Raw genomic sequence first — 72,089 nt, 5'->3', positions numbered from 1 at the left:
TCTAAGGCACTGCATCTCAGTGCTAGAGGCGTCACTACAGACCCTGGTTTGATTCCAGGCTGTATCACAACCGGCCGTGATTGGGAGTCTCATAGGGCGGCACACAATTGGCCAAGCGTCATCCGGGTTAGGGTTTGGCCGGGGTAGGCCATCATTGTAAATAAGAATTTGTTCTTAACTGACTTGCCTAGTTAAATAAAGGTTAAAGGTTAAATAAAAAAGCTGGATATATTGTGTGTGTGTGTGTGTGTGTGTGTGTGTGTGTGTGTGTGTGTGTGTGTGTGTGTGTTGTCGGTAGCATACAGAAATCAGTCCTTACCTTTCTTGCACTAACACTTGCCTTTTCATACGAGCACTGACTTTTGCTGGTAGCTGCTTTATTGAAGAAAGTTTGACTCACTATGACTGTGAGATGTGGTTGTTGTACCTAGCTACCTTAAAGCCCTCATGCAGTCTTTGTAATACATTGTTTTAATCATCACCGTGTGTTTATTTCATTAAATTAATTTACTAAACAAATGTGAAAACATTTACATACACAACCCTGATTGGCTGATATAATGGTCTAGAGCAGGGATGGGCAACTTTGATGAGGGTTGAGGCCAACTCCTCATGAGGGACCGCAGTGGCTTGTGGGTCTGAACACCCCCCTCGTGACAGCGAGGAGAAGAAAAAGACGTTTAAAATAATTTCCTGAAGTTCTACACATTTTTCCATGGGGCAGAGAGAAGATTGTGCAATTTTATACATTATTTCATGCAATTCTACTCATTTTGCCATAGGGTGGAGGCAAATGTTTGCAGTTTTTAATATGACAACTGATGATCAATGGGCCCCACCCGGGTCCGTAATTTGATTATCCTTACTACAAGTTTAGATAGACTGGACTAACTTAACAATACATACATCAAAATAGCTGACATAGGCTAATAGAGTGACTGCTGACGCACAACAATTTCCAAATGGCACCTTGGGCATTGTATTATTTTAACTCTCAACAGCAAATTGAGTCCCCTTTTCATTTTTTTAATCAGTCCGGCGGGCCTACAAAAGTTGGGCGCAGGCCGCCAGTTACCCATCCTTGGTCTAGAGCCTAGATGAACAGTCATTGGTCTATTATAATCAGAACACATGAAGTGGGCTTAAAGTTCCATCCCACCTGAACAGGCTAAATTCCATGCATTTTTTTTTCAAACACAAAAAGGGCTTTACCCTTTTCACAATTTCAGAATGTTATTTCAACCTCAGTGTGTAAATATCATAAAGAAAAAGCAAGAAAATCACGTTAACTGCACTGCCCCTTTAAGATGAATAAATTGTCAGTTGTGTGTCTGCTAAAAGACTAAAAGGCAAAACAGATCTAAATGTAAATATACACAGTGTACAAAACATTAGAAACGTGACATAAACTGACCAGGTGAATCCAATGATCCATTGTTGATGTCACCTGTTAAATCCACTCCAAAATCAGTGTAGTTGAAGGGGAGGAGACAGGTTAAAGACGGATTTTGAAGCTTTGAGACAATTGAGACGGATTGTGAGCCATTCAAATCAAATCAAATTGTATTGGTAACAAACACATATTTTAGCAGATGTTATTGCAGGTGTAGTGAAATGCTTGTGCTCCTAGCTCCAACAATGCAGTAATATCTAAGAATTCACGACAATACACACAAAACTAAAGTAAAAGAATGGAGTTAAAAAATATATAAATATTAGGATTTAGGAGTGGCATTGACTAAAATACAGTAGAATAGAATACAGTATATATATATGAGATGAGCAATGTAGGAGTGGCATTGACTAAAATACAGTAGAATAGAATACAGTATATACATATGAGATGAGCAATGTCGGAGTGGGATTGACTAAAATACAGTAGAATAGAATACAGTATATACATATGAGATGAGCAATGTAGGAGTGGCATTGACTAAAATACAGTAGAATAGAATACAGTATATACATATGAGATGAGCAATGTCGGAGTGGGATTGACTAAAATACAGTAGAATAGAATACAGTATATATATATATATGAGATGAGCAATGTAGGAGTGGGATTGACTAAAATACAGTAGAATAGAATACAGTATATACATATGAGATGAGTAAAGCAGTTTGTTAACATTATTCAAGTGACTAGTGTTCCATGTCTATGTATATGGGGCAGCAAGCTCTAAGGTGCAGGGTTGAGAAACCGGGTGGTAACCGGCTAGTCATGGATATTTAACAGCCTTGAGATAAACTGCTTCTTTCAGTCTCTCGGTCCCAGCTTTGATGCACCTGTACTGCCTCGCCTTCTGGATGGTAGCGGGGTGAACAGGCCGTGGCTCGGGTGGTTGATGTCCTTGATGATATTTTAGGCCTTCCTGTTACATCGGGTGCTGTAGGTGTCTTGGAGGGCAGGCAGTGTACCACCGGTGAAGCGTTTGGCAGACAGAACCAGCCTCTGGAGAGCCCTGCGGGTGCGAGCAGTGCAGTTGCCGTACCAGGCAGTGATACAGCCCAACAGGATGCTCTCAATTGTGCATCTGTAAAAGTTTGTGGGAGTGATAAGGGCCAAACCGAATTTCGACAGCCTGCTGAGACGCTGTTGCGCCTTCTTCACCATACTGTCTGTGTGGGTGGACCATTTCAGATCATCTGTGATGTGTACGCCGAGGAACTTGAATCTGCGGTCCCCTCAATGTGGATAAGGTGGTGCTATCTCTGCTGTTTCCTGAACTCCACGATTAGCTCCTTCATTTTGTTGAAGTTGAGGGAGAAGGTATTTTCCTGGCACCACTACCCCAGGGCTCTCACCTCCTCCCTGTAGGCTGTCTCATCATTGTTGGTAATCAGGCCTACAACTGTTGTGTTTTCTGCAAACTTGATAATTGTGTTTTCTGCAAACTTGATAATTGAGTTGGAGGCATGGGTGGCCACGCAGTCATGGGTGAACAGGAAGTACAGGAGGGGGCTGAACACACATCCCTGTGGGGCCCTTGTGTTAAGGATCAGTGAAGTAGAGGTGTTATTTTCTACCTTCACCAACTGAGGGCGGCCCGACAGGAAGTTCAGGACCCAGTTGCTGAGGGCGGGGTTTAGACCCAGGGCCCAAAGCTTAATGATGAACATGGAGGGTACAGAGGGTATGGTGCTGAAAGGCTGAGCTATATTCAATGAACAGCATTCTTACATAGGTATTCCTCTTGTCCAGGTGGAATAGGGCTGTGTGCAGTGAGATGGCGATTGTATTGTCTGTGGATCTATTGGGGCGGTATGCAAATTGGAGTGGGTCTAGGGTGTCAGGTAAGTCAGAGGTGATATGATCCTTAACTAGCCTCTCACAGCACTCCATGATGGCAGAAGGTAGTGCTACGGGCGATATTCATTTAGTTCAGGTAACTTTGCTTTCTTGGGTTCAGGAACAATGGTGGACCTCTTGAAGAAAGTAGGGACAGCAGACTGGGATAGGGAGAGATTGAATATGTCCGTGAACAGTCCATCCAGCTGGTCTGTGCATGCTCTGAGGAGGCGGATAGGGATGCCATCTGAGCTGGCAGCCTTGTGAGGGTTAACACGTTTAAATGTCTTACTCACATCGGCCACAGAAAACGAGAGACCACAGTCCTTGGTAGCGGGCCACGTCAGGGGCACTGTGTTATCTTCAAAGCGGGCGAAGGTGGTGTTTAGCTTGTCCGGGTGCAGGATGTTGGTGTCCGCGACGTGTGTGGTTTTTCGTTTATAATCCATGATGGTCTGTAGGCCCTGCTACATACGTCTCGTGCCCGAGCCGTTGAATTGCGACTCCACTTTGTCTCTATACTGACGTTTTTCCTGTTTGATTGCCTTACGGCAAACTGCACTTTGTATTCAACCATATTCCCAGTCACCTTGCCATGGTTAAATGCTGTGATTTGCGCTTTTCAGTTTTGCGCGAATGCTGCCATCTATCCACGTTTTCTGATTAGGGTTTAATAGTCACAGTCACATTTCAATTGGTCAGACCAGCGTTGTAATGGAGTCATGATCTGATTTGCCGAATGGAGGGCGTGGGAGGGCTTTTTAGGTATCCCGGAAGTTGTAGGTAACAGTGGTCCAGTGTTTTAGCAGTGAGAGTACTACAGTAAATGTGTTGATAGAATATCAGTAGCATTTTCCTCATATTTGTAGAATTTCCAGTGTAGTTCCTTGAGAGCCGTCATGGTATCGGCTTGAGGGGGAATATGACTAATAAAGATAATTATCTTGGGAGATAATATGTATGGCATTGTGAGGTATTCTAGGTCGGGTGAACAAAAGGTCTTGAGATACTGTACGTTATCACAATCACACCAATGATTAATCATGAAAAATACACCCCTACCTTTCTTCTTCCCGGAGAGTTCTTTATTCCTGTCTGCGCATTGTACTGTGAACCCAGCTGGCTGTATGGATGGGGACAGTATATCCCAAAATAGCCATGATTCCGTGAAACAGAGTATGTTACAGATGTCTGTCTGGAAGGAGATTCTCGCATGGAGCTCGTCCACTTTATTGTCCAGAGACTGAACATTAGCGAGTAATATACTCAGAAGCGATGGATGGTGTGCACGCATCCTGAGTCGTACTAGAAGTCCACTCCGAATACCTCTTCTCCGCCAGCGGCATCTTGGAGCAGCATCTGGACAAGACAAAAGATTGAAGTGCTTTTGAACGGGGTATGGTTGTTAGGGTTTGGCCGGGATAATAAAGTCTACTACTCTGGAGTCATGAAAAAACATTAAAAAAATGTATGTTAAATGGCGGATAGTGGATCGGCTCTCGGAACAACTGTTCCGGAGAATAACCTTTTTCTTTTTGACTGTCTAGCTTTTATTTATATGAACAGCGAGACGTGAAATGTTAAATGATATACAAAGTCTAAAATCAGGCTTCTCTGCAGCCTTCTCTGCTTTCTGTCAATCATTTACGTTGAGTGTGTGTGTGCTGTTGTTGCTTATCATAGATCATATCATTTACTTACACAAAGTCGGCATGAATTCAAAGCGCTGCATTTGACGGGTTCCCGTTCTATTGTAAACAGCAAGTAGGCCTAGATCAGATGGCTATAGCCTCCCAAAGAATCCCTTGAACACATCACAACTGGTGAGAGGATATGCCAAGAAAGATGAGGGTAAATTAGCTGAGATGCAAAAATATAAAATATGCACGAGCGACATATCAACTCTCTGGCTTCATTCATACATTAGACCAGTCATCACAACGCTAGAAACCAGCCATATTTACTCAACATAAAATCCCCAATAGAAAGCAGGGCCATTTGACCCCCCAACATTTTCTGAGCAAAATGTATATGTTTTTATATTTCGTTATTTACTGTCGAAACACCAGCCAATCAGCTCCAACAGATTTTCATTTTGAAAATCTGTTCCAAAGTACAGTGCAATCAGAAAGTATTCAGACCCCCTGACTTTTTCCACTGTGTTACCTTACAGGCTTATTCTGAAATTGATTGAATACAAACGATTCCCTCATCAATCTACACACAATACCCCATAACGTCAAAGCAAAAACAGATTTTTAGAAATGTTTGCACATTTATACAAAATAAGAAACAGAAATACCTTATGCTATGAGACTCGAAATTGAGTTCAGGTGCGTCCTGTTTCCATTGGATTTATAAAAGGCACACACCTGTCTATATAAGGTCTCACAGTTGACAGCGCATGTCAGCAAAAACCAAGCCACAAGGTCAAAGAAATTGTCCGTAGAGATCCGAGAAAGGATCGTTTTGAGGCAGAGATCTGGGGGGGGGTACCAAAGAATATCTGCAGATTGAAGGTCTCCAGGAACACAGTGGCCTCCATCATTCTTAAATGGAGGAAGTTTGGAACCACTAAGACTCTTCCTAGAGTTGGCCGCCCGGCCAAACTGATCAATCGGGGAAAAGGACCTTGGTCAGGGAGGTGACCAAGAACCCGATGGTCACTCTGACAGAGCTCCAGAGTTTCTCTGTGGAGATGGGAGAACCTTCCAGAAGGACAACCATCTCTGCATCACTCCACCAATCAGGCCTTTATAGTAGAGTGACCAAACGGTAAGCCACTCCTCAGTAAAAGGCACATGACAGCCCACTTGGAGTTTGCTGAAAGGCACCTAAAGGACCCTAATCCCTACGGTGAAGCATGGTGGTGGCGTCATCATGCTGTGGGGATATTTTTCAGTGGCAGGGACTGGGAGACTAGTCAGGATCGAGGGAAAGATGAACGGAGCAAAGTATAGAGAGATCCTTGATGAAAACCTGCTCCAGAACACTCAGAATCACAGACTGGGACAAAGGTTCACCTTCCAACCAGAGTGATCAGGAACACTAAGCACACAGCCAAGACAACGCAGGAGTGGATTCGGGACAAGTCTCTGAATGTCCTTGAGTGGCCCAGCCAGAGCCTAGGCTTGAACCCGATCGAACATCTCTGGAGAAACCTGAAAATAGCTGTGCAGCGATCCAATCCAACCTGACAGAGCTTGAGAGGATCTGCAGAGGAGAATGAGTGAAACTCTCCAAATACAGGTGTGCCAAGCTTGTAGAGTCATACCGCAGAATACTCGAGGCTGTAATCGCTGCTAAAGGGGTTCAACCAAGTACTCAGTAAAGGGCATGAATACTTATGTAAATGTGTTATTTTAGGGGGTTTTAGGGGGGGTTGCAAAAAACTAGAAAAACCTGTTTTTGCTTTGTCATCGTAGGGTGTTGTGTGTAGATTTGAGGGAAACATATATTTAATACATTTTTAAATAATGTTGTAAAGTAAAAAATGTGGAAAAAGTCAAGGGGTCTGAATACTTTCCGAACGCATTGTATTTCCATGCATAACATATGATCACATACAAAATGTAAGCAAGGTTTTAAAATATTTAACTAAAACATAATCATTTATCTGTGTGGGCTTCTTGAGGTCATTTTGCAGTTTATAAATGATTTGTAATTATGTTCCATCCCTCTGACCACCCACTCAAGAAAAACATATATTTGATGATTCCTGCCTTGTGCTTTTTGCATGATTTTCTTAGGCTACAGTAATTGCAGGCTACACACGACCGCTCGATGCAGTTACGGTAGACGACGTCCAATCTCAACCTCCATCTCACATTAAAATCTCTGACAGAGGCTCAAATATAAACTGTTGCTAATCACAAAACGGCTAATATACAGTGTCCACAACATTGTTTCACGACACTACGCTTACAAAAGTGGGGGCATGGCAGTGTTTTCCACCAGCGCCGCCATACGGCCGATTACAGACACTTTTTCAGCCGGTTACTTTTTCCACTTAAATGAACTAGGCTACTTTTCAATTCGCTAGTCAGAAAAAAGGTCTGCAGAGCCCTCTCCCGCGAGACTGAACGACATGCATCTTCTAGCAATCTATTGATAGGATTGGAGTCTGTCAGTCACAAAGTGAGCGATGACAGGGAAACGCTGCTGGTTTGCCAGTCTACTGTATTGTCCCGCCTCTCTGTGTTTGCGGTCAAATTTCAGTTACACTGAGGGAGGGAGCATGAATTTCCACATCCCATACATATAATGTGGTAACGATGAGTCAAAATCCACTGAGAAAATAAATGAATGTGCCAGAAAACAATAGGCTATCTATCGGGTTAACGATGGCTCGGGGTCAGTAAAAACATGTGTCAGTTGGGCCACTTTTTCATTCCAGTTCTACATTTACCTGCTTTGTCACAGTCTACAACTGAAAACCACTAAAGACGACACTCGTATGTCATATGATTTGTTCTTGAGCAATATGATTGGCCGTTCATTTAAGTCATAACTTCTCGAGCAGTACATGAGTTGATGCCTTCGCAAAGTTGTTCAGAGCAAAAAAGAAGTGCCCATCAATCTACTCGCTGAGCCTATTTTTTTTAGGGAAAGTAATTTCCAAAAGTAAACTTTCAATAGTTAACAGACTAGCAATATATTGGCTACTGTTGATAATCTACAAAAAGACACCTAGAGTTCATCTTGGCTAGCCTACTGTAGCCATGTTAAATAATAATAATATGCCATTTAGCAGACGCTTTTATCCAAAGCGACTTACAGTCATGTGTGCATACATTCTACGTATGGGTGGTCCCGGGAATCGAACCCACTACCCTGGCGTTACAAGCGCCATGCTCTACCAACTGAGCTACAGAAGGACGTTGATATCTATTTTGGAATGCCTGTCTTAAAGGCTCAGCGTCCAATTTTCAAATCTTCTGACAATGACATACTTTAGAAACAATGCAATTCTAAAGAATAGAGTAATGTCTTGCTTTGCTAAATTATATTACACTGATTTTTTATACATATTATAATAACCAAAAGTAGCCTATTAATAGCTAAATACATAGAGAAAGCATGCCAACATATGACCCCAATGCATTTAAGAACTACACAATGTCCGGGCCAGTAGAAAATCTGTTCAGATTTTTGGCCAACTAGCCCAAGCGGGCTGATGTGTGCAAGCTTGACTAGATTTATAAAAAGGTGTTGAACTGATTGGATAAAGTTGATCTCATATATCCTTGCCATTCATAAATCATACAACGTAATTATATGTCCGTGGCATCGCACCCGGACAAGTAAACTAAAGAGCTAATTTTTATTTTCGACATGATGTACATAAGTAACTTGCCAGACAGTGACATATTAAAGTGAGTGACTCGTCAGTAGCCTAGCAAATTGCATCGTTAAGAGCTGTTCATTTAGTTCCCTAATATGCTTACGGGTAGGCTTTTTAGCGATTATCTGCAGATAATATTATGAAAACATTCTATGAAGATGGTCAATCCACCTCACTGCAGGAACAATAGTTAAGCAAGTGGACAGACAGCATCACTTCGGTTCAAAATATGATAAAAGAAAACAGATTGAATTGTTTTAGAAGCTAATCATATTTATATGGCATCATTAAAGATATTGATATATGTCTACTGATTTAATCAAAGTGTTGACAATGTAGTAATCAACTGCTGCTTTCTGTGTAGTAAAGCCCATGTTTAACACCTGCTTCTTTCTTCAATCCTACCTGTATTGCAGAAAGCTGAGAAAATGCCTCTTAAATAATCTTGTACAACAGCGGATGAAACTAACACTGTAAAAGTGTGAATACGTGATCAGTTTCATGTCCTGATAGTTGCAAGTTGAAAATACATTCCAGCATTGGAATCTACCGGAGGCCACCAAAATAGAGCTTATTCGCAGTGGGGACCTCACACGGTCCCCACGGAGCCGGTCTAGCTACTTTTTCTATTTGGCTGGCTACTCCAATGGCATGGTGGCCTACTGGTCAGATTCTGTGCTAGCCTAGGCCTGTTTGTTTAGCACAGACTCTGATATTCCCTGTGACAGTCACCACAATCAGCGGGTTATCATGGAGTAAAAATTCTATCCTGGCGGAGTTGCCCGCCGCCTCCTTCAAATACACAGCTATCTCTGGAGTTGCAGCAGCCTTGTTTTCTGGGAAGACTGCTGTAACCAGGGCCTCTGCTTCCTTCACACACACACAATACATATAGCAGAAACTCAGAGCGACTTACAATCACCGTATTTAACTAAAGGCAAAACGACCACATACCACAACAAAATCTTCAACACACACAAACAATTTAAATTCATATTTTATTATTGTGGATAGGATAAACCCTGTGTGTGTGTGTGTATTCTTTCTATGCTGAAGAGCTAGAAAAAAAGGCAAACTCCCTGTCTCAATGTACATTATCCAAGGAACCTGGGTGCTTCCCACTTATGCAAAAACAACTGAAGACGAAGGTAGTCTTTATATTATTTTTCTTTCTCTGTGTGTGCATGGGTGTGTGTGTGTCTGTGTCCGTGTGTGTGTGCACTTACCTGGTCGAGCTTGGCGTACCAGGCACAATAGGCCTTGTCGCCCAAGCGAGAGAGCTGGTCTGCAGGAGGGGTCTCATCTATCGACTGGTCCAGAGTCTCCAACAGAAGCTTCTCTATGGGTTGAAATGAGAACATAAACACATAAAACCCCAAAACAAACCCTCCTGACATTTAACTATTTTTCTTTGGGTATGTTTGATTCGCACCTCAGCAAGTTTGCCAAGAAGGATGGGCAATTATTATTGAGGTGACATGCAAAGTTAGTGGAGACCAAAAAGACTTAAAGCTGTAATCGCTGCCTCAGGTGCTTTCACCATGTATTGACACCAGCCTTGGCCAAGAAATGTGAAAAGAACACAAAGGGTGTGAATACTTTTCCAAAACTCTGTAGCGAATGGTTGTTTGCTCACCAACAACAGCCAAAGGCATTGTGGCTTAATATGATCCCATTCGCCCCATTTCTCCCTCTGTCAACCTGATGATGGAAAGGACCCTTTATAGAGGGGGCCTTGCCCATCTTCACACTGATTCATAGACAGCTTCGCTATGGCTGCAGATGCCCTTCACCTCCCAAACAATTCAATAACTCACGAGAAGGCGGCACAATAGTAGTGTGTGTGTTCTTCCCCTTCACTCATTTGTTCAGCATCAGAATGAATCCTATGTAATCAGTGTACGCCTTCACACACATAGACACAGAGAGAAAAAGAGAGAGACAATGGCAAGTCAGTACACTCTGGAGGACCTGAGAGATTGCAATGTTGCCACAGGTTTCCCATACCATTTGTTAACTCGGTTGGGATAATAAAGACTTATCTACATGAACATAAACTGAGGCATGCTGATTAGGGAGTCCCTGTAGTGGGTGTCTCCAAGACCCTAGCAATAGACCTAAACCTGCTGATCTCCTTTTTGGGCACCATGAAGGTCTGATCGACAGGGATATGTGGTGTATCATCTTCGGGGGAGGAGCCTGAAGAGTAGATGTTGAGACTAGTCAAGTCTTGTCAAGGCATGTCAGCTGTGTCCCAATAGCTAGAGTTTCCTTTCCCTTAACCACAGGGTCAGATTACCATATCCCCACTCCTAACTTTAACCGTTACGGGGTTTTAAAACGATCTGATCCTGTATCAACTTCTGCTCCTACTTCTAATGCTGCACTATGTTAGACTCGTGATTCCGAGAAAGATAATTAACTGCTGTCCGTGTCAGCCTAGAAAGAAAAATAAGAAAGGAAATAATAATCATTGTGTCTGCATGATCCCTCTAAAATACAGTACCAGTCCAAAGTTTGGACACACATACTCATTACAGGGTTTTTCTATTTTTCTTTACTGTTTTCTACATTGTATAACAATATTGAAGACATCAAAACTATGAAATAACACATATGGAATCATGTAGTAACCCAAAAAGTGTTAAACAAATCAAAATCTATTTTATATTTGAGATTCTTCAAAGTAGCCACCCTTTGCCTTGATGAGAGCTTTGCACACTCTTGGCATTCTCTCAACCAGTTTCATGACTACCTGATGACCACCTGATCCGATGATCAGGTGACTACCTGGAATGCATTTCAGTTAACAGGTGTGGCTTGTTCACTTGTGGCATTTCTTTCCTTCTTTCCTTCTTAGTGCATTTGAGCCAATCGGTTTTGTTGTGACAAGGTAGGGGTGGTATACAGAAGATAGCCCTATTTGGTAGGCGGTATTTGCTCGCCTGAGGTAGAGTATCTCATGATAAGCTGTAGACCACACTATTTACCAAGAGAGTTCTCATCTATATTATTCATAGCTGTCTATTTACCATCACAAACTGATGCTTGCACTAAGACTGCACTCAACGAGCTGTATAAGGCCATAAGTAAACAGGAAAACGCTCATCCAGAGGTGGCGCTCCTGCTGGCCGGGAACTTTAATGCAGGGAAACTTAAATCCGTTTTACCTCATTGCTACCAACATGTTAAATGCGCAACCAGAGGAAAGAAAACTCGAGACCACCTTTACTCCACACACAGAGACACGTACAAAGCTCTCCCTTGCCCATTTGGCAAATCTGACCATAATTATATCCTCCTGATTCCTGCTTACAAGCAAAGACTAAACCAGGAAGCACAAGTGACTCGCTCAATACAGAAGTGGTCAGATGATGCAGATGATAAGCTACAGGACTGTTTTGCTAGCAGGGACTGGAATATGTTCTGGGATTCTTCCAATGACATTCAGGAGTACACCACATCAGTCACTGGCTTCATTAATAAGTGCATCGAGGATGTCATCCCCACAGTGACCGTATGTACATACCCCAACCAGAAGCCATGGATTACAGGCAAAATCCGCACTGAGCTAAAAGGTAGAGCTGCCGCTTTCAAGGAGATGGACTCTAACCCGGACGCTTATAAGAAATCCCGCTATGCCCTCTGACGAACACACAAACAGGCAACACGTCAATACAGGACTGAGATTGAATCATACTGCACCGGCTCCGACTCTTGTCGGATGTGGTAAACTAGTACAGAGTACAGAGTACAAAGGGAAGCACAGCCGCGAGCTGCCCAGTGACCCGAGCCTACCCGACAAGCCAAATTACTTATGTGCTCGCTTCGAGGCAAGCAACACTGAAAAACACATGAGAGCATAATTTGTTCCGGACAACTGTGTGAACACACTCTCCGTAGCCGATGTGAGTAAGACCTTTAAAAAGGTCAACATTCACAAGGCCGCAGGGTCAGACGGATTACCAGGACGTGTACTCTGAGGATGCGCTGACCAACTGGCAAGTGTCTTCACTGACATTTTCAACCTGTCTGTCAACTGAGTCTGTAACACCAACATGTTTCAAGCACACCACCATAGTCCCTGTGCTCAAGAACACTAAGGTAACCTGCCAAAATGACTACTGACACATAGCACTCACGTCTGTAGCCATGAAGTGCTTTAAAAGGCTGGTCAAGGCTCACATCAACACCATTATCCCAGAAACCTTAGACCCACTCCAATTTGCATACCACCCCAACAGATCCACAGATGATGCAATCTCTATTGCACTCCACACGGCCCTTTTCCCCCTGGACAAAAGGAACACCTATGTGAGAATGTTATTCATTGACTAGAGCTCAGCGTTCAAAACCACAGTGCCCTCAAAGCTAATCACTAATCTAAAGACCCTGGGACTAAACACCTCCCTCTGCAACTGGAATTCCTGACGGGCCGCCCGTAGATGGTAAGGGTAGGTAACAACACATCCGCCACGCTGATCCTCAACACGGGGGCCCATCAGGGGTGGTGGCTCAGTCCCCTCCTGTACTCCCTGTTCACCCATGACTGCATGGCCAGGAATGACTCCAACACCATCATTAAGTTTGCTGACAGCACAACCTGATCACCGACAACGATGAGACAGCCTATATGGAGGAGGTCAGAGACCTGGCCGTGTGGTGCCAGGTTAACAACCTCTCCCTCAACATGATCAAGATAAAGGAGATGATTGTTACTACAGGAAAAGAAGCACATCCCATTCTCATCGACGGGGCTGTAGTGGAGCAGGTTGAGAGCTTCAAGCTCCTTATTGTCCGCATCACCAACAAGCTATAATGGTCCAAACATCAAAGCAGTCATGAAGAGGGCACAACACAGCCTATTCCCTCTCGGGAGACTGAAAAAATTTGTCATGGGTCCTCAGATCCAAAGTTCTACAGCTGCAACATCGAGAGGATCCTGACTGGTTGCATCACTGCCTGGTACGGCAACTGCTCGGCCCCTGACTGCAAGGCACTACAGGGGGTAATGCACATGGCCCAGTACATCCCTGGGGCCAAGCTTCCTGCCATCCAGGACCTCCTGCCACTGGGGCCCTAAAAATAGTCAAAGACTCCAGCCACCCTAGTCATAGACTGTTTTCTCTGCTAGCGCCAAGCGGTACTGGAGCGCCAAGTTATTCAAATGGCTACCCGTACTATTTTCATTCCCCTCCCCCTCTTTTACGCTGCTACTACTCTCTGTTTATTGTCTATGCATAGTTACTTTACCTCTATGTACATATTACCTCAATTACCTCGAATAACCTGTGCCCCAAACATTGACTCTGTACGGGTACCCAATGTATATAGCCTTGCTATTGATATTTTTCTTATTTTTATTTTTTACTTATCTATTTTTTACTTAACACTTATTTTTCTTAAAACCGCATTGTTGTTTAAGGGCTTGTAAGTAAGCATTTCACTGTAAGGTCCACACCTGTTGTATTCAGCGCATTTGACAAATAACATTAGATTTGATTTCTCAAACACCCAGCCTGTTCTGCTTGGACTGCTTCGCAAGCATTCAGGGACGTCTCACAATGTTGCGTCTCTGGGTTTAGAAACTCTGTGGTAAGGTTTTGATGACATCACCTTTTAACTTTCTTCTTCTTTGGCAGACTAGACGCTATCTTGCTTATTGCTGCCTTTCGCTGGTCAGAGTGAGAATTAGACTTTTATATATCTACTATAATATCCAAAAATATGAGGCGAAGGGTTTACTCCGCCCAAAATCTGTCCACGTTAAGCAGATATTTAATTATTAAACAAGATCAAAACACTGGTCTGAACATCAATAGTGAAGAGGCGACTCCGGGATGCTGGCCTTCTAGGCAGAGTTGCAAAGAAAAAGCCATATCTCAGACTGGCCTATAAAAATAAGAGATTAAGATGGGCAAAAGAACACAGATACTGGACAGAGGAACTCTGCCGAGAAGGCCAATATCCTGGAGTCGCCCCTTCACTGTTGATGTTGAGACTGGTGTTTTGCGGGTACTATTTAATGAGGCTGCCAGTTGAGGACTTGTGAGGCGTGTGCACCGGGGACTCCCAACTTTTTTCTATTCTGGTTAGGGCCAGTTTGCGCTGTTCTGTGAAGGGAGTAGTTCACAGCGTTGTATGAGGTCTTCAGTTTCTTGACAATTTCTCGCATGGAATAACCTTCATTTCTCAGAACAAGAATAGACTGACAAGTTTCAGAAGAAAGTTCTTTGTTTCTGGCCATTTTGAGCTTGTAATCGAACCCACAAATGCTGATGCTCCAGATACTCAACTAGTCTAAAGAAGGCCAGCTGTATTGCTTCTTGAATCAGAATAAACCGTTTTCAGCTGTGCTAACATAATAGAAAAAAGGTTTTCTAATGATCAATTAGCCTTTTAAATGATACACTTGGATTAGCTAACACAAGGTGCCATTGGAATATAGGAGTGATGGTTGCTGATAATGGGCCTCTGTACGCCTATGGAGATACAGTGGGGCAAAAAAGTATTTAGTCAGCCACCAATTGTGACAGTTCTCCCACTTAAAAAGATGAGAGAGGCCTGTAATTTTTTTATCATAGGTACACTTCAACTATGACAGACAAAATGAGAAAAAAAATCCAGAAAATCTCATTGTAGGATTTGTAATGAATTTATTTGCAAATTATGGTGGAAAATAAGTATTTGGTCACCTACAAACAAGCAAGATTTATGGCTCTCACAGAACTGTAACTTCTTCTTTAAGAGGTTCCTCTGTCCTCCACTCGTTACCTGTATTAATGGCACCTGTTTGAACTTGTTATCAGTATAAAAGACACATGTCCACAACCTCAAACAGTCACACTCCAAACTCCACTATGGCCAAGACCAAAGAGTTGTCAAAGGACACCAGAAACAAAATTGTAGACCTGCACCAGGCTGGGAAGACTGAATCTGCAATAGGTAAGCAGCTTGGTTTGAAGAAATCAACTGTGGGAGAAATTATTAGGAAATGGAAGACATACAAGACCACTGATAATCTCCCTCGATCTGGGACTCCACGCAAGATCTCACCCAGGGGGGTCAAAATGATCACAAGAATGGTGAGCAAAAAGCCCAGAACCACACGGGGGGACCTAGTGAATGACCTGCAGAGAGCTGGGACCAAAGTAACAAAGCCTACAATCAGTAACACACTACGCCACCAGGGACTCAAATCCTGCAGTGCCAGACGTGTCCCCCTGCTTAAGCCAGTACATGTCCAGGCCCGTCTGATGTTTGCTAGAGAGCATTTGGATGATCCAGAAGAAGATTGAGAGAATGTCATATGGTCAGATGAAAACCAAAATATAACTTTTTGGTAAAAACTCAACTCGTCGTGTTTGGAGGACAAAGAATGCTGAGTTGCATCCAAATAACACCATACCTACTGTGAAGCATGGGGGTGGAAACATCATGCTTTGGGGCTGTTTTTCTGCAAAGCGACCAGGACGACTGATCAGTGTAAAGGAAAGAATGAATGGGGCCATGTATCGTGAGATTTTGAGTGAAAACCTCCTTCCATCAGCAAGGACATTGAAGATGAAACATGGCTGGGTCTTTCAGCATGACAATGATCCCAAACACACCGCCCGGGCAACGAAGGAGTGGCTTCGTAAAAAGCATTTCAAGGTCCTGGAGTGGCCTAGCCAGTCTCCAGATCTCAACCCCATAGAACATATTTGGAGGGAGTTGAAAGTCCGTGTTGCTCAGCAACAGCCCCAAAACAAAACATCTAGAGGAGATCTGCATGGAGGAATGGGCCAAAATACCAGCAACAGTGTGTGAAAACCTTGTGAAGACTTATAGAAAACGTTTGACCTCTGTCATTGCCAAAAAAGGGTATATAACAAAGTATTGAGATAAACTTTTGTTATTGACCATTCCTCCTGACAGAGCTGGTGTAACTGAGTCAGGTTTGTAGGCCTCCTTGCTCACACACGCTTTTTCCGTTCTACCCACAAATGTTCTATAGAATTGAGGTCAGGGCATTGTGATGGCCATTCCAATACCTTGACTTTATCCTTAAGCCATTTTGCCACAACTTTGGAAGTATGATTGGGGTCATTGTCCATTTGGGAGACCCATTTGTGACCAAGCTTTACCTTTCTGACTGATGTCTTGAGATGTTACTTCAACATATCCACATCATTTCCCTGCCTCATGATGCCATCTATTTTGTGAAGTGCACCAGTCCCTCCTGCAGCAAAGCACCCCCACAACATGATACTTCCACCCCCGTGCTTCACGGTTGGGAAGGTTTTCTTCGGCTTGCAAGCCGCCCCCTTTTTCCTCCTAGCAAAACGATGGTCATTATTGCCAAACAGTTCTATTTTGTTTCATCAGACCAGAGGACATTTCTCCAAAAAGTACAATCTTTGTCCCCATGTGCAGTTGCAAACCGTAGTCTGGCTTTTTTATGGCAGTTTTGTGGCAGTGGATTCTTCCTTGCTAAGCGGCCTTTCATGTTATGCCGATATAGGACTCGTTTTACTGTGGAAAAGGATACTTTTGTACCTGTTTCCTCCAGCATCTTTACAAGGTCCTTTGCTGTTCTTCTGGGATTGATTTGCACATTTCGCACCAAAGTACGTTCATCTCTTGGAGACAGTGTCTCTTTCCTGAGCTGTATGACGGCTGCATGGTCCCATGGTGTTTATACTTGTGGACTATTGTTTGTACAGATGAATGTGGTACCATCAGGCATTTGGACATTGCTCCCAAGGATGAACCAGACTTGTGGAGGTCCTACAATTGTTTTCTGAGGTCTTGGCTGATTTCTTTTGATTTTCCCATGATGTTAAGCAAAGAGGCACTGACATTTTCTGGAATTTTCCAAGCTGCTTAAAGGCACAGTCAACTTAGTGTTTGTAAACTTCTGACCCACTGGAAATGTGAAACAGTGAATTATAAGTGAAATAATCTGTGAAACAATTGTTGGAAAAATGACTTGTGTCATGCACAAAGTAGATGTCCTAACCGACTTGCCAAAACTATAGTTTGTGAACAAGATATTTGTGGAGTGGTTGAAAAAATAGTTTTAATGACTCCAACTGTCACGCCCTGACCTTAGTTATTTCTGTTTTCTTTATTATTTTGGGTAGGTCAGGGTGTGACTAGGGAGGGTATGTTAGTTTTGTCTTGTCTAGGGGTTTTGTATATCTAGGGGTTTTGTAAGTCTAGGTTTATTGTATGTCTATAGTGGCCTGAATTGATTCCCAATCAGAGGCAGCTGTTTATCGTTGTCTCTGATTGGGGACCATATTTAGGTAGCCATTGGGTATTTTATGTTTTTTTTGTTGTCTATGTGTAGTTGCCTGTTAGCACTCGTTTATATAGCTTGACGTTTGTTCAGTGTTCTTTCTTTAATAAAATAAGTATGTAGGCTTAACACGCTGCGCCTTGGTCTCCTCCTCCTCCTTACGACGGATCAACCTAAGTGTATGTAAACCTTCAAATGTATGTTATAGTTGTATTTCTGTTAGAGCTACATGCGACACACTGTACAGTATACGTAGGATCTTAGTTTAACTACTTTGCTATAGCAGGAAAATTATCCTGCAGCAACTGGAAATGTGAATTATGTGGATTATGTCATTTTATTATAAGGGTTGATGCATTTTCCGTAAGGTAAAATGTAATTTGACACTTCGGTGGTAATGACCAACTTCAGAGGCTGTTTTTAAACCTCAAATATATGATTAGTTTTACATTTCCTTGGTTGATCAATTGAAAACCTCCATCTGTAGCAGTGGTGGGCATCTGCATTGGTCATGGAGAGCTACAGGGTGTTCCAGGCTTTTGTTCCAGCCTGCGCTAATACACCTGAATCAACTAGTCTTATTTTCAAGACCTTAATTAAATATTATACAGGCCTATGTACACATTTATGAAAAATAGTTTTGATGTAATCAATTATGAATTCATATATTTGTATAGGCCTACCCTCAAATATTCTACATTTTGTCATTTAACCTCCAGAATGATGCGTGACCTGGATGTCAAAGTCATTGTCTACTCTCACTTTGGCAAGATGAGCCCTTCTTCCAGATGGGACTACAGCTGGCCTATCACAGGTGAGTATACACACCATGCTAATTACATTTTGAATACTTATTTCATTGACTGCTAAGACCTATGTCATGCCTGCATTATTTTACATTGACCAGTTGAGGGCACCAGATAGCAAAATATTCCCCAACCTACCTCCACTCCAACCGTAGACTGTACCAGGCCTGGAATTTCGTGATTTTAGGGGAATGGCCATTTGGCCAAGAGGTGCCCAATCTGCCAGGGCACCAAGGCCATAAACCAAAATAGCCAATTAAATTCATTAGAAAAACAAAAAAAACACTAGCTATGCTATTCTGTTAAGAAACACACAGTACCAGTCAAGTATTAGAACACCTACTTATTCAAGGATTTTTCTTTATTTTTACTATTTTATACATTGTAGTATAATGGTGATGACATAAACACTTTGAAATAACACATATGGAATCATGTAGTAACCAATAGTGTTTAACAAATCAAAATATATTTTACATTTTAGATTATTCAAATAGCCACCCTTTGCCTTGATGTCAGCTTGGCATTCTCTCAACAAGCTTCATGAGGCAGTCACCTGGAATGCATTTCAATTAACAAGTGTACCTTAAGATGGCTATTATTGATAAATCAGGAAAACATATTTTACATGTCCATCTCTTAAATCTAATACAAAATGGCTTATCACAATGGCTACCTGTTGGCTCTGGTGGGCATTTAGCTACAGTGCATTCAGACTTCAGACTATTTCCACAATTGGTTACGTTACAGCCTTATTCTAAAATGTATTAAGTAATTTTTTTCCCTCGTCGATCTACACACTATACGCATAATGATAAAGCAAGGTGTGTGTGTGTGTGTGTGTGTGTGTGTGTGTGTGTGTGTGTGTGTGTGTGTGTGTGTGTGTGTGTGTGTGTGTGTGTGTGTGTGTGTGTGTGTGTGTGTGTGTGTGTGTGTGTGTGTGTGTGTGTGTGTGTGTGTGTGTGTGTGTGTGTGTGTGTGTGTGTGTGTGTGTGTGTGTGTGTGTGTGTGTGTGTGTGTGTGTGTGTGTGTGTGTGTGTGTGTGTGTGTGTGTGTGTGTGTGTGTGTGTGTGTGTGTGTGTGTGTGTGTGTGTGTGTGTGTGTGTGTGTGTGTGTGTGTGTGTGTGTGTGTGTGTGTGTGTGTGTGTGTGTGTGTGTGTGTGTGTGTGTGTGTGTGTGTGTGTGTGTGTGTGTGTGTGTGTGTGTGTGTGTGTGTGTGTGTGTGTGTGTGTGTGTGTGTGTGTGTGTGTGTGTGTGTGTGTGTGTGTGTGTGTGTGTGTGTGTGTGTGTGTGTGTGTGTGTGTGTGTGTGTGTGTATTAAGTAATTTTTTTCCCTCATCGATCTACACACTACGCATAATGATAAAGCAAGGTGTGTGTGTCACTCATTTTTCAACCACTTAACAAATTTCTTGTTAACTAACTATAGGTTTGGCAAGTCGGTTAGGACATCTACTTTGTGCGTGACACAAGTCATTTTTCCAACAATTGTTTAGACACATTCTTTCACGTATAATTCACTATCACAATTCCAGTGGGTAAGAAGGTAACATGCACTAAGTTGCCTGTTCCTTTAAACAGCTTGGAAAATTCCCCAAAATTATGTCATGGGTGGCGCAGTGGCTAAGGGCGCTGTACTGCAGCGCCAGCTGCGCCACCAGAGACTCTGGGTTTGCTCCCAGGGTCTGTCGTAACCGGCCGCAACCGGGAGGTCCGTGGGTTGCCGCATAATTAGCCTAGCGTAGTCCAGGTTAGAGAGGGTTTGGCCTGTATGGAAATCCTTGTCTCATCGCGCACCATTGACTCCTGTGGAGGGCCAGGCGCAGTGCACGCTAAGCAAGGTTGCCAGGTGCACAGTGTTTCCTCTGACACATTGGTGCGGTTGGCTTGCGGGTTGGATGGCGCTGTGTTAAGAAGTAGTGAGGCTTGGTTGTGTTGCGTATCGGAGGACGCATGACTTATAACCTTCGTCTCTCCCGAGCCCGTACGGGAGTTGTAGCGATGAGACAGATAGTAGCTACTAAAACAATTGGATACCACGAAAAAGGGGGAAACGTCAACCCCCCCCAATTTTTTTTTGTCATGGCTTTAGAAGCTTCTGATGGGCTAATTGACATAATTTGAGTCAAATGGAGGTGTACCTGTGGATGTATTTCAATGCCTACCTTCAAACTCCGTGCCTCTTTGCTTGACATCATGGGAAAATCTAAAGAAAGACCTCAGAAAATAAATATGTAGACCTCCAAGTCTGGTTCATCCTTGGGAGCAATTTCCAAATGCCTGAAGGTACCACGTTCATCTGTACAAACAATAGTATGTGAGTATGAACTCCATGGGAACATGCAGCCGTCATACCGCTCAGGAAGGAGACTTGTTCGGTCTTAGAGATTAACGTACTTTAGTGCGAAAAGTGCAAATCAATCCCTGAAACACTGCAAAGGACCTTATGAAGATGCTGGAGGAAACGGGTACAAAAGTATTTATATCCACAGTAAAACGAGTCCAATATTGACTTAACCTGAAAGGCCGCTCAGCAAGGAAGAAGCCACTTCTACAAAACCGCCATAAAAAAGCCCAGACTAATGGTTTGCAACTGCACATGGGGGCAGAGATCGTACTTTTAAAGAAGTCTGTCTATTTTGAGCTGGTCAGTCTGTTGGCAATCCTGTCAAACATGTTTAAAAATATATATATATATATTGTGTAGTGGAGCTGCATAAGTGTTGCTCTCCACTTTCTAGTATTACGTTTTGAAATCAATGGAATTAGAGTCCGATAGCTAAAGAGATGGAGAAGCAGGAGAACACTTGTCTCTGGATTATATCTTCAAACTAAGGGGAACTGTGGCATGGCATTCATGGCAGGGAGACGTGTCCATCATGCATGATGATAGTCTAGCGTTAGCTAGCTGCATTTTCAGATATTACGTGTTTCTAATTTTGACAAAGTTGCTTCATTTCAATTTAAAGTGTACTGTTAGCTAGCTAGCTAATATTAGCTGACTGGCTCCCTAGCTGACATTATTTGTTTCCCAGAGCCGTTTGCTTTTCTAGTTAGAGCCTAATAGCTAGCTAAAAATAACCTGGGTAGGTAGCTCCCAGCATATTCATGCAGGGTAGTAATATGATTTGGCAATGTGTTCATTGTTGTTTAACTAGCTAACGTTAGCTGGTTGGCTCGTTAGCTATCGTTACGTGACGCGTGTGTTCTCTTACACTTTGTTTACCTAGCTCGGTTCATAGTTTACCTAGCTAGCAACATGTCTTAAGCTAAAGTGTACAACACCCATTGAATAGGGCCGGTGTCTGTAAATGTCTGCAAAAAAAATCACAATGAAATTGTTGTCGTCAGAGCTGGTTAGGCTGTTCATGTTATCCATGACCAGCTTAAACAAATCATTAGCCAGAGTGTCAAGTGTGCTCTCTGAACACTCCAAGAGTCAAACTGCATGGGTGGGGCTAAAGCTTAAGAGGGCGTGAACGATGCTGAATGGGTGTAGACAAAGAGCCCTTCACGAGATACCAAAACATTCAAAGGCCATTTTCTCAAAACTGAGTTTAAAAGTTTACCAACTTTCAAAGCAGAATTACTTTCCCATTGGTCTTCAACTGTAGTGTCTGAGTCTCTACTTTTATTGAATGTATAAAAAAAACATTTCAAAGTTGGCTACATAAGACTGAATCCAGGTGGTAATTCACAAATATCTACTATTCTATATACTTATTCAATCCACGTCATCCCCATTGGGACTGAAGTCCACAATGAGTTTATCTGGGCATTCTGAGAAAGTGGCCATCAGTCAACTTCTCTTGATGTGTTGTGTGACATTTTGGGAAACATTATTCAAATTCCTCACTGTGTATTTTGTTCAGCCAGAAGATGCAGTAGATTTTTCTTCCATTCCTCTCAAAGATTTTAGAGAAGGCTGTTGCGCAGCAACTCACTGCCTTCCTGAAGACAAACAATGTATACGAAATGCTTCAGTCTGGTTTTAGACCCCATCATAGCACTGAGACGGCACTTGTGAAGGTGGTAAATGACATTTTGATGGCATCGGACCGAGGCTCTGCATCTGTCCTCGTGCTCCTAGACCTTAGTGCTGCTTTTGATACCATCGATCACCACATTCTTTTGGAGAGATTGGAAACCCAAATTGGTCTACACGGACATGTTCTGGCCTGGTTTAGGTCTTATCTGTCGGAAAGATATCAGTTTGTCTCTGTGAATGGTTTGTCCTCTGACAAATCAACTGTACATTTCGGTGTTCCTCAAGGTTCTGTTTTAGGACCACTATTGTTTTCACTATATATTTTACCTCTTGGGGATGTTATTCGAAAACATAATGTAAACTTTCACTGCTATGCGGATGACACACAGCTGTACATTTCAATGAAACATGGTGAAGCACCAAAATTGCCCTCGCTAGAAGCATGTGTTTCAGACATAAGGAAGTGGATGGCTGCAAACTTTCTACTATTAAACTCGGACAAAACAGAGATGCTTGTTCTAGGTCCCAAGAAACAAAGAGATCTTCTGTTGAATCTGACAATTAATCTTAATGGTTGTACAGTCGTCTCAAATAAAACTGTGAAGGACCTCGGCGTTACTCTGGACCCTGATCTCTCTTTTGAAGAACATATCAAGACCATTTCGAGGACAGCTTTTTTCCATCTACGTAACATTGCAAAAATCAGAAACTTTCTGTCCAAAAATGATGCAGAAAAATTAATCCATGCTTTTGTCACTTCTAGGTTAGACTACTGCAATGCTCTATTTTCCGGCTACCCGGATAAAGCACTAAATAAACTTCAGTTAGTGCTAAATACGGCTGCTAGAATCCTGACTAGAACCAAAAAATTTGATCATATTACTCCAGTGCTAGCCTCTCTACACTGGCTTCCTGTCAAAGCAAGGGCTGATTTCAAGGTTTTACTGCTAACCTACAAAGCATTACATGGGCTTGCTCCTACCTACCTCTCTGATTTGGTCCTGCCGTACATACCTATACGTACGCTACGGTCACAAGACGCAGGCCTCCTAATTGTCCCTAGAATTTCTAAGCAAACAGCTGGAGGCAGGGCTTTCTCCTATAGAGCTCCATTTTTATGGAACGGTCTGCCTACCCATGTCAGAGACGCAAACTCGGTCTCAACCTTTAAGTCTTTACTGAAGACTCATCTCTTCAGTGGGTCATATGATTGAGTGTAGTCTGGCCCAGGAGTGGGAAGGTGAACGGAAAGGCTCTGGAGCAACGAACCGCCCTTGCTGTCTCTGCCTGGCCGGTTCCCCGTTTTCCACTGGGATTCTCTGCCTCTAACCCTGTTACGGGGGCTGAGTCACTGGCTTGCTGGGGCTCTCTCGTGCCGTCCCTGGGGGGGATGCGTCACCTGGGTGGGTTGATTCACTGTTGTGGTCGGCCTGTCTGGGTTCCCCCACCCCTTGGGTTGTACCGTGTCGGAGATCTTTGTGGGCTATACTCGGCCTTGTCTCAGGATGGTAAGTTGGTGGTTGAAGATTTCCCTCTAGTGGTGTGGGGGCTGTGCTTTGGCAAAGTGGGTGGGGTTATATCCTTCCTGTTTGGCCCTGTCCGGGGTGTCCTCGGATGGGGCCACAGTGTCTCCTGACCCCTCCTGTCTCAGCCTCCAGTATTTATGCTGCAGTAGTTTATGTGTCGGGGGGCTAGGGTCAGTTTGTTTATCTGGAGTACTTCTCCTGTCCTATTCGGTGTCCTGTGTAAATCTAAGTGTGCGTTCTCTAATTCTCTCCTTCTCTCTTTCTTTCTCTCTCTCGGAGGACCTGAGCCCTAGAACCATGCCCCAGGACTACCTGACATGATGACTCCTTGCTGTCCCCAGTCCACCTGGCCATGCTGCTGCTCCAGTTTCAACTGGCCTGGGCCCTAGGACCATGTCCCAGGACTACCTGACATGAGGACTCCTTGCTGTCCCCAGTCCACCTGGCCATGCTCCTGCTCCAGTTTCAACTGTTCTGCCTTACTATTATTCAACCATGCTGGTCATTTATGAACATTTGAACATCTTGGCCACGTTCTGTTATAATCTCCACCTGGCACAGCCAGAAGAGGACTGGCCACCCCACATATGCTCTCTCTAATTCTCTCTTTCTTTCTCTCTCTCGGAGGACCTGAGCCCTAGGACCGTGCCCCAGGACTACCTGACATGATGGCTCCTTGCTGTCCCCAGTCCATCTGACTGTGCTGCTGCTCCAGTTTCAACTGTTCTGCCTTATTATTATTTGACCATGCTGGTCATTTATGAACATTTGAACATCTTGGTCATGTTCTGTTATAATCTCTACCCGGCACAGCCAGAAGAGGACTGGCCACCCCACATAGCCCGGTTCCTCTCTAGGTTTCTTCCTAGGTTTTGGCCTTTCTAGGGAGTTTTTCCTAGCCACCGTGCTTTTACACCTGCATTGTTTGCTGTTTGGGGTTTTAGGCTGGGTTTCTGTACAGCACTTTGAGATATCAGCTGATGTACGAAGGGCTATATAAATAAATTTGATTTGATTTGATTTTCCTGAGAGCTCCACTGCTGAAATTATCCTTCCGTCTCATGTCGTTCTTGACAACAATCCAAACCATACAATAGAACTGATTTGAAATTGCTGTTGTATAGGTGGATATTTGTTGAGAGGCTGCTCTGCTCAGACCTCCAGATGGGATGAGTTGGGCAAATACACACAACGTTTTGAGATCTTCCAGCTCAGAGAACAGGCTCCACCGATGTGGTTTTGGTCATAATCCAGTTAATGGTAATAAGGAAGAGGATCTGAGAGATGAAGGGACCATGTCTCACTCCAGACTTCACAGGGAATGACTCAGACTTGCCCATAATGACTTATTATTATATTATTATTATTATAATGACTGCATTTCCATATGATTTTTACAATCTTGAATAGTATGCATTGAATTGGATCTCAAGATCTTCCATAGTGTCCCCATCTTTACTAACAACAGCCTTGAAGTCTATGAAGTGAGATTGAGTAAGTGGGGCAGAGGAGGTTCCTAAGCGGAGGACCATCCTATTTAAAAATAGTGAAACATTTAAAGTTATCCTTTTTATATAAAACTATACTGCATATATTTACGTCACCATATAACTGATTAAAACTCACTCCTCAGGACCTACCCCTCCCAGCCCACCAGGCACTGGAGCCAACCCCACGATGTCTGTAGTCCACGAGGGACCTAACAGCATAGGCGGTGGTCCCCTCTTGGCAGTGACTCCTTAGGAACCTGGTTGGTCCTATTCACCTGCCTGTTGGACTTTTTATTTTATTTATATATTTCACCTTTATTTAGCCAGGTACGCTAGTTGAGAACAAGTTCTCATTTGCAACTGCGACCTGGCCAAGATAAAGCATAGCAGTGTGAGCAGAAAACACAGAGTTACACATGGAGTAAACAATTAACAAGTAAATAACACAGTAGAAAAAAAGGGGGAGTCTATATACAATGTGTGCAAAAGGCATGAGGAGGTAGGCGAATAATTACAATTTTGCAGATTAACACTGGAGTGATAAATGATCAGATGGTCATGTACAGGTAGAGATATTAGTGTGCAAAAGAGCAGAAAAGTAAATAAATAAAAACAGTATGGGGATGAGGTAGGTGAAAATGGGTGGGCTATTTACCAATAGACTATGTACAGCTGCAGCGATCGGTTAGCTGCTCAGATAGCTGATGTTTGAAGTTGGTGAGGGATTTAAAAGTCTCCAACTTCAGCGATTTTTGCAATTCATTCCAGTCACAGGCAGCAGAGTACTGGAACGAAAGGCGGCCAAATGAGGTGTTGGCTTTAGGGATGATCAGTGAGATACACCTGCTGGAGCGCGTGCTACGGATGGGTGTTGCCATCGTGACCAGTGAACTGAGATAAGGCGGAGCTTTACCTAGCATGGACTTGTAGATGACCTGGAGCCAGCGGGTCTGGCGACGAATATGTAGTGAGGGCCAGCCGACTAGAGCATACAAGTCGCAGTGGTGGGTGGTATAAGGTGCTTTAGTGACAAAACGGATGGCACTGTGATAGACTGCATCCAGTTTGCTGAGTAGAGTGTTGGAAGCCATTTTGTAGATGACATCGTCGAGGATCGGTAGGATAGTCAGTTTTACTAGGGTAAGCTTGGCGGCGCGAGTGAAGGAGGCTTTGTTGCGGAATAGAAAGCCAACTCTTGATTTGATTTTCGATTGAAGATGTTTGATATCGGAGAGTTTGCAGTCTAGCCAGATACCTAGGTACTTATAGACGTCCACATTCAAGGTCGGAACCATCCAGGGTGGTGATGCTAGTCGGGCATGCGGGTGCAGGCATCGATCGGTTGAAAAGCATGCATTTGGTTTTCCTAGCATTTAAGAGCAGTTGGAGGCCACGGAAGGAGTGTTGTATGGCATTGAAGCTCGTTTGGAGGTTAGATAGCACAGTGTCCAATGACTGGCCGAAAGTATATAGAATGGTGTCGTCTGCGTAGAGGTGGATCAGGGAATCGCCCGCAGCAAGAGCAACATCATTGATATATACAGAGAAAAGAGTCGGCCCGAGAATTGAACCCTGTGGCACCCCCATAGAGACTGCCAGAGGACCGGACAGCATGCCCTCTCATTTGACAAACTTGACTAAGCCTGCAAAGCAATTGGTGAACCAGGCAAGGCAGTCATCCGAAAAACTGAGGCTACTGAGTCTGCCGATAAGAATATGGTGATTGACAGAGTCGAAAACCTTGGCAAGGTCGATGAAGACTGCTGCACAGTACTGTCTTTTATCGATGGCGATTATGATGTCGTTTACTACCTTGAGTGTGGCTGAGGTGCACCCGTGACCGGCTCGGAAACCAGATTGCACAGCGGAGAAGGTACGGTGGGATTTGAGATGGTCAGTGACCTGTTTGTTGACTTTGCTTTCGAAGACCTTAGATAGGCAGGGCAGGATGGATATAGGTCTGTAACAGTTTGGGTCCAGGGTGTCTCCCCCTTTGAAGAGGGGATGACTGCGGCAGCTTTCCAATCCTTGGGGATCTCAGACGATATGAAAGAGGTTGAACAGGCTGGTAATAGGGGTTGCGACAATGGCGGCGGATAGTTTCAGAAATAGAGGGTCCAGATTGTCAAGCCCAGCTGATTTGTACGGGTCCAGGTTTTGCAGCTCTTTCAGAACATCTGCTATCTGGATTTGGGTAAAGGAGAACCTGGAGAGGCTTGGGCGAGGAGCTGCGGGGGGGCCGGAGCTGTTGGCCGAGGTAGTAGTAGCCAGGCGGAAGGCATGGCCAGCCGTTGAGAAATGCTTGTTGAAGTTTTCGATAATCATGGATTTGTCGGTGGTGACCGTGTTCCCTAGCCTCAGTGCAGTGGGCAGCTGGGAGGTGGTGCTCTTGTTCTCCATGGACTTCACTGTGTCCCAGAACTTTTTGGAGTTGGAGCTACAGGATGCAAACTTCTGCCTGAAGAAGCTGGCCTTAGCTTTCCTGACTGACTGCGTGTATTGGTTCCTGACTTCCCTGAACAGTTGCATATCGCGGGGACTGTTCGATGCTATTGCAGTCCGCCACAGGATGTTTTTGTGCTGGTCGAGGGCAGTCAGGTCTGGAGTGAACCAAGGGCTGTATCTGTTCTTAGTTCTGCATTTTTTTAACGGAGCATGCTTATCTAATATGGTGAGGAAGTTACTCTTAAAGAATGACCAGGCATCCTCAACTGACGGGATGAGGTCAATGTCCTTCCAGGATACCCGGGCCAGGTCGATTAGAAAGGCCTGCTCACAGAAGTGTTTTAGGGAGCGTTTGACAGTGATGAGGGGTGGTCGTTTGACTGCGGCACTGTAGCGGATACAGGCAATGAGGCAGTGGTCGCTGAGATCCTGGTTGAAGACAGCGGAGGTGTATTTGGAGGGCCAGTTGGTCAGGATGACGTCTATGAGGGTGCCCTTGCTTACAGAGTTAGGGTTGTACCTGGTGGGTTCCTTGATGATTTGTGTGAGTAGGGTAAGTGTTGCCCACTGGGGGCTACATGTGTTATTATCAAATAAAAAGGAAAACAAGCATTTGTTACAGGAGAATAACAAATGTTTTATAAATCCGATGGTCACTGGCATCGTCTCATTTCTCATTCCATGATGGACATGTAGCCTACATGGTTTTTACGCACATCCAAAGTATTAACAAGAGTTAAAATCATGTACAATACAGAATTAAAAAGGGGCTCTGCTCACTGTTTTGCTGCTTCCAAATTTGATCTTTTAATAAAGATTTATTTCAAAGCGATCGCTTGAGCAAAACCCTTTAAAATCAGATCAACAAGTGTAGACTTTACAGTGAAATGCTTACTTACAAGCCCTTAGCCAACAATGCTTTAAGAAGTTAAGAAGAAAAAAAGTGCGAAGTAAAAAATTGTCTTGGCTACTTGGCAAATGCATTGGGCAGGACCACAAAACAGCCTTCATTACGGAGAGGGGAGGCTATGCTTGGCTTTTAATCAAATGAAACTAAATCGGAAAAAACATTAGTTTCCCTTGTTGCAGGTGCATATGGGCACTGTGCGTCATGGTTGGATAGACTGCCAAACAGCAACAGCGTTACCGCTACGACCTGCTTTGGGTGAGTCTTAAATCATTCTATTTGCGCTGAATGAAATGTTCTCTTTTGTGCTAGTTTTTAACGTTTTACACTCATGGGAATTGGCCTATATGGATAGGGCTAAATTTGAATGTTTCTTATAGATGAAACATGAAAAGCATATGCATAAGCATGGTAGCAATTGAAAGGGAACAGAAAAGTATTAAAAGTTCACCTCTCCAAAGTGTATACAATTCCTAAGTCATTTTAATGGACTTTTATGAGTCGCTCTGGAAAAAACCCTGCATTCCAGCCATCACACAATTACTGTTGTAATCCAAAAACAGGTCAGGTGGGCATCATTTGAAAGCGTGTTCTATTGCCAACAAGTTATAAAATATGATCATGCAGTGTTAGGTATTCACAAGGCAATTCAAAGAAACAGATGGTAATTTTGGTCTTTGACTGAGATGGAATAGAGATGGAATGACAATGACAGAGTGATAGTGACAGTGAGGGAATGATAGAGATGGAATGACAATGACAGAGTGATAGTGACAGTGAGGGAATGATAGAGATGGAATAACAATGACAGAGTGATAGTGACAGTGAGGGAATGATAGAGATGGAATAACAATGACAGAGTGATAGTGACAGTGAGGGAATGATAGAGACGGAATGACAATTCTGTACCTGTTATTGTGTATGTATATGTGTGTGTACCTGTTACTGTGTATGTCTATGTGTGTGTACCTGTTACTGTGTATGTCTATGTGTGTGTACCTGTTACTGTGTATGTCTATGTGTGTGTGTGTACCTGTTATCGTGTGTGTGTGTACCTGTTATCGTGCATGTATATATGTGTGTGTACCTGTTATAATGCATGTATGTGTGTGTGTGTACCTGTTATCATGCATGTATATGTGTGTGTGCACCTGTTATCGTGCATGTGTGTGTACCTGTTATAATGCTTGTATGTGTGTGTACCTGTTATAATGCATGTATATGTGTGTGTGTACCTGTTATAATGCATGTATATGTGTGTGTGTACCTGTTATAATGCATGTATATGTGTGTGTGTACCTGTTATAATGCATGTATATGTGTGTGTGTACCTGTTATAATGCATGTATATGTGTGTGTGTACCTGTTATAATGCATGTGTGTGTGTACCTGTTATAATGCGTGCATGTATATGTGTACCTGTTATAATGCGTGTATGTGTGTGTACCTGTTATAATGCGTGTATGTGTGTGTACCTGTTATAATGCGTGTATGTGTGTGTACCTGTTATAATGCTTGTATGTGTGTGTACCTGTTATAATGCTTGTATGTGTGTGTACCTGTTATAATGCTTGTATGTGTGTGTACCTGTTATAATGCTTGTATGTGTGTGTACCTGTTATAATGCTTGTATATGTGTGTGTGTACCTGTTATAATGCATGTATATGTGTGTGTGTACCTGTTATAATGCATGTATGTGTGTGTGTGTACCTGTTATAATGCATGTGTGTGTGTGTACCTGTTATAATGTGTGTGTGTGTACCTGTTATAATGTGTGTGTGTGTACCTGTTATAATGCATGTGTGTGTGTGTACCTGTTATAATGCATGTGTGTGTGTGTACCTGTTATAATGCATGTGTGTGTGTGTACCTGTTATAATGCATGTGTGTGTGTGTACCTGTTATAATGCATGTGTGTGTGTGTACCTGTTATAATGCATGTATATGTGTGTGTGTACCTGTTATAATGCATGTATATGTGTGTGTGTACCTGTTATAATGCATGTATATGTGTGTGTGTACCTGTTATAATGCATGTATATATGTGTGTGTACCTGTTATTGTGCATGTATATGTGTGTGTGTACCTGTTATCGTGCATGTATATGTGTGTGTGTGTGTGTACCTGTTATCGTGTGTGTACCTGTTATAATGCATGTATATGTGTGTGTGTACCTGTTATCATGCATGTATATGTGTGTGTGCACCTGTTATCGTGCATGTGTGTGTACCTGTTATAATGCTTGTATGTGTGTGTACCTGTTATAATGCTTGTATGTGTGTGTACCTGTTATAATGCTTGTATATGTGTGTGTACCTGTTATAATGCATGTATATGTGTGTGTGTACCTGTTATAATGCATGTATATGTGTGTGTACCTGTTATAATGCATGTATATGTGTGTGTACCTGTTATAATGCTTGTATATGTGTGTGTGTACCTGTTATAATGCTTGTATATGTGTGTGTGTACCTGTTATTCAAATCAAATCAAATCCAATCAAATTTATTTGTCACATACACATGGTTAGCAGATGTTAATGCGAGTGTAGCGAAATGCTTGTGCTTCTAGTTCCGACAATGCAGTGATAACCAACAAGTAATCTAACTAACAATTCCAAAACTACCGTCTTATACACAGTGTAAGGGGATAAATAATATGTACATAAGGATATATGAATGAGTGATGGTACAGAGCAGCATACAGTAGATGGTATCGAGTACAGTATATACATATGAGATGAGTATGTAGACAAAGTAAACAAAGTGGCATAGTTAGTGGCTAGTGATACATGTATTACATAAGGATGCAGTCGATGATGTAGAGTACAGTATATACATATGCATATGAGATTAATAATGTAGGGTAAGTACATTATATAAGGTAGCATTGTTTAAAGTGGCTAGTGATATATTTACATCATTTCCCATCAATTCCCATTATTAAAGTGGCTGGAGTTGGGTCAGTGTCAATGACAGTGTGTTGGCAGCAGCCACTCAATGTTAGTGGTGGCTGTTTAACAGTCTGATGGCCTTGAGATAGAAGCTGTGTTTCAATCTCTCGGTCCCAGCTTTGATGCACCTGTACTGACCTTGCCTTCTGGATGATAGCGGGGTGAACAGGCAGTGGTTCGGGTGGTTGATGTCCTTGATGATCTTTATGGCCTTCCTGTAACATCGGGTGGTGTAGGTGTCCTGGAGGGCAGGTAGTTTGCCCCCGGTGATGCGTTGTGCAGACCTCACTACCCTCTGGAGAGCCTTACAGTTGAGGGCGGAGCTGTTGCCGTACCAGGCAGTGATACAGCCCGCCAGGATGCTCTCGATTGTGCATCTGTAGAAGTTTGTGTGCTTTTGGTGACAAGCCGAATTTCTTCAGCCTCCTGAGGTTGAAGAGGCGCTGCTGCGCCTTCTTCACGACGCTGTCAGCGTGAGTGGACCAATTCAGTTTGTCTGTGTATGCCGAGGAACTTAAAACTTGCTACCCTCTCCACTACTGTTCCATCGATGTGGATAGGGGGGTGTTCCCTCTGCTGTTTCCTGAAGTCCACAATCATCTCCTCAGTTTTGTTGACGTTGAGTGTGAGGTTATTTTCCTGACACCACACTCAGAGGGCCCTCACCTCCTCCCTGTAGGCCGTCTCGTCGTTGTTGGTAATCAAGCCTACCACTGTTGTGTCGTCCGCAAACTTGATGATTGAGTTGGAGGCGTGCATGGCCACGCAGTCATGGGTGAACAGGGAGTACAGGAGAGGGCTCAGAACGCACCCTTGTGGGGCCCCCGTGTTGAGGATCAGCGGGGAGATGTTGTTGCCTACCCTCACCACATGGGGGCGGCCCGTCAGGAAGTCCAGTACCCAGTTGCACAGGGCGGGGTCGAGACCCAGGGTCTCGAGCTTGATGACGAGCTTGGAGGGTACTATGGTGTTGAATGCCGAGCTGTAGTCGATGAACAGCATTCTCACATAGGTATTCCTCTTGTCCAGGTGGGTTAGGGCAGTGTGCAGTGTGGTTGAGATTGCATCGTCTGTGGACCTATTTGGGCGGTAAGCAAATTGGAGTGGGTCTAGGGTGTCGGGTAGGGTGGAGGTGATATGGTCCTTGACTAGTCTCTCAAAGCACTTCATGATGACGGAAGTGAGTGCTACGGGGCGGTAGTCGTTTAGCTCAGTTACCTTAGCTTTATTGGGAACAGGAACAATGGTGGCCCTCTTGAAGCATGTGGGAACAGCAGACTGGTATAGGGATTGATTGAATATGTCCGTAAACACACCGGCCAGCTGGTCTGCGCATGCTCTGAGGGCGCGGCTGGGGATGCCGTCTGGGCCTGCAGCCTTGCGAGGGTTAACACGTTTAAATGTCTTACTCACCTCGGCTGCAGTGAAGGAGAGACCGCATGTTTTCGTTGCAGGCCGTGTCAGTTGCACTGTATTGTCCTCAAAGCGGGCAAAAAAGTTTAGTCTGCCTGGGAGGAAGACATCCTGGTCCGTGACTGGGCTGGGTTTCTTCTTGTAGTCCGTGATTGACTGTAGACCATGCCACATGCCTTATCGTGCATATATATGTGTGTACCTGTTATAATGCATGTGTATGTGTGTGTACCTGTTATCGTGCATGTATGTGTGTGTACCTGTTATTGTGCATGTATGTGTTCCACTGGATGTCTTAAGGTGAATGCACCAATTTGTAAGTCGCTCTGGATAAGAGCGTCTGCTAAATGACTTAAATGTAAATGTATATGTGTGTGTGTACCTGTTATCGTGCATGTATATGTGTGTGTACCTGTTATTGTGTGTACCTGTTATCGTGCATGTATATGTGTGTGTACCTGTTATCGTGCGTGTATATGTGTGTGTACATGTTGTGTGTGTACATGTTATTTTGTATGTATATCAAATCAAATCAAATTTTATTTATATAGCCCTTCGTACATCAGCTGATATCTCAAATTGCTGTACAGAAACCCAGCCTAAAACCCCAAACAGCAAGCAATGCAGGTGTAGAAGCACGGTGGCTAGGAAAAACTCCCTAGAAAGGCCAAAACCTAGGAAGAAACCTAGAGAGGAACCAGGCTATGTGGGGTAGCCAGTCCTCTTCTGGCTGTGCCGGGTGGAGATTATAACAGAACATGGCCAAGATGTTCAAATGTTCATAAATTACCAGCATGGTCCAATAATAATAAGGCAGAACAGTTGAAACTGGAGCAGCAGCACAGTCAGGTGGACTGGGGACAGCTAGGAGTCATCATGTCAGGTAGTCCTGGGGCACGGTCCTAGGGCTCAGGTCCTCCGAGAGAAAGAAAGAGAGAATTAGAGAGAGTCCTCTGGCCACCCCACATATATGTATATGTGTGTATGTACCTGTTATCGTGTATGTACCTGTTATAATGCATGTATATGTGTGTGTACCTGTTATAATGCATGTATATGTGTGTGTACCTGTTATAATGCATGTATGTGTGTGTGTACCTGTTATAATGCATGTATATGTGTGTGTACCTGTTATAATGCATGTATATGTGTGTGTACCTGTTATAATGCATGTATGTGTGTGTGTACCTGTTATAATGCTTGTGTGTGTGTGTACCTGTTATAATGCTTGTGTGTGTACCTGTTATCGTGCATGTATATGTGTGTGTATCTTGCTCAAATATTATAATTGTTTTACCTTTATTAAATTTAAACTAGGCAAGTCAGTTAAAGAACAAATTCTTATTTACATTGACGGCCTACTCTGGCCAAACCTTAATCCGGACTATGCTGGGCTAGCTGTGCGCTGCCCTATGGGACTCCCAATCATGGCCAGTCGTGACACAGCAGGGAATTGAACTAGGTTTTGTAGTGATGCCTCAAGCACTGAGATGCGGTGCCTTAGACCGCTGCGACACTCGGGAGCCCAAATTATTGAACACACAAGAAAGGTGCATTGGTACTTTGTGGAAAAGTATGCAATTATTATATAAACATTAAATAGCAGACAGATATAGAAAGCTAGAGGTCTAGTTAAAAAAATCAACAATACAAAATAAGACATATAGAACAAGGACAGGTAAACAGAAAGAGGAGGGCAGATGTCACCCCCGATATCCATCCTGCCATCAACCCCAACCTTTGATCAAATAAGATTAATTGGAAACAGAACTACAGTAAATGCAATGAAGATAGTGTTAGTTAGTGGTAGAGTCTATTTTCACCTCTAGATGGCAGTGCTGTGAAAGTCAACAGACAGCAGGAGAGGAACTAGACCAGTGGTTCTCAAACATTTTGAGGCCAGGACCCCTTTTGTGATAGCAAATTCACCAGGGACCCCCTCATAATCAGAGCACATAAAAATAGCATACAAGGAGTTTTACCACGACTTCGACAGCGCATGGCTGGACAAACCTATTCTCGGGCCCTGGGAAGGAAGATTTCAAAGGCCCTCCTCTCAAAATGTTGAATTGTTCATGTACATTTCCTGCAATTCAACACATTTTGCCATGGGTCAGAGAAATGTGTAGTTGTTCCATCTTTAAAGCTAATATCCTGCAATTCAACACATTTTGCCTTGAGGCATAGAGAAGACCTTTATATTTAAAAGGTAACTGTCCAGTGTTTATTTTATTTGTAAAATATTACAAATAATGAAATCATATGCATAAAATTGTTTTCCTTCCAAAATAGTAATTAAGTTATTTAATGGCCAGCTCATCCTCCTCGGGAGAATGACATCCTCCTCCATGAGGAAACTGCATGCATTTTTCTAAAGGTGTGTTTAAGATACAAGTTTGAGGTGTTTTGTTTTAACGTCCCGCACAGTAATCCTATTTCCCAAGTAAAAATAAACTTTGAATGACCAATAATGTGACCGACCGGCTCGTTTCGGTATGATGTAGCAACATTTGAAATGGTGCTTTTTTTTACATTGGATAAAAGTAGAGACTCAGAGCTAGAAAATGGTATATCATACAATATAGCTGAGGACAAATGGGGAAGTAATTCTGCTTTGAAAGTTGATAAACTTGTTACCTCACTTTTGAGAAATGGCCATTGAATGTTTTGGTACCTATTGGAGAGCTCTTCTTTGTCCACACCCATTCAGCATCATTCACACCCTTTTAAGTTTTAGCCCCACCCATCTCTTTAAGGATTCACATGTGAGGCGATGCACTAAAAAAACAAAGATTTCAAGACAAGGCTGGCTTATACTACGGGTGTGTCTGTAAATTTAATCTGGGCGTTCGTAAACTCCGAGGGTTGTCAGATTGGACAATCATAATTTCAGAGCGTTTTGCTCTCGGGGGCGTTCAGAGTGCACACTGGACACTCTGGCTGGAAAGTAGGGATGATCTGAGCATTCTGACCCAACAGCAGTCAAGCACCCAAGCTAACTGGCTAACGTTGGCTAGATTGCTAGCTACTTCCAGACAAAAATGAGAGAACAGCTCACTCTGACCATTTTACTCGCCCTAGCAGAGCTGGCTAGGCAGTTTTTATGTTTTCCAGAGCATTGGTGACTGCAACTGTGCTTCTGGCAACAATTTAAATACGCTTTTTCGCAAACATTTACTGGCACTGGCCATATTCAGGGTTCGTCAATTCGTAGGTTATTCTACACTCTCGCACAATCAGGCGAGCGTGCTCTGAAATCGGAGTAGATGGCCAGAGCAAATTACCAGCTACGTCTATCAACAGTTGTCGCAGTGACATCATAAACATTCTATTGAAATAGTTACTTGGATAGTGGAGTATTTTGTTTAGACATGTAGTTAGCTCGCTAGCTAAACAATTAACCATAATCCCAACTCATAACTTTACTACCCTGCATGAATCTGCAGGTAGCTAACCAACCAGGTTCAATGTTAGCTAACATCAGGCTATAACTAGCAATGCAAATGGCTCTGAGATACGAATAATAACACAGATCATACAGGTAACGTTAGCTAGCGAGCCATTCAGCTAACGTTAGCTAGCTAACTAACAGTACACGTGAAATGAAAACGAAAAATTAGAAACGTGTAATATTTGAAAATGTAGCTAGCTAGACTATTACCTGTATACATGGATATGGACCCTTCTCCCCCTCTGTCACGGATGCCATGGTTGCCCTTAGTTTGAAGATGTAATCCGGAGACAGGTGTTTTATACATTAGCCTTCTTTCTGTGTGTTATCTTTTCGACAATTTCTGCATATTTGCAATCAAACGCCAGAATTTCTCCATCTCCTTAGCTATCATACTCTAATTCCACTGATTTCAAAACTCAGTCCTCCAGAAAGTGGAGAGCAACACATATGCAGTTCTACTGGTATCTTTGAAAAAAGCCACAGAAGCGTGCTACATGGTAGACCAATCCGAACAAATCTCTTGGCATGTCCAGCCCACTCATTATCTCAGTCGATCATGGCTTGCGGGAAGGTTGGTGTCTTTTTCTGTGGCTAAACCAACTAGGCTCATAATTTAAAAATTATATTTGTATTTACAGATGGCATACACGTTTGTGATTAAGGCACATGAAAGTTTACATGTTCCAGAAGGCATTCCTGCCCCAAAAATGTTATGTTCAAACAGCTCCCCTGTGAAGTCGTGACTTGCGACAGTTTCCTGAATCAGGTCACATATGTGCAGTGGTGTAAAGTACTTAAGTGAAAATACTTTTAAAGTACAGCTTCCGTACTATTTGTTTTTGACAACTTTTACTTCTACTCCATTCCTAAAGAAAATAATGTACTTTTCACTCCATCCATTTTTCCTGACACCCAAAAGTACTCATTACATTTCAAATGCCTAATAGCAGGACAGGACAATTCACACACTGAATTCCAATTCACACACTCATCCCAACTGTTTCTAACCTGGCGGACTCACTAAACACAAATGCTTCCTTTGTAAATTATGTCTTTTTGGAGTGTGCCCCTGGCTATCAATACATTTTAAATTAATAATTGTGGAGTCTGGTTTGCTAAATATAAGGATTTTAAATGATTTATACATTCATTTGTGATACTTGAGTATATTTTAGCAATTACATGTATTTTTGATACTTAAGTATATTTAAAACCAAGTACTTTTACTCAAGTATATTTAAAACCAAATAGTTTTACTTTTACTCAAGTAGTATTTTACTGGATGACTTTCACTTTTGCTTGAGTCGATTCATATTAAGGTAGCTTTACTTTTACTCAAGTTTGAGAATTGGGTACTTTTTCCACCACTGTATATGCACACATATTCTGGCCTTGTGTTCTAAAAATAGCTACAAAAATATATTTGAGGACCCAACATAGGCTACATTTTTTGCCACAATAAATTCTATTTCCCAAATATTGTAATAGCCTAAGGTGTACAAAAGATGCTGCTTTCAAAAGGAATAAATGTCAGACTATAGGCCTAGGCTATTCTCAATCACAGCTTTATGAAACATTGAACAGACAATATTAATGTCATGTGCGCGCCACACAGACAGACACAAGGGCCAATATCACAAAACACTTGGAACACGCCTGGGGCGGCAGGGTAGCCTAGTGGTTAGAGTGTTGGACTAATAGCTGAAAGGTTGCAAATTCAAATCCCCGAGCTGACAAGGTACAAAATCTGTCGTTCTGCCCCTGACGGTTAACCCACTGTTCCTAGGCCGTCATTGAAAATAAGAATTTGTTCTTAACTGACTTGCCTTGTAAAATTAAAGGTAAAATAAAAAAATAAATAAAAATATTAGACTTGTAGAAAAACATGCTGGCCAAGCTCCAGCACTTAGAGTTAGATCATTATAAACCCATGTTCAGTGAATCAGCCATAAGATATGCCCACCCTGTTACAGACATGCACTTATCTTTAATTACTTTCATTGGACTATTTTAATCATATTTACGTTTTCATAAAAGATATTGTGTCCCCTTGTCAACCCTGTTCATTGGTTCTGGTCAAATTATAAAGAAATAACAGATTTTGTATAAATGTGTGGTTTTATACTGAACTTCATCTAATTTGCACCTCATCTTTCTAAATTGAGACGGGTATCAATTATATTTTATCCAAGTTTAGAATTCTCTGGTGTCGGCCGTGTCTTACCCTTTAAAATACATGACACAAATTCTTGATATTTGACAATGTAACTGAATTCATTTGAAAAAGATTCCAAGATAAAAGGGTGGACCGAGATATAACAGGGATGGACCACTGTAACGGACAGAACATAAATTAAACCCTGTAACCTGAATACTGAACACTGAGGAGATATCTACATAGTAATACATGTAGTAACAACATTGGAACTGCTATTTAGTTATATATTCATTGTGAAAACAACAATACAGAAATACATTGCAGGTACAAAATCATTGGAATTAGCATTAAAACACGTTCCAGTCTCTCTCTTCCTCTTCCCCTCGCTCTCCCCTTTCACCCCAAATGCTCTTCCACATACTTCCAGGTGGAGTTTTCCCTCTGCAAAGAGCGTTTATTGACAGCCAGTGGCTCTGGCATCAGACAAATTATCAGTCCATTAAAGTACCAACAAATATCTCCGTTTGGACTTGGCCAGAAGAATTTGTTGATGCCATTCAGTTCACATTAATGTTCATGTTATGTTAGCATATGATATGATAGCATATGATATGGTATAAAGAGTAACAAACACCTTAAACATTTCAATACTCAACCAATACTCAATGTATGTACTGTATGTGTGTATGGGGAGGAAGGAGGGTTACCTCTGCTCCTGCCTCCATTTCACTCAACAGAGGAGTTAAGACCCTTTAGGACATTGCACAGGGCCTGTGTATCTGGGATATCCTTTCCATGGTGCACTGCTCTACCTGCAGATCTCTTGAGAGCATCTCCAAAACCATCTGGTGCCCCTTGCCATGGCTGGCCTCAAAGAAATTCCAGTTGACCTCTTGAAAGCCTCGTTTGTGTGGTTCTGTGGCAAGTAGGTAGAAGTTCCCTTTTTGCTTGTATTGTGAGAGAGACTCCCGTGTGGAGAGACTCCCGTGTGGAGAGACTCCCGTGTGGAGAGACTCCCGTGTGGAGAGACTCCCGTGTGGAGAGACTCCCGTGTGGAGAGACTCCCGTGTGGAGAGACTCCCGTGTGGAGAGACTCCCGTGTGGAGAGTGGCTTGCTGGTGAGATCCTCCAAAATGCAAGAACTGGATCTCTTTGACTGTATTTGCATGAAGAGTTTTTGCTGATGTCAATGTGCAGCAAGCACTCATTGTTCTTCAGACTCTCCCTAAGCTCCCTATATGTATTGCCACTTGATATTAAAGATAGGCTCGCTAAGTTTTAGGCAACACATCTTGAAACTGACTGACCAGTTCAGTTTCTGTTATTGTGACCTCCCTCTTCACGGTTATCATGGAGCACTTCTCTACATCTTTCTGAATCTTCTCCAAGGTCCATTGTGTCAGGAACTTCTACATTCCCAGGAGGTTTTAGAGTTGGATGAGTGGTGAGGAAGCAATCCTTACATTCACCAATAGCACATAGCTTCGATTTCGGTTTACACATACTTGAGTCGACCATGTCCTCAAGGTTTTTGGTGGACAAAAGCCCAAGACTGAAGAGATTTGCCATGAACTGTAAATTCTCATGGGGTTTTGCACTGACAAGTTTCACGATCAGTGTCATTAGGCGTAACAACCCAAAAAGGCCTGAGGTGGCAGAAGGAGGTATTGGACAACTGACCTAGTTCCTCAGGCAGGAATTTCCTGTGCAGATGTTTTCATTCTGTCAGTCAGAAGCCTCTTCTGCATTTTGTTCTTTAGTCGTGTAATGGTTTGTTTACAGGCCGGTCGTTATACTACTTACATCACATCACTGAGAAAACATCCTCTTTCATTGTTATGTGTTTCTGTTCTGCAGAACCTTCCTCATCAAAAAAGAGCACTGGTCCCCTTCCAACTTTGCTCTCATTATTTGAAAAGCCCAACACAGTCTTCTGAAGTTTATACTTCAGTGTATTCGCAAAGATTTGCTTGTTCTTCTGATTCCTTGCATTTCTGTATTTTGTTTTGATATCTTTAATGAGCGATGTGTGAAAGAGGAGAGCCCTGTTAATAGGTGATGTCACATTCTGACATCTCTGTAATGCTTTGAATGTTGAATGAGGAGATACAGATGCCCGTTCTCCCCTAATCCTTGCATACCTCTTCCTGTATGTTTTTCTTTTTTTCCCTCTCCTTTGCCACTTCTGATTTTAAATGCTCTCTTTCTTTTTGGGGTCTTCTGTGGGTTTCTTTCTAATGCGTTCCCCTTGCTGGCGTTGCCTAAAACATATTAAATGCATGGTTAGGATTCATGGGGTAGAGTCAGATAAAGTTAAGGATAAGGGTTAGTAGATCGGGATTAGGGTTATGGGTTATGGATCGGGATTACGGTTAGAGTTAGTAGAAAGTTGAACAAATAATATTCTTAAATGCCTTATCTTAAGCATATTCTAACCATGAAGACCCAGGCTGATTTTCAGGAGTTGGGGGGTGTTTGGGACTGTAGCAACCCACTAGCCTTGGCCCTGGCTCGGAGTATCCTTTTAGAATCTCTCCATTTCTTCCTTTCTGCACGCTGCACTCTGTCACTGAGTTCAGCTACTGCCTTCTTCCCTGTCTCTCTATCTTTCCTCCATTTCTCCCTCTCTTTCTCTAGATACTCTCTCCTTCTTTCTGGGGCAGCATTACGTCGTTCTCTGTATTGCCACTGTCTTTCAGCTGCACTAAGAGGAGGTGCCATTCCTTCAGAAAGACCTGATTCAATCGATATTTATTTATTCTTTAAATATTATACATGCTATATATCATGTAATTATATAATACAATTTATGAACAAAATCACATTTTGCAACACATTACTGCATGATATCCATTTTTTTCACTCTGTTGAGTGCATGTACACACTGTTACGTGTACATGGATAACAGGCTGGACAATAACAGGGTGGACATTTTGAGATACAATCAGCAACTATGCTCCAAGTGATCGGGATGAAGCTAGGATAATGTCTGCCAATTGAAAAGGAATTGTTTGACAAATATATTTTGAAATGAGGAAATTTGATTAACGTCTTTTAAATGTAGCTTAAACAGGGTGGACATGTTATACTTTCCCACATCACCAACATATCATGATGAAAATGTAATAGTATGAAATCTAGATATTCACCACAGTTGTTTTCCTGCCAAGGAAGTGACATCATTTCCTGTTTGTGATGTCATTGTAGACCATATATATTTTCTTAAAGTGCCAGTAACCACAATGTAACAGGGTGGACAATGACTTTGATGTACAGAAAATAGTCAATATTCTTATAAAAGGTGCAGCATTTCACATAAAAAGACTTTACATAAGATAACATTTAATGAAAAATTGTGAAAATATTTGTTTTAATGTATAATTTCATTCCTAATTGTTCTTGTTGAAGTTGATTGAGCAGCACCTGGGACATTGAAACATTGCCTCCTTCCACTGAAATAAAATAGTCGTAAATGTATAAAATGTACAAGACTATGTCAAGTATGCTTCTATTATCATGAAGGCACACAAGGATCCTTGTATATTTTTTATATAAAATTTTTGAATGATTTATCTTGAGGATAAAAAATAACACTTTTAGTGATATTGACCCACAAACAAACCTGTTTCATACTGAAGCTCCAACAGGAAGGAATATTAGAAAATCTTTGCCTGCACTTCGTCCAGTTGTTGCATGTGATTTGCACTATAGCTATATATGGTGGTTTTTAGCTGCGACATTTTCTTTTACAACACTGTTTTATTTATACTTTTTTGGGGGGGGGTTGGTCAATAGGGGGAAATCCCATAGTAAATAGAGAAACTCGCCTCCCTGCGGACCTGGCATCCTTTCACTCCCTCCTCTCTACATTTTCCTCCTCTGTCTCTGCTGCTAAAGCCACTTTCTACCACGCTAAATTCCAAGCATCTGCCTCTAACCCTAGGAAGCTCTTTGCCACCTTCGCCTCCCTCCTGAATCCCCCCCCCCCCCCCTCCCCCCTCCTCCCTCTCTGCAGACGACTTCGTCAACCATTTTGAAAAGATCGACGACATCCGATCCTCGTTTGCTAAGGCAAACGACACCGCTGGTTCTGCTCACACTGCCCTACCCTGTGCTCTGACCTCTTTCTCCCCTCTCTCTCCAGATGAAATCTCGCGTCTTGTGACGGCCGGCCGCCCAACAACCTGCCCGCTTGACCCTATCCCCTCCCCTCTTCTCCAGACCATTTCCGGAGACCTTCTCCCTTACCTCACCTCGCTCATCAACTCATCACTGACCGCTGGCTACGTCCCTTCCGTCTTCAAGAGAGCGAGAGTTGCACCCCTTCTGAAAACCTGCACTCGATCCCTCCGATGTCAACAATTACAGACCAGTATCCCTTTCTTTTCTCTCAAACTCTTGAACGTGCCATCCTTGGCCAGCTCTCCCGCTATCTCTCTCTGAATGACCTTCTTGATCCAAATCAGTCAGGTTTCAAGACTAGTCATTCAACTGAGACTGCTCTCCTCTGTATCACGGAGGCGCTCCGCACTGCTAAAGCTAACTCTCTCTCCTCTGCTCTCATCCTTCTAGATCTATCGGCTGCCTTTGATACTGTGAACCATCAGATCCTCCTCTCCACCCTCTCCGAGTTGGGCATCTCCGGCGCGGCCCACGCTTGGATTGCGTCCTACCTGACAGGTCGCTCCTACCAGGTGGCGTGGCGAGAATCTGTCTCCTCACCACGCGCTCTCACCACTGGTGTCCCCCAGGGCTCTGTTCTAGGCCCTCTCCTATTCTCGCTATACACCAAGTCACTTGGCTCTGTCATAACCTCACATGGTCTCTCCTATCATTGCTATGCAGACGACACACAACTAATCTTCTCCTTTCCCCCTTCTGATGACCAGGTGGCGAATCGCATCTCTGCATGTCTGGCAGACATATCAGTGTGGATGACGGATCACCACCTCAAGCTGAACCTCGGCAAGACGGAGCTGCTCTTCCTCCCGGGGAAGGACTGCCCGTTCCATGATCTCGCCATCACGGTTGACAACTCCATTGTGTCCTCCTCCCAGAGCGCTAAGAACCTTGGCGTGATCCTGGACAACACCCTGTCGTTCTCAACCAACATCAAGGCGGTGGCCCGTTCCTGTAGGTTCATGCTCTACAACATCCGCAGAGTACGACCCTGCCTCACACAGGAAGCGGCGCAGGTCCTAATCCAGGCACTTGTCATCTCCCGTCTGGATTACTGCAACTCGCTGTTGGCTGGGCTCCCTGCCTGTGCCATTAAACCCCTACAACTCATCCAGAACGCCGCAGCCCGTCTGGTGTTCAACCTTCCCAAGTTCCCAATGGTGGAACAAACTCCCTCACGACGCCAGGACAGCGGAGTCAATCACCACCTTCCGGAGACACCTGAAACCCCACCTCTTTAAGGAATACCTAGGATAGGATAAGTATTCCCCCCTTTAAGATTTAGATGCACTATTGTAAAGTGACTGTTCCACTGGATGTCATAAGGTGAATGCACCAATTTGTAAGTCGCTCTGGATAAGAGCGTCTGCTAAATGACTTAAATGTAAATGACAATATTTTATGAGTACATAATCATGATAGGGTTGGGTAATGTAAATCCTAACACACATCCCCACTGTCCATACCGCTGCACATAGAGAGAGAGAGAGGGGGAGGGGGAGGGATCTCTGTCTTTCTCAAGCCTCACGTGTAACCATTCTATAGCACATCTACAAAGACAAACTGTCTAGTTCTCTGTCTCTCACATTGTCACTCACTCCTAACTGTAAACCTTCCCTCCCTCTCTTGTTCTCTCTCAGTATGGCTCACCGGCTCAATCTGCAGTGCGTTCCTGTAGCTCAGGCGGTTCTTTAAGAAGGACACCTGGGAAAACAAACAAACAGTTACACCTTACTATTGTTTATGATGTCTACATAAGGACAGTGTGATTGAGTGATAAGCAACGTGTAACATTTTCACCTTTCACAGAGGTGCATTTAGAAGTAATATTTCAATCCATCCATACCCCAATCCTTTCTCTTTGGCTCCCTCCATCCATCCCTTTCACCCTACCTTAATACCTTCTCCCATCATCCATCCCTTTCACCCTACCTTAATACCTTCTCCCATCATCCATCCTACCTTAATACCTTCTCTCATCATCCATCCTTTTCACCCTACCTTAATACCTTCTCCCATCATCCATCCCTTTCACCCTACCTTAATACCTTCTCCCATCATCCATCCCTTTCACCCTACCTTAATACCTTCTCCCATCATCCATCCTACCTTAATACCTTCTCTCATCATCCATCCTACCTTAATACCTTCTCTCATCATCCATCCTTTTCACCCTACCTTAATACCTTCTCCCATCATCCATCCTACCTTAATACCTTCTCTCATCATCCATCCATCCCATCTAGACCCCGTTATTTTGAAATCAGTCCCTCTGTTCCCCAGGCCCCCCTCTCGCCCTTGTCCCTGTCATGCATCCATACGCACAGAAACGCCCTGCAAGTCAACAACAGCGTTATTCTACATGTTCCCCAGGCCCCCCTCTCTCCCTTGTCCCTCTCATGCATCCATACGCACAGAAACGCCCTGCAAGTCAACAACAGCGTCATTCTACATGAATACACTCCATGAGACGGCCGTTTAGGCTAATGCTCAAGCCGGGAGCGGGGGAGCTGAAGTAATCCTTTCTCTTTCCATCTTCTCCCTCTCTTCCCCTGTCGCTTATCTCCTGCAGCGAGCCCCCCCCCCCCCTGTTATTAAAGACGCTTGGTTACCTTGTTAGCATAAGTTTTGCCTCCCTCAAAACCCCAAAAACTTGCGACTGGAAAAAGAACGGTAGGATAGAATGCAGCGTCTTAGCAGCATATTGACCTGGGTTTGTTCTGGACCACAGCGGAGGCAAGACCGATAACACATGCACATTCATTGTAGTCATTTCCTCCCTCATTGGCTTGCATGAGTACTTTTATTTGGAGGAAATGGAAAAGAGTGGTTTTGAAATGTCAACATGTAAGCTCAGTCAGTGTACAGTGTCTTTTTGTATACAGCAGTACTGTGTGTCTTAAACAAAATTCCCCTCTGGGACATTAAAGCATATCCTATCCTAATGTGAATACTCAAGTTAATCAGTGTGTCCAGAAGGTAGAACGACTTTCATTTTCCTAATGCTTCCTTAATACTTCCTCTACCTGTCCAGAACACACACACACACACACACACACACACACACACACACACACACACACACACACACACACGTAATGTCTCCTTCTTAAAACACACTACAAGACAAATGGCATGAAAACCCACCAAAAATCCAGAATTACATTAAATGACAAAAACCGAGAAGGGAATAAGAGGATTGGGTGAGTGTGTAATGATAGGACGGAAGTCTCATAAAGGGTTACGCCGTTTCTAGGAGCAAAGGCTGGGGTGAGGTGGCCTTTGATGTTTCCCAGTGATACTGCCAGAGATACGCTTAACAGGTGCTGAATTAACCTTTAAACACTATAGGTACTGTCCCCCCTTCAAATCAGTAATACTGTAGGAACTGTCCCCCTTCAAATCAGTAATACTGTAGGAACTGTCCCCCTTCAAATCAGTAATACTGTAGGAACTGTCCCCCTTCAAATCAGTAATACTGTAGGAACTGTCCCCCTTCAAATCAGTAATACTGTAGGAACTGTCCCCCTTCAAATCAGTAATACTGTAGGAACTGTCCCCCTTCAAATCAGTAATACTGTAGGTACTGTCCCCCTTCAAATCAGTAATACTGTAGGTACTGTCCCCCTTCAAATCAGTAATACTGTAGGAACTGTCCCCCTTCAAATCAGTAATACTGTAGGTACTGTCCCCCTTCAAATCAGTAATACTGTAGGTACTGTAACCCTTCAAATCAGTAATACTGTAGGAACTGTCCCCCTTCAAATCAGTAATACTGTAGGAACTGTCCCCCTTCAAATCAGTAATACTGTAGGAACTGTCCCCCTTCAAATCAGTAATACTGTAGGAACTGTCCCCCTTCAAATCAGTAATACTGTAGGAACTGTCCCCCTTCAAATCAGTAATACTGTAGGAACTGTCCCCCTTCAAATCAGTAATACTGTAGGAACTGTCCCCCTTCAAATCAATTATACTGTAGGTACTGTCCCCCTTCAAATCAGTAATACTGTAGGAACTGTCCCCCTTCAAATCAGTAATACTGTAGGAACTGTCCCCCTTCAAATCAGTAATACTGTAGGAACTGTCCCCCTTAAAATCAGTAATACTGTAGGTAGGTACTGTCCCCCTTCAAATCAGTAATACTGTAGGTACTGTCCCCCTTCAAATCAGTAATACTGTAGGAACTGTCCCCCTTCAAATCAGTAATACTGTAGGAACTGTCCCCTTCAAATCAGTAATACTGTAGGAACTGTCCCCCTTCAAATCAGTAATACTGTAGGAACTGTCCCCCTTCAAATCAGTAATACTGTAGGAACTGTCCCCCTTCAAATCAGTAATACTGTAGGAACTGTCCCCCTTCAAATCAGTAATACTGTAGGAACTGTCTCCCTTCAAATCAGTAATACTGTAGAAACTGTCCCCCTTCAAATCAGTAATACTGTAGAAACTGTCCCCCTTCAAATCAGTAATACTGTAGGTACTGTCCCCCTTCAAATCAATTGTACTGTAGGTACTGTCCCCCTTCAAATCAGTAATACTGTAGGAACTGTCCCCCTTCAAATCAGTAATACTGTAGGAACTGTCCCCCTTCAAATCAGTAATACTGTAGAAACTGTCCCCTTCAAATCAGTAATACTGTAGAAACTGTCCCCCTTCAAATCAGTAATACTGTAGGTACTGTCCCCTTCAAATCAATTGTACTGTAGGTACTGTCCCCCTTCAAATCAGTAATACTGTAGGAAACTGTCCCCCTTCAAATCAGTAATACTGTAGGAACTGTCCCCCTTCAAATCAGTTATACTGTAGGTACTGTCCCCCTTCAAATCAGTAATACTGTAGGAACTGTCCCCCTTCAAATCAGTAATACTGTAGGAACTGTCCCCCTTCAAATCAGTAATACTGTAGGAACTGTCCCCCTTCAAATCAGTAATACTGTAGGTACTGTCCCCTTCAAATCAGTAATACTGTAGGTACTGTCCCCTTAAAATCAGTAATACTGTAGGAACTGTCCCCCTTCAAATCAGTAATACTGTAGGAACTGTCCCCCTTCAAATCAGTAATACTGTAGGAACTGTCCCCCTTCAAATCAGTAATACTGTAGGAACTGTCCCCCTTCAAATCAGTAATACTGTAGGAACTGTCCCCCTTCAAATCAGTAATACTGTAGGAACTGTGCCCCTTCAAATCAGTAATACTGTAGGAACTGTCTCCCTTCAAATCAGTAATACTGTAGAAACTGTCCCCCTTCAAATCAGTAATACTGTAGAAACTGTCCCCCTTCAAATCAGTAATACTGTAGAAACTGTCCCCCTTCAAATCAGTAATACTGTAGGTACTGTCCCCCTTCAAATCAATTGTACTGTAGGTACTGTCCCCCTTCAAATCAGTAATACTGTAGGTACTGTCCCCCTTCAAATCAGTAATACTGTAGGTACTGTCCCCCTTCAAATCAATTATACTGTAGGTACTGTCCCCCTTCAAATCAATTATACTGTAGGTACTGTCCCCCTTCAAATCAATTATACTGTAGGTATTGTCCCCCTTCAAATCAATTATACTGTAGGTACTGTCCCCCTTCAAATCAGTAATACTGTAGGTACTGTCCCCCTTCAAATCAGTAATACTGTAGGTACTGTCCCCCTTCAAATCAATTATACTGTAGGTACTGTCCCCCTTCAAATCAGTAATACTGTAGGTACTGTCCCCCTTCAAATCAGTAATACTGTAGGTACTGTCCCCCTTCAAATCAGTAATACTGTAGGTACTGTCCCCCTTCAAATCAGTAATACTGTAGGTACTGTCCCCCTTCAAATCAGTAATACTGTAGGTACTGTCCCCCTTCAAATCAGTAATACTGTAGGTACTGTCCCCCTTCAAATCAGTAATACTGTAGGTACTGTCCCCCTTCAAATCAGTAATACTGTAGGTACTGTCCCCCTTCAAATCAGTAATACTGTAGGTACAGGTACTGTCCCCCTTCAAATCAGTAATACTGTAGGTACTGTCCCCCTTCAAATCAGTAATACTGTAGGAACTGTCCCCCTTCAAATCAGTAATACTGTAGGAACTGTCCCCCTTCAAATCAGTAATACTGTAGGAACTGTCCCCCTTCAAATCAGTAATACTGTAGGAACTGTCCCCCTTCAAATCAGTAATACTGTAGGTACTGTCCCCCTTCAAATCAATAATACTGTAGGTACTGTCCCCCTTCAAATCAGTAATACTGTAGGTACTGTCCCCCTTCAAATCAGTAATACTGTAGGTACTGTCCCCCTTCAAATCAGTAATACTGTAGGTACTGTCCCCCTTCAAATCAGTAATACTGTAGGTACTGTCCCCCTTCAAATCAGTAATACTGTAGGTACTGTCCCCCTTCAAATCAGTAATACTGTAGGAACTGTCCCCCTTCAAATCAGTAATACTGTAAGGTACTGTCCCCCTTCAAATCAGTAATACTGTAGGTACTGTCCCCCTTCAAATCAGTAATACTGTAGGTACTGTCCCCCTTCAAATCAGTAATACTGTAGGTACTGTCCCCCTTCAAATCAGTAATACTGTAGGTACTGTCCCCCTTCAAATCAGTAATACTGTAGGAACTGTCCCCTTCAAATCAGTAATACTGTAGGAACTGTCCCCCTTCAAATCAGTAATACTGTAGGAACTGTCCCCCTTCAAATCAGTAATACTGTAGGAACTGTCCCCCTTCAAATCAGTAATACTGTAGGAACTGTCCCCCTTCAAATCAGTAATACTGTAGGTACTGTCCCCCTTCAAATCAATAATACTGTAGGTACTGTCCCCCTTCAAATCAATAATACTGTAGGTACTGTCCCCCTTCAAATCAGTAATACTGTAGGTACTGTCCCCCTTCAAATCAGTAATACTGTAGGTACTGTCCCCCTTCAAATCAGTAATACTGTAGGTACTGTCCAACATCACTACTCTGGACGGCTCTGACGTGGACAACTACAAATACTTAGGTGTCTGGTTAGACTGTAAACTCTCCTTCCAGACCCATATCAAACATCTCCAATCCAAAGTTAAATCTAGAATTAGCTTCCTATTTCGCAACAAAGCATCCTTCACTCATGCTGCCAAACATACCCTTGTAAAACTGACCATCCTACCAATCCTCGACTTTGGCGATGTCATTTACAAAATAGCCTCCAATACCCTACTCAACAAATTGGATGCAGTCTATCACAGTGCAATCCGTTTTGTCACCAAAGCCCCATATACTACCCACCATTGCGACCTGTACGCTCTCGTTGGCTGGCCCTCGCTTCATACTCGTCGCCAAACCCACTGGCTCCATGTCATCTACAAGACCCTGCTAGGTAAAGTCCCCCCTTATCTCAGCTCGCTGGTCACCATAGCATCTCCCACCTGTAGCACACGCTCCAGCAGGTATATCTCTCTAGTCATCCCCAAAACCAATTCTTTCTTTGGCCGCCTCTCCTTCCAGTTCTCTGCTGCCAATGACTGGAACGAACTACAAAAATCTCTGAAACTGGAAACACTTATCTCCCTCACTAGCTTTAAGCATCAACTGTCAGAGTAGCTCACAGATTACTGCCCCTGTACATAGCCCATCTATAATTTAGCCCAAACAACTCTCTTTCCTAACTGTATTTAATTTATTTATTTATTTTGCTCCTTTGCACCCCATTATTTTTATTTCTACTTTGCACATTCTTCCATTGCAAATCTACCATTCCAGTGTTTTACTTGCTATATTGTATTTAATTTGCCACCATGGCCTTTTTTTGCCTTTGCCTCCCTTATCTCACCTCATTTGTTCACATCGTATATAGACTTGTTTATACTGTATTATTGACTGAATGTTTGTTTTACTCCATGTGTAACTCTGTGTCGTTGTATGTGTCGAACTGCTTTGCTTTATCCTGGCCAGGTCGCAATTGTAAAGGAGAACTTGTTCTCAACTTGCCTAGCTGGTTAAATAAAGGTTAAATAAAATAAAATAAAAAAACATAATGGAAGACTTAGGAATGCCTCAGGACTCCATGTTAGGACCGTTACTAGAACCATAATGGAAGACTTAGGAATGCCTCAGGACTCCATGTTAGGACAGTTACTAGAACCATAATGGAAGACTTAGGAATGCCTCAGGACTCCATGTTAGGACCGTTACTAGAACCATAATGGAAGACTTAGGAATGCCTCAGGACTCCATGTTAGGATCGTTACTGGAACCATAATGGAAGACTTAGGAATGCCTCAGGACTCCATGTTAGGACCGTTACTAGAACCATAATGGAAGACTTAGGAAGGCCTCAAGACTCCATGTTAGGACAGTTACTAGAACCATAATGGAAGACTTAGGAATGCCTCAGGACTCCATGTTAGGATCGTTACTGGAACCATAATGGAAGACTTAGGAATGCCTCAGGACTCCATGTTAGGATCGTTACTGGAACCATAATGGAAGACTTAGGAATGCCTCAGGACTCCATGTTAGGACCATTACTAGAACCATAATGGAAGACTTAGGAATGCCTCAGGACTCCATGTTAGGACCGTTACTAGAACCATAACGGAAGACTTAGGAATGCCTCAGGACTCCATGTTAGGATCGTTACTGGAACCATAATGGAAGACTTAGGAATGCCTCAGGACTCCATGTTAGGACCATTACTAGAACCATAATGGAAGACTTAGGAATGCCTCAGGACTCCATGCTAGGACCGTTACTAGAACCATAACGGAAGACTTAGGAATGCCTCAGGACTCCATGTTAGGACCGTTACTAGAACCATAATGGAAGACTTTGCTTCGTATGGTACAGTAAAACAAAGGAGGGCTCCTTCAATGTATGCGTAAGGAGATAGGTTCTTTACACTGTCCTCTCTCGTAAAAGGTGTGAAGAGGGTTACCGGTGGAGGTTAGAAAGAAAAAAGGAACAGAACATGCAAAGGGTGTAAAAAGATTCTGCAGTTGCAGGGGAACTCACCCAGGTTCCCCACACACATCAATATCTTAAAACATTTGTGCTGGATACAAATGAATCATTCCAGTTGGGTGTGCAACCATTTATGCAACAGTACCAAGCCAATCCTGTGAAAAAATGACACTTTCATTAATAAGTGGATATGCATGGAGAGATAGAGATGAGGAGTGAGAAAGAAGGAAGAGGAGGGGGGGATGAAGAATCTACAGTACTTACGGTGCTTAGTTTGCTACAGCAGATGAGGATTCAACGCTCATAAAGCATACTACCGTACAGATGGAGCATGTTATTGACATCTACAGCTACAAAATATTCTGTTAGGTTTCTCTGCAAAAAAAGAGGCAAAAAAACAACAAAAACCAAACAAGGTATAGGTTGTTCGTGAAGGCAAGGGAGGACCAATGACTGGGCATGAATAGTACAAGGCATCAACATCAATTCAATAGCTTTCATTGGTATAACATAAGTATAACAGGTTAAGAATGTGTAACAGGAAGAGTGTAACAGGAAGACGAATCCCCCGTTTCAACTCAAACTTTTCATTGCGATCATCAGAGTGTAATACAATTAAATACAATAGTGTAAAAAACATACATTTATGCTCTTTAAATGTGGGAATGCTTTAAACAAATATGTAGGCATTCCACCAGAGGTTTAAGTGAAATAAGCTGAGGTAGAAGTCAGGGGTGTGTGTATGCGTGAACCTATCTCTCTGTCATTCTCCAATCCTTCACAACCATTACTTCTGAAGAATGCAGCCTCCTCCTCCTCCGACACCTCCCCCTGCTTACTGGGGTTCAAAGGTTGCCTGACGACTCATACTGCACACAATTAAATTATGTTGCTCTATCTATCGCTACATACATTCTGCCTGAGACTGCCGTCATCAAAGTGAGGGGCGTTGTACAAAATAAGTCATCAGTGATTGGACTATTTCTGAAACACCCATGTGTGTTCAGGCTCTGGCCTAATCAATCGGTTTATCGGTCCAATCAGAGCGGTTTGAATGTGTTCGTATTTGAGATGTCATTGGGGAGGTGATTATATGCAGACTTATCGTAGAGAAGAAACATTAGTGTGGAGTTTTGCCAGAGTCATGTGGATGGGTAACCAGGCAAGTTCAAAGGCACTGCACTGACGGCTCCCTTCTTGTCTCCATCATGCCGTGGATATCAAAAGTAGAGAGACAAGCTAACATATAAGCTCTCCCTTCACTGCGTTCTGCCTGTCTCTCTAAAGGCCCACCAGAGATGGGGAGATGGGTAGCTGGGGAGGGCTCACAGCCTTAGAGGACTAGCAAGGGCTTTCTGATTTGCCCCAACGGCAAACTAACTATCCAAGGATGCCAGGGGCATTCGGGGAAATCAAATGAGGTATTGAAGAGTGGAGTAACATTGGTGTGGTTTGTTATGGTTTTGATCTACAATGATAACTCCTTGGGGGTGAATCTGGGAGTTCTCTCATATCCAATCAGATGAGATTGAGTAATGTATTTTGGTATGTCATCAATGAGCTCCAATGGATATTGTCAGTGGTGCCGATTGTGCTGTGAATGTACACCAGAAACTGTAGGGTGAACGCCGAAGATACTCACACTTTCAGGTATGCTGGGAAGTTCCCTTGTGTCAGGCACAGTGAAGTAGGAATGCTAAGAGGGTCAAAGAAATATGGCGGGTCAAAGGTCAAATTGAAGAGATGAAGGTATTTTAAGCCATCACAGTTCATGACAAAAGACATACGCTAATAGGATTAATACATCTGTTCAGTTTGGCACTCCCCTCAGTTTAGCCCACCCTTACTCAGCCCTATCCAAAGTTAAGTAGCTTTTATTCATTCTATTGTCTTATTCTTGTTTTATACTCTGTTTTTTTTCAAAGCCAATTCAAGTCCCATGTATTATTATTTATAATACTGTATAGACATTCCATACACTGAAAAAACTAGCATACTGCCTTTTTTGTTTTCCTGTTTCAATATATTTTCTTCCGTTTGATGCCTAATGAACAATACCCCGTTCTCAACAATGGTAACAGCTCAGGGAAGATGACAGACAGGGAAGGGAAGGTGAGGTGGTGCCTTGAGACTCAATTTATGATAATAAACCCATCTCATTTTTCTGGAAGTAGGGGAAGAGTTGATAGTGAAGGTGATGCAGTCATTACTTCCTCTATATCCCTCCCCTTGGAGGCGGTCTGTTTTTTGGGGTGTAACTCGCTCCATCTCCAGTGAAATGCTTTGAGTAAGGGTCTTAACACAGAGCCCTGAGGCATTCCTCAAATTCTTTTAAAAGGAATGGCCTGACACAAGGGAACTTCCCTCGCTCATCAACTCATCCCTGACCGCTGGCTACGTCCCTTCCGTCTTCAAGAGAGCGAGAGTTGCACCCCTTCTGAAAAAACCTACACTCAATCCCTCCGATGTCAACAATTACAGACCAGTATCCCTTCTTTCTTTTCTCTCCACTCTTGAACGTGCCGTCCTTGGCCAGCTCTCCCGCTATCTCTCTCAGAATGACCTTCTTGATCCAAATCAGTCAGGTTTCAAGACTAGTCATTCAACTGAGACTGCTCTTCTCTGTATCACGGAGGCGCTCCGCACTGCTAAAGCTAACTCTCTCTCCTCTGCTCTCATCCTTCTAGACCTATCGGCTGCCTTCGATACTGCCTCCCACGCTTGGATTGCGTCCTACCTGACAGGTCGCTCCTACCAGGTGGCGTGGTGAGAATCTGTCTCCTCACCACGCGCTCTCACCACTGGTGTCCCCCAGGGCTCTGTTCTAGGCCCTCTCCTATTCTCGCTATACACCAAGTCACTTGGCTCTGTCATAACCTCACATGGTCTCTCCTATCATTGCTATGCAGACGACACACAATTCATCTTCTCCTTTCCCCCTTCTGATGACCAGGTGGCGAAACGCATCTCTGCATGTCTGGCAGACATATCAGTGTGGATAATGGATCACCACCTCAAGCTGAACCTCGGCAAGACGGAGCTGCTCTTCCTCCTGGGGAAGGACTGGTCCCGTTCCATGATCTCGCCATCACGGTTGACAACTCCATTGTGTCCTCCTCCCAGAGCGCTAAGAACCTTGGCGTGATCTTGGACAACACCCTGTCGTTCTCAACTAACATCAAGGCGGTGGCCCGTTCCTGTAGGTTCATGCTCTACAACATCCGCAGAGTACGACCCTGCCTCACACAGGAAGCGGCGCAGGTCCTAATCCAGGCACTTGTCATCTCCCGTCTGGATTACTGCAACTCGCTGTTGGCTGGGCTCCCTGCCTGTGCCATTAAACCCCTACAACTCATCCAGAACGCCGCAGCCCGTCTGGTGTTCAACCTTCCCAAGTTCTCTCACGTCACCCCGCTCCTCCGCTCTCTCCACTGGCTTCCAGTTGAAACTCGCATCCGCTACAAGACCATGGTGCTTGCCTACGGAGCTGTGAGGGGAACGGCACCTCAGTACCTCCAGGCTCTGATCAGGCCCTACACCCAAACAAGGGCACTGCGTTCATCCACCTCTGGCCTGCTCGCCTCCCTACCACTGAGGAAGTACAGTTCCCGCTCAGCCCAGTCAAAACTGTTCGCTGCTCTGGCCCCCCAATGGTGGAACAAATTCCCTCACGACGCCAGGACAGCAGAGTCAATCACCACCTTCCGGAGACACCTGAAACCCCACCTCTTTAAGGAATAGCTAGGATAGGATAAGTAATCCTTCTCACCCCCCCTTTAAGATTTAGATGCACTATTGTAAAGTGGCTGTTCCACTGGATGTCATAAGGTGAATGCACCAATTTGTAAGTCGCTCTGGATAAGAGCGTCTGCTAACTGACTTAAATGTAAATGTAAATGTTGTACCTCATTGTGGAGCACAGCTGAGGGATAAGCCTTTGAGGGTCGGGGCAATGGTGCACCTCTCTCCCACTCCGCTGGGGTGGCAGCCTTGCCCCCCATTGAACCTGCAACTGACCCGAAAACAGTCGGCAAGAACAGCGACCTATCTCTAAGCATCCTCTATGAAGGATAAGGTTGTACCTCACTTGCCCTCCTGCTATGGCCAGGAGATGTGATAATGAATTCTGCTAAATCCAACAAACATACTGTAGGCTGTATACATACTGTAGGCTGTATACATACTGTATGCATTGTGTGTAGATACCTAATGGGGGTTTCACATGACAGGTGCAAGAAGGGCATTGCAGCAAGGGAGCCACTGGGACATCACCACATCACTCAGTTCAAATAACTTGCACTTTCACCCACTGCCCACCGAGTCTGACCCTACGGCTTTTGGCATCTTGATGTATCAAGGGCCCTGAAGTGTTGGAACCAGTTCAGGGAACAGAACTGAAAACCGGAAAATAATCTAATCAAATGTTGTTGCTCAAATGCACCAAAAAGAACAGGTGTAGACTTTACAGTGAAATGCTTACAAGCCCATTCTCAACAGTCAGAGATAAAAAGATAAATAATTCCTAAATAAAACAAGGAAATGGTAAAACAATACAATAATGAGGAGTACCAGTACTGAGTCAATGAGCAGGGGTGAGAGGTAGTTGAGATAATAAAGTATCAAGGGGGAGTTAGAGCACTGATTATGCTTCTTCTAACTGACAATGAATGGGAGACATAAACCTAAATAGAAACTGATAATTGTGCACAACTTCAGTATTACTTACTAAAACTGTTGTTACACAAAGGTTTTTATTATTTTATTTTGTTAGGATTATTTTTGCTCTCTCACTGTAGTACTGTAGGCCACCCCAACCGGTCATGTCATATAGCGCCTAAGTGGTCACTTAGGCAGGTTTTTGTTTTTTCTCCCTCTAAAAACAGAAATCATTCTAAATAACAAATAGCTTTATTTAAAAATTAGTAACAATATCTCAGCCCATGTTCAAGAATGGCCTTTTTCTCGCTCATTTTACATTGTTTGAAAACAAAATCTGCAAAAAATTGTTATTTTTTTAACAAAGTGATTACTTTTATTATTAATTTTGAAAGACATAAAAGCCCTTTGGATATTCTCACAGATATACACTGCTCAAAAACATAAAGGGAACACTTAAACAATACAATTTAACTCCAAGTCAATCACACTTCTGTGAAATCAAACTGTCCACTTAGGAAGCAACACTGATTGACAAAAAATTTCACATGCTGTTGTGCAAATGGAATAGACAACAGGTGGAAATTATAGGCAATTAGCAAGACACCCCCAATAAAGGAGTGGTTCTGCAGGTGGTGACCACAGACCACTTCTCAGTTCCGATGCTTCCTGGCTGATGTTTTGGTCACTTTTGAATGGTGGCGGTGCTTTCACGGAGACGGAGTCAACAACCCACACAAGTGGCTCAGGTAGTGCAGCTCATCCAGGATGGAACATCAATGCAAGCTGTGGCAAGAAGGTTTACTGTGTCTGTCAGCGTAGTGTCCAGAGCATGTAGGCGCTACCAGGCGACAGGCCAGTACATCAGGAGACGTGGAGGAGGCCGTAGGATGGCAACAACCCAGCAGCAGGACCGCTACCTCTGCCTTTGTGCAAGGAGGAGCAGGAGGAGCACTGCCAGAGCCCTGCAAAATTACCTCCAGCAGGCCACAAATGGGCATGTGTCTGCTCAAACGGTCAGAAACAGACTCCATGAGGGTGGTATTAGGGCTCGACATCCACAGGTGGGGGTTGTGCTTACAGCCCAGCACCGTGCAGGATGTTTGGCATTTGCCAGAGAACACCAAGATTGGCAAATTCGCCACTGATGCCCTGTGCTCTTCACAGATGAAAGCAGGTTCACACTGAGCACATGTGACATACGTGACAGAGTCTGGAGACGCCGGGGAGAACGTTCTGCTGCCTGCAACATCCTCCAGCATGACCGGTTTGGCGGTGGGTCAGTCATGGTGTGGGGTGGCATTTCATTGGGGGGCCGCACAGCCCTCCATGTGCTCGCCGGAGGTAGCCTGACTGCCATTAGGTACCGAGATGAGATCCTCAGACCCCTTGTGAGACCATATGCTGGTGCGGTTGGCCCTGGGTTCCTCCTAATGCAAGACAATGCTAGACCTCATGTGGCTGGAGTGTGTCAGCAGTTCCTGCAAGAGGAAAGCATTGATGCTATGGACTGGCCCGCCTGTTCCCCAGACCTGAATCCAATTGAGCACATCTGGGACATTATGTCTCGCTCCATCCACCAACGCCACATTGCACCACAGACTGTCCAGGAGTTGGCGGATGCTTTAGTCCAGGTCTGGGAGGAGATCCCTCAGGAGAACATCCGCCACCTCATCAGGAGCATGCCCAGGCATTGTAGGGAGGTCATGCTGGCACGTGGAGGCCACACACACTACTGAGCCTCATTTTGACTTGTTTTAAGGACATTACATCAAAGATGGATCAGCCTGTAGTGTGGTTTTCCACTTTAATTTTGTGTGTGACTTCAAATCCAGACCTCCATGGGTTGATACATTTGATTTCCATTGATAATTGTTGTGTGATTTTGTTGTCAGCACCTTCAACTATGTAAAGAAAAAAGTATTTAATAAGAATATTTCATTCATTCAGATCTAGGATGTTACTTTAGTGTTCCCTTTATTTTTTGAGCAGTGTATTATTAACCCTGTTATTAGCAAGACAATATATATTGGTCATATTGGTCATGGCTCCCGAGTGGCACACAATGGGACTGCCTTGCAGTTCTCCAGCTGTATCCACTGAAAGCGCGCAAGATTCAAGGCACGAGGCCAGGGAGCACAGGATTGGCCGCAAAGCCGCGCACAGAAGACCGACCTAGCGCATTGGAAAGGGGAGAGGAGGACCCTCACCCTGCCACACTGGCAACACTTTAAGGGGCATTGCACTAATGATGGCGCTGACTAGGGAAACGTTCCTGCTGTTCTGTTCTCAGTGCCTGTCTGCAGGTTCAAACTAAAACAATGTTACTAATAATGGCATCTTTATGCTTTCATTAATAAAATAATGATACAAATACAGATGTTTATTTTGTTATGGATATATAACGAATTACTATGGGTATAAATATCAATGAATTACAGAAATATCCCCCAATCATCTATACGTAAATATTAGGGGAGAGTCACATTATATTTTTCGATATACTGTAGGCCTAACGTAGGCGACATTAGTCTCACTAGTGTTGAGTAATGTGCTGTTAAAAGTGGTGTAGGTCTTATTTATTTAAAGAGCATATTGAAGTTAGAAGCAATAGGATTTATTTAACAAGGCAAGTGAGTTAAGAACACATTCTTATTTACAAGGACAACCTACTCCTTCCTCCCCGTAGGGAAATTGAAACCCAGTCTCCTGCGTGCCCACAGGTACATTTTTACGGAGGAAATTGTCTTCCCTAAACTTTAAATGCCAGATAGGCTCAACACCCGTTGAGCTGATGGGATCCTCCCATTTTTAAGAGGCCATCACTCTGTTTTCTCATGCAATTGCATAGCTTATAGAAATGTTGTGCAACATGAGCCCAAGGGTGCGCATGAAATGTTTGATTCAATTTTTGATTACATTTGCATTGATGTCAGAGTTATTAGAGTGACAATAGAGTGCTGACTACCAGGCAGTTAGCAAGTTTGTTAGGCTACTAATGACCATCAACAGAATCAGAGCCTACTTACCGTAACTAAATGGTCACGTGCAATTTGACTGCCATCATGATTCGTGACTGACGGTGTGGCGGGAATACAGTCACCGTAACAGCCCTAGTGTGGACTATGATGACTCCTTAGTGATGTAGACACCGAGGAACTTGACTCGACCTACTCCACTACAGCCCTGTTGATGTGGATGGGGTCATGCTCCACCCTCCATTTCCTATTGTATACAATCAGTGCTTTTGTGTTGCTGACGTTGAGGAAGAGGTTGTTGTCTCTGACCTCCTCCCTGTAGGCTGTGTCATCATCATAGGGGATCAGGCCTACCACTTAATGATGGTGTTGGAGTCATGAGTGGCCACGCAGCCATGAGTATAGTAGGGGACTAAACACACACTCTGTGTTGAGGGTCAGAATGGCGGATGTGTTGTTGACTACCTTCACCACCTGAGGGTGGCAGTCAGGAAGTCCAGATGGGAAAGGAAAGTGTGGAGTGCAATAGAGATTGAATTTGTGGATCTGTTGGGGCAGTATGTGACTTGTAGTGGGTCCAGGGTGTCTGGGAGGATGTTGTTGATGTGAGCCATGACCGGCCTTTCAAAGAATTTCATGGATTGGAATTCTTGGGCACTGCTTGAAGTAGGTATGACAGACTGGATCAGGGAGAGGTTGAAAATGTCAGTAAAGACACTTGCCACCTAGTCAGTGCATGCTCTAAGTATGCATCCGTCTGTCCATGCGGTCTTGTGAATGTTAACCTGTTTAACTTCACTAGGGTAGGGGGCAGCATTTGGAATTTGGATGAAAAGCATGCCCAAATTAAACTTCCTGCTACTTAGGCCCAGAAACTAGGATATGCATGGAGACCTGGGAGCGCCACCAGATGAAGATCATCAAAGGTAAGTGATTCATTTTAATGCTATTTCTGACTTTTGTGACACCTCTCCTTGGTTGCACAATGGCTGTAAGTTTTTCCGTGGCTAGGCGCTGACCTAACATAATCGAGTGGTGTGCTTTCGCCGTAAAGCCTTTTTGAAACCTGACTAAGCGTTGACCTCTCTGGGGTAGGCGGGACGCTTGCATATTTGAACTCTGCAGGTGCAACACAAAACGCAGAAATGAAATATAAATCATGCCTTACCTTTCCGAGCCGGTCACGGGTGCACCTCAGCCACGCTCAAGGTACTAATCTATACCATAACCGCCATCGATAAAAGACAGTACTGTGCAGCCGTCTTCATCGACCTGGCCAAGGCTTTCGACTCTGTCAATCACCGTATTCTTATCGGCAGACTTGAGTTCACTGTGTCAAATTGGAGGGCATGTTGTCCGGTCCTCTGGCAGTCTCTATGGGGGTGCCACAGGGTTCAATTCTCGGACTGACTCTTTTCTCTGTATATATCAATGATGTTGCTCTTGCTGCGATTCCCTGATCCACCTCTACACAGACGACGCCATTCTGTATACTTCTGGCCCTTCCTTGGACACTGTGCTATCTAACCTCCAAACAAGCTTCAATGCCATACAACACTCCTTCCGTGGCCTCCAACTGCTCTTAAACGCTTGTAAAACCAAATGCATGCTTTTCTACCGTTCTGCCTGCACCCGCACGACCGACTAGCATCACCACCCCGGATGGTTCCGACCTAGAATATGTGGACATCTATAAGTACCTATGTGTCTTGCTAGACTGTAAACTCTCCTTCCAGACTCAAATCAAACATCTCCAATCTAAGATCAAATCTAGAGTCGGCTTTCTATTCCGCAACAAAGCCTCCTTCACTTACCCTCGTAAAACTGACTATCCTACCGATCCTCGACTTTGGCGATGTCATCTACAAAATAGCTTCCGATACTCTACTCGGCAAACTGGATGCAGTTTATCACAGTGCCATCCGTTTTGTTACTAAAGCACATTATACCACCCACCACTGCGACCTGTGTGCTCTAGTCGGCTGGCCCTCGCTACATATTCGTCGCCAGACCCACTGGCTCCAGGTCATCTACAAGTCCATGCTAGGTAAAGCTCCGCCTTATCTCAGTTCACTGGTCACGATGGCAACACCCATCCGTAGCACGCGCTCCAGCAGGTGTATCTCACTGATCATCCCTAAAGCCAACACTTCATTTGGCCGCCTTTCGTTCCAGTACTCTGCTGCCTGTGACTGGAACGAATTACAAAAATCGCTGAAGTTGGAGACCTTTATCTCCCTCACAAACTTTAAACATCTGCTATCTGAGCAGCTAACCGATCGCTGCAGCTGTACATAGTCCATCGGTAAATAGCCCACCCAATTTACCTACCTCATCCCCATACTGTTTTTATTTATTTACTTTTCTGCTCTTTTGCACACTAATATCTCTACCTGACCATGACCATCTGATCATTTATCACTCCAGTGTTAATCTGCAAAATTGTAATTATTCGCCTACCTCCTCATGCCTTTTGCACACAATGTATATAGACTCTCTTTTTTTTCTACTGTGTTATTGATTTGTTAATTGTTTACTCCATGTGTAACTCTGGGTTGTTGTCTGTTCACACTGCTATGCTTTATCTTGGCCAGGTCGCAGTTGCAAATGAGAACTTGTTCTCAACTAGCCTACCTGGTTAAATAAAGGTGAAATAAAAAATAAATAAAATAAAAGGTGAAGTGTTGACAAAACTTTGGTAATGTTTTCCTCAGATTTGCTTTATTAAAGTCCCCAGCTACAATAAATGCTGCCTCAGGATATGTGGTTCCAGTGTCCAGTGTAGTTCCTTGAGAGCCATCACAGTGTCTGCTTGAGGGGGAATATACACATCCATGACGATGACCGAAGATAATTATCTTGGGAAGTAATGCGGGAGGTATTTCATAGTGAGGTATTCCAGATTCGGGGAAAACAAAAGGATTTGAGTTCCTATACGATACCACAATCACACCATGAATGGTTAATCATAAAACATCCACCTCCACCTTTCTTTTTCCTGTAGAGTACTTTCTCCCAGTCCGCGTGATGTACGGAGAATACCATTGGCTGTATGGACAGGGACAATACATCTGGAGAGAACCATGATTCCGTGAATCAGAGTCCAGGGACTGAACATTAACGAGTAATATACTCATAAGAGGTGGGTGGCATGCATGCCTCCTGAGTCGGACTAAAGGCCCACTCGGTATTCCTCTTCTCCATAGGCGGCATCTAGGAGTAACCACTGGGATGAGTGGAAATTCCTCTGTGGGTACAGACAAAGGATCCAATTCAGAAAAGTTTAATTACTGGTCAAAATGCTGGTTAGTGACCGCCGATCTAATATCCCAAAGTTATTTGCAGCTGTAGGTAATGATGCAATAAAATATTCTGAGCAAATAATGTAAGGAATAAAAAAAATACTGCAAACTTGGCTAAGAGCTGGGAACTGGGAAACCATGTATGTCGGCGGCATCTTGTCCACACTGACCTTTGATTGTGCAGTCAGCCAGGATTTTGAGAAACTTGTAGAACACCTCAAACCAAGGCAGATAGCTGTAAGAAAAGAAACACATAGTTGAGAATTTCAGATAAACACTATAGACTGCTGTGTCTAATGCATTATGAATGAATGTATAGTGCCTTCCATCACCATTCCATCCACACACATCCTTATATTGGTTATCTTGTACATTACCCTGTTACCAATATGTCCAGGGCACCCGTAATGTTTTTGTACCCCATTCCATGGAATGTAAATAATAGGGGAAGTAGCTGTCATCAAGACAGTTATATCTGAGAGCGAGAGAGAAGGGGGGAGTGGACACAGTGAGCAGTGGTGTGTCAACTCCAGTGGTTCCTCTACATGGTTTGCTTCTCACTCACCAAGTCATTTATCTGACAGCAGCTGTGCTTGTGTGTCTGTGTGTGGCCAGCAATGAGCATTCAGGGGGTATTCCTGAGGTGGGCTCGTCAAGAATACAGAACAGGAGTCGTGCTCTCTCTCTTCTCCTCTGGCTCTGAGGGTGACCAGGTGAACAAGGGAGAGAAGAGAGAGAGGGGAAAGAGATGAGAGGTACAGGGGCTAGAGAGGGGTAAGTGCAAGGGGTAAAGGGAAGAGAGGGGAGAAGGGTGAGAGAGAAGAGGTTGAAAGGGGAGGGAGGTAGCCAAAGGTGAATGAAAAAGCAGAGGAGTGCATGAGGAAGGCATATGACAAAAATGAGGGGAAAAACAAGAGACAAACATAAAATGATGGGAGAGTGGATATTGAGCGAGACAAAGAGGAGGATAAATATGTCTGATAGGACCCAGCAACCATCTTTCCCTCTATTTCTCTCTCTCTCTGCCACACATCTTGGTCCTGCGAGCAAAGTTATTGAAGTCCTCAGCGCCATTTATAATATCTTGAGAAGACACACACCAGCGCTTGTTGCGTCGCTGAATGAGACCAGGATGGGTTTGGAGGCGTGCTGAAATGCCACAGTTCCCTCATTACGGAGACAGGTTTAACGGGCGAGCTGCTGGCAAGGCTAATTTGACTGGGCCCATTTTGATTTACATTTGGAGGCTGGCGAGGTGGCTGACTGCGGGGCTACACCTCCTCGTCGCATTTAATTGCGACTGCCAGTCGGCCTTGAATGTGCCTGCCAAGAGGGGTTCTCTTGCTCATTACCGTAGCGGACATTGGCACTAGCTTTACCAACCCACCCTTCCCCACCACCACCCATTACCCTCGCTTTAGATCCCACGGCTGACACCAACTGTCTCCTTGACGAGCCTTTCCTATGACCGTTCCACGCTTAACCACTTAATGCTTAATCCTCCTTCGGCCTTCATCCAGGTATTATTCAAGGATCATATGCCTCTATTCAAATTCTATGACAAAAAAAGTGTGGCTTCGGTTTTTATTGATTCCCGAAAACAATGGGGAATCAATTAGTTTTGCCCATCTATTGATGCAAATTCTTATATCTAAAGTTTCAGGTTGGTTCAAAACCAGACACTCTTGCTCTTTCCATGCTCTGCCAGGATTGGTATACTTTCATACCTGTCTTGGTACAGATTACCAGTAATGTGTTGACTTGACCACTAAAATCTAGATAAACCCTGGAGAACATTAAGTGCATCCCTGGTATCAGGGGTTAATATTAATGGAATGAAAGCAACCAATCAGAAATGTCTCTAAATTAATTAGACCAAGCAGATTGTCGGTTCACCCACATAAAAAAACTAATAGCAAATCTGAGATAGCAATAAGACCTTATCAGCTACACTATTACCATAAACAAAAACAGGCTGGCTTTACTGGAAAAAACACTTGGGAATGAACATGCAAAAAAAAACTAAAGTACCCTGCAGGTGTCTATTGCATTCCTATGTAGGTATAACCAAACGGGTATGAAGTGTGTGTGACTCAACACTAAATGCCCTTCGAGCTAAAGCCTAGGCATTAGCTCTGGGGGGGATCAGATCTCAAGCCGAAAAGTCGGAAGTCAAAGGATCCTACACTTTCCTGTTGTGTTCTTTCCCTCCATCCCAGGGAGGCCCGGCCTAGGCATCCTGTTTCACCACTGACAGCGTTCTCCATTGACACTGTCTGTCCCATGGGGGTGAGAGAGGACTGGGGAGGGGGGACTAAGAGATGAGGCTGCTGCTGGGCGACCTTCTTCAGATTGAGCACACCTCGACTGTGTCACTCAGCGAGAAGCCACCATGCACCTCAGGGATCGGCGTGGGCAGGGAGGTCTGTGTGTATGGTGGTTGTGAGGGTGTGTGTACATCTCTGTCCATCCGCATGTGTCTGCGTCTAGGGAAAAGGCCTGGCTCAAACCTCTCATGGCATGCTGAAGCCACAGAGTACGAATCAGTTTCTCCCCCGGGACTTTAACTCTGGTTATAGCTTCTAAATCTGTTTATTGCAGTGTGGGAGAAGTGTTCTTTTTTTCATGTACAAAGCTGCAAGGTGCTCTGGTTGGGTCTACATTTAAAAAAAATGATACGCTAAAATATGCAATGCATTTTTTTACTGCGAGAAAAAGAGGGGGATTTTAGTATGGAGGGTACGAGGTTAGTATGTGACCTGCATGCGCAACGGCTGCCGATTCTGTTCTGGGTGCAGAGTCTATGTACCAGGAGCCGCTCACAGGTCCTTTAGTATTCTGCATTTCATTAGCCTAGATGAACGCTAAACATCCTTGATTCTGCAAGGGGGATCAGTGTTGGGAGTGAGGATTATTCCAAGCTGTGCATCCCACCAACTTGTCCCCTCCCTTTTTTCCCCCTCCACAGCTACTGCCTCCTAATGAGGCCTGGCCTCATTTCTCATGAATGTAGTGGAGAACTTCAACAATGGCCCATGATAGAGAATGGCTATGATAGGTATGGCCAATGACAACTGGAATACAAAGAGTATTTATATACACTGCTCGAAAATATAAAGGGAACACTTAAACAGCACAATGTAACTCCAAGTCAATCACACTTCTGTGAAATCAAACTATCCACTTAGGAAGCAACACTGATTGACAATAAATGTCACATGCTGGCGGTGCTTTCACTCTAGTGGTAGCATGAGACTGAGTCTACAACCCACACAAGTGGCTCAGGTAGTGCAACTCATCCAGGATGGAACATCAATGCGAGCTGTGGCAAGAAGGGTTGCTGTGTCTGTCAGCGTAGTGTCCAGAGCATGGAGGCGCTACCAGGAGACAGGCCAGTACATCAGGAGACGTGGAGGAGGCCGTAGGAGGGCAACAACCTAGCAGCAGGACCGCTACCTCAGCTTTTGTGCAAGGAGGAGCAGGAGGAGCAATGCCAAAGCCCTGCAAAATGACCTCCAGCAGGCCACAAATGTGCATGTGTCTCCTCAAACGGTCAGAAACAGACTCCATGAGGGTGGTATGTGGGCCCGACGTCCACAGGTGGGGGTTGTGCTTACAGCCCAACACCGTGCAGGACGTTTGGCATTTGCCAGAGAACACCAAGATTGGCAAATTCGCCACTGGCGCCCTGTGCTCTTCACAGATGAAAGCAGGTTCACACTGAGCACATGTGACATACGTGACAGAATCTGGAGACGCCGTGGAGAACGTTCTGCTGCCTGCAACATCCTCCAGCATAACCGGTTTGGCGGTGGGTCAGTCATGGTGTGGGGTGGCATTTCTTTGGGGGGCCGCACAGCCCTCCATGTGCTCGCCAGAGGTAGCCTGACTGCCATTAGGCACCGAGATGAGACCATATGCTGGTGCGGTTGGCCCTGGGTTCCTCCATTGTAGCATTCTTGCTACAAGCCTGGCACACCTATATTTGGGGAGTTTCTCTCATTCTTCTCTGCAGATTCTCTCAAGATCTGCCGGGTTGGATGGGGTGCGTCGCTGGACAGCTGTTTTCAGATCTTTCCAGAGAAGTTTGATCGGATTCAAGTTCGGGCTCTGGCTGGGCCACTCAAGGACATTCAGAGACCCAAAGTCACTCTTGATGTTGTCTTGGCTGTGTGCTTAGCGTCGTTGTCATGTTGGAAGGTGAACCTTCATCCTGAGCTTTCTGGAGCAGAGTTTCATCAAGGATCTCGCTGTACTTTGCTCCGTTAATCAATAACATTGACATTGCAATTTACAACAGTAAGATGCATTGCAACAGAACACTTTAGCTTGCGCTAATTTACAGTGTCCGTCCCTAGATAGACTGTAACATGACAAGAAAAGAAAGAAAAAAAAATGCAACAAAAAGTTAAGAAATAAATATACGGAATAAAAGTTACAGTTCACATAAGGAAATCAATTGAAATACATTCATTTGGCCCTAATACAGGGGATACAGATATGAATCTGTTGTTCACAGATTCCTTTAAAAAAAAGTAGGGGCGTGGATCAGAATTCCAGTCAGTATCTAGTGTGACAACTATTTGCCTCATGCAGTGCAACACATCTCCTACACACAGAGTTGATTAGGCTGTGGAATGTTGTCTCACTTCTCTTCAATGGATGTGAGAAGTTGCTGAATACAGGCGGGAACTGGCATACGCTGGTGTGAACGTCGACCCAGAGCTTCCCAATCATTCTCAATGGGTGACATGTCTGGTGAGTATGCCACGGAAGAACTGAAACAGGAGGTGATGGCGGCGGATGAATGGCACAACAATGGGCCTCAGGATCTCGTCACGGTATTTCTGTGCATTCAAATTGCCATTGACAAAATGCAATTGTGTTCATTGTTCGTAACTTACGCCTGCCCATACCATAACCCCATCGCCACCATGGGGCACTCTGTTCACAACGTTGACATCAGCAAACCACTCCCCCGCACTACGCCATACATGCTGCTGTCTGCCATCTGCTACAGTTGAAACTGGGATTTATCCGTGAAGAGCACACTTCTCAAGCGTGCCAGTGGCCATCGAAAGTCAGCATTTGCCCACTGAAGTCAGTTATGATGCCGAACTGCAGTCAGGTCAAGGCCCGGGTGTGGTTGACAAGCACGCAGATGAGCTTACCTGAGACGGGTTCTGACAGTTTGTACAGAAAATCTTTGGTTGTGCAAACCCACAGTTTCATCAGCAATCCGGGTGGCTCGTCTCAGACGATCCTGCAGGTGAAGAAGCCGGATGTGGAGGTCCTGGGATGGCGAGGTTACACTTGGTCTGCAGTTGTGAGTCCGGTTGGACGTACTGCCAAACTCTCTAAAACGACGTGCACCTGTGTAATGATCATGCTGTTTAATCAGCTTCTTAATATGCCACACCTGTCAGGTGGATGGATTATCTTGGCAAAGGAGAAATGCGCACTAACAGGGATGTAAACAAATTTTTGCAAAAAAATAAAGAGAAATAAGCTTTTTGTGCGTAGGGAACATTTCTAGGTATAATTTCACAAGCTCTGAATTCAGCTAACAAGGCAAAACAGTTGAATTGTTATGAACACAACTTTCTGTCCATCTCCAACTGTTTGAACAGCATGCTAGCCTGTCCACTTTGTTCAGATGTTGAAATCAAGTGACCTACCTTATTTCCTAGAATGTCAATGAGTTGCCAACTCCTTATAGAACTGTTTAATGCTTATTGCACTTTATAAAACACAATCATCCAAACAGCTAGTATAAAAATCTGTATTTGACTAAAATGCTGCTAGCGATACGTGGTACCATAATGCGCATGCGACAAACTAATTAATTTTCCAGCACGAATGCTCATTGGTACATCCATTTTAGTAGTGTCTGCTCTGGAGTTGAAACAAACAGGGTATGGTTCAAAAAGTTAACTTCTCCTCTATTACAGTAAAATAATGTCTCCATGTGTCCATTTGACCCATTCTGTTGGACCAAACTGCGATTTGAAACCGTTTGTCAGAGAGGAAGAAGTGATCTCTCATCGTTGTTGTTGTGAGTGGTAGGGGGAGGGCTTGGGAGAAAGAGCCCAAGCGAGAGGTTTCCCTCTGCAAAATTTGTCCAAAATAAACCAAATACGTTTCTATGAGCTTGTTTTGAACCTAAGCTTGTCGCCAGCCTTCCCAATTTTGGAACAATGACTCTCATTGCTAGGGCGGAGACATGAGCATCTCCTCATTATATACATATCTCTGGTGTAATTGGGAAGGAGCCCCGCATAGAAAGAGCGAAAGAGATGAGATCAAAAACACCATGATAACAAGCTAACGTCAATGCTCATAAAAAGAAAGATACAAAAAAACTTGGATTCTGTAATGCAGGCATTTGGAATACAGAGCAAAAACATCAAATGAGTTCTATATATTGCCCAGCCCTAGTATGAAGTATCTGGCAGTTGCATTTGTATTTGTTCAATTATGACTCGATTATATAAACTATATGGGATATACAGTGGCTTACGAAATAATTCACCCCCCTTGGAATTTTTCCTATTTTGTTGCCTTACAACCTGGAATTAAAATAGATGTTTGGGGGGTTTGTATCATTTGATTTACACAACATGCCTACCACTTTGAAGATGCAAAATATTTTCTCTTGTGAAACAAACAAGAAATAAGACAAAAAAACAGAACTTGAGCGTGCATAACTATTCAACACCCCAAAGTCAATACTTTGTAGAGCCACCTTTTGCAGAAATTACAGCTGCAAGTCTCTTGGGGTATGTCTCTATAAGCTTCGCACATCTAACCAGTTTCCCAGTCCCTGTAGATGAAAAACATGGGATGGTATTCTCGGGGTGGTGAGAGGTGTTAGAGTACCTGAATCTGACCAGAGTACCTTTTTCCAAATGTTTGGGGAGTCTCCCACATGCCTTTTTGCTAAATTTTTTCTTTTGGCAATGGCTTTATTCTGGCCACTCTTCCGTAAAACAAGGCTCTGTGGAGTGTGTGGCTTAAAGTGGTCCTATGGACAGTTACTCCAATCTACGCTGTGGATCTTTGCAGCTCCTTCAGCGTTATCTTTGGTCTCTTTGTTGGTGGCCCTTGCTTAGTGGTGTTGCAGACTCTGGGGCCTTTCAAAACAGGTGTATATATACTGAGATCATGTGACAGATCATGTGACACTTAGATTGCAAACAAGTGCACTTTATTTAACTAATTATATAACTTCTAAAAGGTAAATGCTTGCACCAGATCTTATTTAGGGGCTTCAAAGCAAAGGGAATACATATGCATGTACTACTTTTCCCTTTTTTATTTTGTCCATTTTTTAAAACATGCTGTTATTTTTATTTCACTTCACCAATTTGGACTATTTTGTGTTTGTCCATTACATGACATCCATGTAGAAATATATTTAAATTACATGTTGTAATGCAACAAAACAGGAAAAACACCAAGGGGGATGAATACTTTTACAACGCGCTGTATGCTGTAGGTACTGAGGAGGACTGAGGATTGTTACGAAGCCTCTTGAGGAACACCTGATGCTGTGTTGACTTCTCTTTCCTGGATGCTCTCCTGCCCTGTTGTGTTTCACCACCCCTTACCCCAAATAGAGTTGCACATGATCATTGATCTAGGATTGTTCCCAATCCCAATTTTAACTCCATCTCCCTCCCTCCTATCCCTCCATCTCCCTCTCTCACCCACACTCCACACAAACAGGCCCACAATAGTTTTTAGATTATTGGTGTAATGAAACTCTTATTTGGTTGCATGTGTTAACTGTTGTTACTTCTATTGTCAATTATGATGTTAATGTTGTTGCCAATTTTTATGTATTTTATGTACAAATGTATGGTTAGATTTCAGGGAGAATTTCACTATACATTTACAGCTTTGCCAACTTAATACTGTAATTTGCTTAAATTGCAGTATTAAACTGGCAACTCTGATTTTACAGTGTACTTCACTAATCTTGAAGATACTGACCCTGATCTCTCTTTCGATGAACATATTAAGAAAATTTCAAAGACATATTTTTTCCATCTTCGTAACATTGCAAACCTTTTGGTCAAAACAACTCCTCTAAGACTGTTGGAAAAGCATTCCAGGTGAAGCTGGTTGAGAGAATGCCAAGAGTGTGCAGAGCTGTCAACAAGGCAAAGGGTGGCTACTTTGAAGAATCTCAAATATAAATATATTTTGATTGGTTTAATACTTTTTTTCTTTCTAGATGATTCCATATGTGTTATTTCATAGTTTAGGTCTTCAATATTATTCTACAATGTAGAAAACAGTAAAATGAAGAAAAACCCTTGAATGAGTAGGTGTGTCCAAACTTTTGACTGGTACTGTATATCAAAATGTTAGCAACATTAATAAGGAAAAAATGGAGGGATGGATTCTAGATTTGAATCGTAAGGGTGCAAATTACTCTCAAGGATGAAGCGTTCCACTACATAAACAGCCATGTCATCAGAATGGTAGAGTGTCTAATTAGCATGTCAATAGACAGCAAATAGAATAAAGTCATGTTTTCCTCCTATCGATGGCACTGAGGTGGTACGGGTGTAATGTGATGTATAAGATTGTATGGAGCCATTTGAACTGCCAAATGGAGCCATTTTAACTGCCTTTAACAGAGCAAACTTTGCCAAATAATCGCATAAAAATATCAATCATTATTTCAATAATGACACAGTGTGGCTGATGAAAAGGCTAAGAGAGTCAATTTTTAAAAAACACTCACTTGCTTTTTAGATAGTGAATTTCAACACCACTAAACCATAGTAGACCAAATTGCATTAGCCACAGACAAAACACTCCCTGTGTTGCAATACAGTGCTTTTGGTGATAGTATACAGGATGGAGACTGCAGAGACAACCCCAGACCTGACTGACCTATCAATTCAATAATAATACAATGCACCAGGTGGAAAAACCCCTGCAACAATCCATTTAGATTCAAATCCATTTAGATGTTTTTTCTAT

At 43.4% G+C, this 72,089-nt stretch overlaps 1 long non-coding RNA gene across 1 annotated transcript; it reads left to right on the top strand.

Moving 5' to 3' along the window:
• Positions 1 to 17,956: 17,956 nt before the first annotated feature.
• Positions 17,957 to 44,922, top strand: LOC124016618. The gene is made up of 3 exons (XR_006835409.1): positions 17,957 to 18,095; positions 18,636 to 18,730; positions 44,877 to 44,922. It is a non-coding gene; the product is annotated as an uncharacterized LOC124016618 (long non-coding RNA).
• The last annotated feature ends 27,167 nt before the right edge of the window (positions 44,923 to 72,089 follow it).

The sequence above is a fragment of the Oncorhynchus gorbuscha genome, linkage group LGY, assembly GCF_021184085.1.
Source record: "Oncorhynchus gorbuscha isolate QuinsamMale2020 ecotype Even-year linkage group LGY, OgorEven_v1.0, whole genome shotgun sequence".
In the NCBI taxonomy this organism is placed as follows: domain Eukaryota; kingdom Metazoa; phylum Chordata; class Actinopteri; order Salmoniformes; family Salmonidae; genus Oncorhynchus; species Oncorhynchus gorbuscha.
Note: the sequence above shows the minus strand (reverse complement) of the source record. Positions and strands in the feature narration are given on the sequence as shown.